At 31.2% G+C, this 72,089-nt stretch overlaps 2 protein-coding genes across 2 annotated transcripts; both read right to left on the bottom strand.

Moving 5' to 3' along the window:
- Window positions 1–19,540: 19,540 nt before the first annotated feature.
- On the bottom strand, window positions 19,541–37,414 carry LOC139485832 (slit homolog 3 protein-like). Its single transcript, XM_071270478.1, has 11 exons — window positions 37,342–37,414; window positions 33,385–33,456; window positions 32,926–32,997; window positions 32,231–32,302; window positions 28,892–28,963; window positions 28,222–28,293; window positions 27,529–27,600; window positions 25,064–25,215; window positions 24,295–24,405; window positions 20,734–20,844; window positions 19,541–20,341 (listed from the first exon to the last, which is right to left on the bottom strand). Exons 2-11 carry the CDS (start codon window positions 33,432–33,434, stop codon window positions 20,229–20,231), a joined length of 897 nt encoding a protein of 298 aa, XP_071126579.1. The 5' UTR covers window positions 33,435–33,456; window positions 37,342–37,414; the 3' UTR covers window positions 19,541–20,228.
- Window positions 37,415–56,776: 19,362 nt separating this feature from the next.
- LOC139485838 (adhesive plaque matrix protein 2-like) lies at window positions 56,777–61,323 on the bottom strand. Its single transcript, XM_071270483.1, has 5 exons — window positions 61,258–61,323; window positions 60,644–60,795; window positions 60,020–60,124; window positions 57,560–57,670; window positions 56,777–57,030 (listed from the first exon to the last, which is right to left on the bottom strand). Exons 1-5 carry the CDS (start codon window positions 61,275–61,277, stop codon window positions 56,918–56,920), a joined length of 501 nt encoding a protein of 166 aa, XP_071126584.1. The 5' UTR covers window positions 61,278–61,323; the 3' UTR covers window positions 56,777–56,917.
- Window positions 61,324–72,089: the final 10,766 nt, after the last annotated feature.

The raw sequence follows: 72,089 nt of genomic DNA, 5'->3' as shown, positions 1-72,089 counted from the left end.
ATTTAACCTTAAACTTGTTTCAGTATGTTGATGTCATGGATCAAGGGAATATTTTACAAAAACCCGGTTAAGTTATGACTTTTCGTTCAAAAGTATTGTTACTTTCTTTAAAAGTCATAATTTTTTAAATTTCAGGGATTTTCTTTCAAATATGCAAATTTCGAACCAAATTATCTCTAAAAGTAGGTCATGAAGGTACTTTTTTCTTTGCATATTTAAAAAGTACACATTGAAATTGACCTTCTATCAAAATTTTAAGAAAAAATCAACGAGGGATCTCTACTGTATCGTATGCCCTTAAAGCATAAAGACAAGAGGAGTACCATGCGCTTACAGCGGAGCTCTTTATTTATTTATTTGAAAAGTCTTTTCAAAAGAGGGACGAAAGATACCAAAGGGACAGTAAAACTCATAAATCTAAAATAAACTGACAACGCCATGGCTAAAAATGAAGAAAGCAAACAAACAAACAATAGTACACATGGCACAACATAGAAAACTAAAGAATAAACAACACGAACCCCACCAAAAACTAGGGGTGATCTCAGGTGCTTCGAAAGGGTAAGCAGATCCTACTTCACATGTTGCTACCGTTGTGTTGCCAATGTGATAACAAATCCGGTAAATAGTCTAATTCGGTAGGTCACATTCATGAAAGGGAAGGGGATTGTAGTTACGACGAAAGGAACATATTCGATATCATTTGTGAAACGATTCAACTGTTTTTATAATATGCTTTTTATCACTGTTCAATGTTAAGGAGATGGTTGTGCACATAAAACGAGTTTAATCACTAAGAGTCCTATATATGCGCCGTAAAACTAATTTTTCTCGAATGAATTGAATTGTTTTTAAATTTTTCTTTTTGGATTCTCTTATAGATTGTTGTGCGGTAATGGTTTTCATCAATGTTGAAGACTGCACTATGAATTATACTTTTTCACTTCACCATCATTCAATGTCTGGAGGAAAAAAAAATGTTCCTCTCGCAATTATACCACATCTTTTTTTTTGTGAAATTATGAATAAAACAAAGTTTATCACTAGTATTCGCCAGTTTAGTTACAGAGCATTCCATTCAAGAATTGAGTAAATGAATACATGGAGAGCGCAGCGTTATTTATTTTCATGTGCCATACATGCTATACATATATATATGAATTTTTATAAATGTACATGTATCAATTGGTGATGTTTTTTGTACTTGCTACCTGGGAAACTAAGAAAAAATAAGATAGCACAGTTTTTTCGGTATTGATTATGTTTATTGACTACGTTACGACCAATAACAATAATAACAACAGTTGAAATTACTGAACAATAAGTGATATATATTTCACGATTATTAAAAAATGTATTCTGACACGATGAAAGCAGGAAACGAACGGTATCAACAATTCAAGACAAGAACCAGTTGCTCATTTTGATCAGTAGGAAAGGTAGAAAAACAAGGAGCATGTTTTATGTCCAAGTCACACTAGACCACTATTGCACCACGCTCACCGTGATCTAAAAGGTGAGGTCCCGGTACGAGCAGAATGAAAGTTTGGATTTTCATTGTTTTCACGATGCTACTCAGGGGCGGATGCAGGAATTTTCGAAAGGGGGGGTGCTAACCCAGGGCAAAGGGGGGTGAAGGGGGGGTGCAAAACATATGTCCCGATACAAATGCATTGATCGGCAAAAATAAAGGGGGGGTGCGCACCCCCGGAACCCCCCCCCCCCCCCCCCCCCCTGGATTCACCACTGCTACTACGATCCCGCTACGGGTCACGTTCTCATCACGCCTATTCTGAGACTTCAATACGATAATCACGATTTATTACGCTAATCACGTTTTCATAATGACAATACATGCACGATTTATTCGATTGCAACACGATCTTAACACACCTTTTCTGCGATTATATACCGCTCTTAAATCGACCGGTCTAAGTCCTTTCCACTTTCAAAACGTAATCTGACTACGCTCTCGTCATTAGCATCAACATCATATTGCATATACATACTGTTTATGAATACTGTTCCCTTTAATTCTTCTAATTGTCATTTAAAATACGTAGAATTCTCGCAAACAACACATACCACCAAAATATACCAGAACTAGTGGGCGTGATGGTAGAGATAGAGGTATAATCAGAGGAGCCTCTGATACGAATTCTGATCCAGTAGACATATATGCATGTCAGATCAACCAATCCAACCTGAGTCACAACGCGATGCTGATCCATCGAGATCAAATGACGATATTTTATTGAACAATAGAGGAAATGATATAGATGTGTCAAGCATGGTTGTGCTTATCAAACCTTGACCAACGTCAAGTTTTTGATATTTGGTCTTTTTTTCTAACACTATATGCAATATGTAATCTTTGTTTGGTGTATGGAGATTTTAATGATGTGCATGTCAGTCTGGCAGGTTTTATTTGGCCTTGACCTCATTTTCACTGTTCATTGCACAGTATTCAGTTTTTTAGTTTTGTTCTGATTTTCTTAAACTATAAGAAAAAGGTTAACTTTACTTGCTGTATGGAATTGTAAGTTGTACACTTCTGCCTGCCATGGTTCAGATCCTTGACCTTAGTTTCGTGGTTCATGCGTTTAGTTTTCTCGGTTAAGTCTGTTTCTTAGAAACTATTAGCATAGGTCATTTATACTGAGTGATTTATTGTAAGGTGTACATGTATTTCTTGTTTTGTTTATATGACCTTGTCCTAATTTTCTTTGACCATGTTAAGTTTATGTGATAGTTGTAGTAAGCTTTATATTTAGGACTATCAACATAGAGGGTGGGCAGGACCTTTTTCAGGACGTCAGGATCGGGTGTTTTTAAGCTTGTGATTTCGGGATTAACTCTTTCGGGACCCGGGATTTTTTTTTCATTCAGGACCTCGGGATTTCATGTTTTTAAGTCCAGGATTTTGGATCAACATAATATCAATGATTAGTAAAGAAGGCGAGACATTTCAGCGTGTGCACTCTTTTCATAATTTGAGAAATTTTAAATCATTTGAACATTTATCGAAATTGCCTCTTTGTTGATACTATTATATTTTTTGTAGCTCGTCCGCTCCCCTTTTATATTCGTTATGTAAACAGAAAGTCACATCTGTTTTGTTTTTTTACAGGGATCACGAAACTTTTATCCTGATCCATATCAGGCTGATAATTCTGAGCATACAATCCATCTTGATCAAAATGAATTTTGCAAGTAGCCCCAGAAGTGGGATATAGAGAGGGTGTGCTATCGAGGTTACAAAAAGGGATGGTCGGATATAGGATTATTAAAATGTGGGTAATGAAATCAAGGGGACACCAAAGGTGGGATCTGGAGAACAAACAAAAAAGATGAATTTAGGAAAAGGCGCACACCGAGTCACTCCAACCTCATTCACGTGAATGAAATGAAATCCCATCTGTAATGTCAGATTAAGATTTTAGTGTTGTTTACTTTTTTTTAGGGGGAGGACGGGCGGGCATCATAGGAAGATCTCCCATCTCTGACTCAAAATATGGATAATTTTATGTCAAGGGTTTTATGATTCTCCCTGACAGCTTCAGACATAATAATTTTGTATCTTCTATTTTTTTAAATAGACAATACAATTGAGAATGGAAATGGGGAATGTGTCAAAGAGATAATAACCCGACCATATATATAGAACAGACAACAGCAGAAGGTCACCAATAGGTCTTTAATGCAGCGAGAAACTGCCGCACCCAGAGGCGTCCTTCAGCTTGCCCCTAAACAAATATATATATACATGTACTAGTTCAGTGATAATGGACGCCATACTAAACAAATTAAAAACTAAAAATTAATTTAAAAATAATACAAGACTAACAGAGGCCAGAGGCTCCGGACTTGGAACAGGCGCAAAATAAGTGGGGTTAAACATGTTTATGACATGTCAACCCTCCCCTGATACCTCTGACCAATGTAGAAAAGTAAACGCACAACCATACACCCAGTAAAATTCTGTTCAAAAGAGGTCCGAGTCCGATGTCAGAAAAGGTAACAAAAGAAAATAAACAAAATGATAATAACACATAAATAACAACAGACTACTAGAAGTTACTGACATGTCAGCTCCAGACCTTAATTAAACTGATTTTAAGATTACGTCTTCATCATAGAAATATCAGGCAACTCCCGTTAGGGGTTCAGTATTATACAAATTATAAAATAAAATGTTTAAGAGACGAACATAACCCGTGTCATGCCAACAACTAGTTTTTAAAAAATATGTATAATCCCGATGTAAAGACCCTATAAGTGAAACAATATTAAAACCAAAATATGCAAACTTTAATAACCTGACAACCACAACAGAATCGTACTATGTCCCTTCTTCCTAAGTCTGTTTAACAGGTTTGTTTTTATCTTCTATAATGTTCCTTGTTGTCGTTAGTTGATGTGATTCATAAGTGTTTCTCGTTCTGTATATAGATTATACCGTTGTTTTTCCCGCTTTCAAGAATCGTTTTACACTAGTCATTTTGGGAACAAATTATAGCTTATTATTTTATGTGAACCATGACTCTGTGTTGAAGACCGTACTTTGACCTATAATGGTTTTTATTTTAAAAATTGTGACTTAGAAGGCAAACTGTCTCATTGGCACTCATACCACATCTTCTTATATCTAGAGAAATGTAAACTAGCTTCACATTTGAAGTTAATTTGTAGCTAAAATGCCACCGCACATTCATTCCAAATAAAAGAAAATCTGTCTCAAAATGAACAAACTTTAAGTAATCAGCAATATCAGTCTTGACAACATTAAACATATTTTGACTATACATTGTACATTGACACAAAATGTACCAAATAAACCATACTATAAAAATAAAAGACCACAATTATACACCTACATTTTCAAAAAAAAACAGTGAACAAATTATTTAATTCATTTTATCTAGTTAAGAAAGGGAGCATTCAACGACTTCCAAAATGAGCTGTATTTAGAAGGAAAATGGCAGATTAATCAACCTTATACAGAGAGACTGGGAACAGAACAGCTTTCCTAGGTGTTGTTTTTATCTTTACATATTTTCTAGGTTGTCAACGAGGGTATCACCAAATCCATAGCAATTGCATGAAAGTACGAAATCTTATGTTACAATATTTTTCATTTACTATTTATTGATGAATAGCTCTTAGCTTTGGTGAAGCTATTCTGTCGTTGAGGGTTTTATAGAGCATATTGTAATTGCTTTCTGCTATGCTAAATCCTTTAATGGCATTAACCAAACCGTGTTGTTACGAGCAGGGTTATATATGCCTTGATATGTGCGTGTCCGTATTGCTCAGATGTTATCTTAAATGTATATTAACTTTTTAAAGAAGTTCACAAATGTTTTGCAACGGTGCAAATACTAAACTTTGGAGTAAATATAAATATCTCTATCAATGAATTAAACAAACCAATATCCATTTGATTTAACAGATATAAAGAGAATATGTAGTTAACCTGAATGTGAATAACAAAATAGGGAAATATAAAGTTAAGGGTATTAAGCAAGGGAAATAACAATAACTTTTTGCATAATAATCCTGCGCCACATCACAAAATTTTGCTGGTGCGTTGTTGTTCTCCTATCTTTTCGGGGTAAGGTAATAAATGTGTATAGACGGGTTCACACATACACATATGTGTATTATATTTAAAGCATAAAAACAAAACTTTGATTAAACAAATCGAAAAATCCTCAACACAAAAAAAAATACATTTTCATTTTTGAGAAAAAAAGATTAAAGATGAAAATTCAACATTTTTCATTTTTCAATATTTCAAAGCAAATTGAAAAATGCTCCACAGTGGAGCATTTTTCATTTTTCAATTTTTAAAGGCAAATTGAAAAATGCTCCACGTTGGAGCATTTTTCATTTTTTGATTTTTGAAGGCAAATTGAAAAATGCTCCACGTTGGAGCGTTTTTCATTTTTCAATTTTTAAAGGCAAATTGAAAAATGCTCCACGTTTTAGCATTTTTCATTTTTCAATATTTTATGGTAAATTGTAAAAATGCTTAAGGTTAGCAATTTCAATATTTTGTCCTTAAGAAGGAGATTGAAATTTGTTTCTTTTGTAAAACAATCAAATTCAAATGTTTTAATTTATTCAAACTGTTGATAAGATGAAATCTTTTTAAGACAAACTTATCATTACTTTTAATATTATCCTCGTGAAATCAAATAATGTAATGTCATGAAAATTACAAATTTCAATTCTCATAACGAAAATGATTTTTCAGAAGTGACTTCAATAGATGTTTGTTACATTTATCAAACCAATTAATTTTAAAATTTGTAGGGTATTTTCAAAATCTATTTGTTCAGCTTAAAATAAAAAATGTTTGGCGTAAATATACACGGTCTGTATTGTGTGACTAAAATCATAAATAGGTTGTAAACACTTTTGTAAGGTACTTTGAACAATACACCAAGCGCAATATATTTGCATTTATATCATTAAAACAACTACTCTCTACATACTAATTTCTATAAAAAAAAATTATCTGCTTTCAATTAGAATGGTTCGCTTGCCAATGGTTTTTATATCAAGCTGTTTATTTATAACTACCGTAGAGTTCACGAAAAACTTTTCGGGGAGTTATTGAACTCAATTTTTTTCCTGTTTGAAGATATTGATTTGTACCTGAAGAAGACAGCAACAATTATACACTTACTAATGTGTTAATACCATTTTGACATGTTTGATGAAAACAACATCGGTTGTTTATAGTTATATGCCGAAGACAAAAATCACAGAAATGATTTTTCATAAACCATTTTTTATTCCTCTAATTTGTTTTGCTTAGATGGTGAAATTTAACAAGCAAATTCCACAGATTATTTCGATTTTTTAATGTTTACAGACAGGATATTTGATTAAAAACAGAATCCAAGGTTTTGATGATCGTCTTTAGTCGTGCGACAAGGTAAATGTACCAAAGAAGCTCTAGTATCATTTGGAAACGTACATTGCGCTTCGGAGTGTTAAACTTGAGCAAAAAGTACTAAGCACCATTTTCCGTTTGACAGAAGTTGGGTTTTTTGAAGAAAAAAAGTGACAAGTAATGCCCAATATAAAGCAAAATAATACAATGATTAACAAGTCAAGTATATATCAGGTTAATAGTCTACTTTTGAATTCTAGCAAATATGTCAGTGTTGTCTTAAGGATATAGCGGGAACATCATTCATAGAAAAAACCGGCAGCATAAGTTGCTTTTGTCTTTCAATTAATAGATGATTTGGTGGTGGTAAAAATGACAACGTTGTTATCACATTACATTATTATATGTACATAAACTTACTAGTTAGACAAACTTCAAATTCAGGTACTAAAAAATTGTTAGTTCATGCAATGCATATTTGAAAAAAAACAGCAACTCACATGATATACGTGTTATTTGGAATGTCCAACGGAACTTGCGTAAGCCCTCTACCTTTACAGAACACTGTTAACTCGCTATTCCCATTATAGGAACAGGTACATTTATCAGGGCACGATTCAACTATGGTTGCATAGAATAAAAACATGGCAAGTACACAAAACGTCATCATCTTCGTTAGAACTATAATAAAACAAGAATTGAGACTGATATAATACGTTTCTATTTCGATGTTGTCGTTACAAAGCCTAAGGCTACAGCTTTTGTTGTTTGTTGGGTTCAAATCGTACCTTCTCAGTTTCATAAATTGGTCATGCTAATACATACACTGTTGATGTGAGATAACAATAACGAAAACATTTTTAAATATGTCACTATAATGAATTCATGGACGGTACATAAATGAAATCTATGATGAGCACCAGTTTATTATAATAAAGGTAATTTGTTCATCTGACAATTTTATATTAAATCATCATTTTGAAAAACAAATACTAAATCCAAAGACTAAAAACTACTAGTAGTTTGTGTTTCCTTTTTGCATGTTTCCGCAGATTTAAATTGTGGCGAACAATTCACAGCATTTCCGATAAGGTATTAAGACAATTGTCTTGTAATCTTGTGTTTCTTATAATTTCTTATATCATTCCAAACTTGACTTTTATCTTAAAAATCATATACTATCAGTTGATTAACAAAGATACACACATATGACACTTGAAGCTCACCCATACCTCCTGTTTATCATATGGTTTTTATAAAATTATTTGGTCGAATGGCTTCACATGGTTTTGTTTAAATAACTTGCTTTTACATCTTTAACAAAAGCGATTATTAAACATGTTAAACGAAAAATACCACATAATTCAAGGTCACAATGACAGCAAACAAAACCATAAAAAAAATCAAAACGACCTGATGTCAACATCAAACCTTTAGAACATTCGTATCTACAACGTGTCTATTTATCAAATCAATAAAGCATGGAGCATAGTAAACATTTCAAATGTTTAACAGAATTAATCATCGATAAATATTCATCATAAAATTTCAATGGAGCACAACATCAAAATTATAATAATGACAAATGTTTATCTCTGGTGTCAGCTAAATAAAATTACATGTAAGTGTGTTTGTTATGACTGTCCCTTTGATTGACTGTTCCTTTGGCATCTTTTGCCCCTCCTCAATTTGTGAATATTTTTTTTCCAACTAGATCAGATGACAATTACATAAGAGAGGAACGAAAGATACCAAAGGGACAGTCAAACTCATAAATCTAAAACAAACTGTCTACGCCATGGCTAAAAATGAAAAAAGACAAACAAACAACAGCACACACGACACAACATAGAAAACTAAAGAATAAACAACACGAACACCACCAAAAAATTAGGGGTGATCTCAGGTGCTCCGGAAGGGTAAGCAGATCCTGCTCCACATGTTACACCCGTCGTGTTGCTTATATCATAACAAATCCGGTAAATAGTATAATTCGGTAAGTCACATTCATGAAAGGGAAGGGGATTGTAGGTACGACGTAAGGAACCTATCCGATATCATTTGTGAAACGGTTATTCCATAACGGTCAACAAACTCGTGATGGCGTCCGTAAAATTTACGAAGGGATGATTTCAACTTCACCATTTGGAACTCTTGGTTTACTATAATTATGTAAAAACACGTGCAAAACATGAAACAATCATATCCTATGTTAAGCTATAACACAGCACCAAAAGGACGATGTTTCAAATAATTAAAGCTCACAAAAAAAAGATATATGATACAACTTTGAAAGAAAACTTAAAAATTAAATATGGCACTTTAGCAAACAAGACAAAATACAGAAATAATGAGTTGAAGAGTATTGCAATCATGATATATATATATATATATATGATAATTTAATTGGTATCGAAATTCATAAGATTTGCCAAACATTCAAAGATGGATTAAATCAATTCCAAATCATCAAAAAGATGTGCATAGCAAGTATGCATGGAAAAAAACTTTTAGAAGGAGGCAAAACAAAAATCGCTTTTTTTCGGCAATTCGTGTTTCAGAACAATTAGATTTTATATTTCAAAAGACTTTGAATAGTTGTTAAATCTAGGTCATGTAGTTCAATCTGTATAATTGGACACTTTAAAAACAATTTAAATATTTAGAAAAGTCAACCCACCTTGTATAAGTAATACATGTAATATTTAAAGTAACTTACTTTCTGATGATATTTTGATTTAAGGTTTGAAAACAAAGGAAGATAATTTAAAGTTTTGTGTTTTCTTTACACATTCGATGAAGGTTATTATTGTTTGTTTCTTATAAGGCCAATGGAACAAAGACTTGCCTGTTCTTTGCTGGGTTTTTTAAACAATACAATAAAATAAAACAGTATAGCGTGAAAAGATATTTTCTCTAGCGGATTATCGTAAATTTTATTTACTTCATTGCTTGCAACATGTTTAGATTGTTGGGTTGTTGCGAAGGGAATGTTTTGTGAGATGTAGAAACTAATTTATCATAATGAGATTGCATCGGAAATTTCATATCCTTAAGTATATGTGTGCCTGATCATATTTCAAAATTGTGAAAAATCATTTCAATGTGTAGTAATAGTTAAACTTGGCTGTCACTATTTCAAAATTGCAACATAAACTCAAGTCCTGTATACAGTATTAATTAATCTGTCTCTTCTATTTTGTGCTAGCTTAATTATAATCTTAGTTTACAGTGATACATACAATTACTGTTTCCGTTTATCGAAGCCTCACACAGATTTGCAGATAACACACTGAAATACTGAATAGTTAGTATATACATCAAAATGACATTATAAATATTATATTTGCAAAGATAAAGTCTCACCTAGTTGTGTGTATCGTAGGATTGTATCATGAATAAATGCAGCCTTGATGATTAACTCCGTATCATTGTAAAGAATAAAATGATAATATTGAATAAGAAGGTATTATATAATATATTAAACAAAACTATTATCGTTGCACTTTTCCTTGTCATTGTTGGAGATTAAGATAAATAAAAGTCGGAGTAAAACATAAGACAAGTTATACTCACAAATCATTTCTTAAACCTAAAACTTTGAAAGTAAAAGCATATACCTATTCACTAATAAATCATAGTTTAGAGAAAAAATATAATATTGTTAACTTTGTTTTAATTGTTATTTATATTGTGTTGCGTAACGGAAAGCAATAAAAAATATGTCCGCAACTGCCAGTATTTACAAGATCAATCAGATGTCAGATATAAGTGCATTACCATATAACTTTTATCAAATATTTGATCAGCTTAATACTTAATAGTCTCGTATGATTTAATGTATGTCTCAAGTACATAAATATGGAAGTATGTGCTTTGTAGTCATCTAATTGCATGGCATATTTATTAGTACATTTTCAGCATACACGATATTTGATTGCTACAAAATGTGTCCGTAAATGTGTGAAGGCAAAAACCTAAAATCGTTAGAGATTTCAACAACAACTGTTTTTATCTGATTCTGCTTTAAACATGTTAAACTGCAACAATGCATTGTTATTGAGAAGACAAAACCAAGAAAATTAACGTATGAAATTACAGCTACTGCTCATCGTACAGCCTTTTATATATACAAGCACCTCATATGGAACTGTCACATGTAAAACATGAAGTATAACATGTGCTGCTTGAAATCAATCGATAACGAATTAATATTGGATACGTCAGATCGATAAAATGCACACAAAAAACAAAATCCCCAAACACACATAGAAGAGAACAAGGATACTCACAGTAACTCAAAATTAGTTTAAAGCCATATCAAACAACTGGTACAAAATGTAACACATGTACGGATCTTGTATTGAATGCAATCAGTACAATAACATCCAAAGGATTAGGTTTTCAGAGTTTATTTACATTCAAACATTTAAAAAACCAGCACTCTGTTTGTTTAAAATGTAAAATTACATCCGTTCAAACGTAAGTGATACATATGACACCTCATAAAGGCTGTACACTTTATTAAATGAACATCAAAAGACAAAGAAATAACAAAAACTGATTATACGATATGTTTGCGCAAAAATATGATTAAACCGTGCACGGAAGACTAAGTATATGACATATACATGCATTGGTTCAAGAATTGGATATACATTATTTTTCACCAGTTACTCGTTTCATATGACTTTAAACGTAAGAATAAGGTTAGGAGCCTTCAAATTATGGCCTCGATCATCACCAAAGAGACAATAAGTGTCGACATGTGCATCCAGTGTAGTAAAATTGGAATCGTAATTGATCAATGTTGATATTGTAACAGTTCTCATGTCAATTCATAGCATTTGCATTACTGATTCAAATTCACATATTACATGATTGCGTTACATTCCTATACAACGTTAACAAAAATCGCACCACTATATATACATTCCTTGGATGGTGTAAACTTCCCACTAACACCATACACCATTACACCATACACCATACACCATACACCATTACACCATACACCTTGTATCATTACTTCATACACGTTACACCTTTGAACCATACACCTTACACATTACACCATGCACCATTCCCCATTCTATCATCACGATCCAAAATTACCCATAATGCAATTAAATTTAAAATATTAAGATTATTATTATTGTTTAAGTTTACAATTAGAAAAAATAAAATAAAAAGAACTTCGTTTTCAACCAATGAAATGTCATACGCCATCATTCACACCATTCCCGATCGCACGTTACATAATCACACCATTCCGCAAACACCATTACACCATTTCCCCTTACACCATACACCATAGCACCATACACAGTATACCATTACACCATATGTCATACACCATTACACCATACACGGTTTTGTTTTGGGAAGTTTACACCATCCAAGGGATGTACTTGTATAGTTATCTATTACGTTTGTAGAATATTAATAACCAAAAAAATATATAGTCATGTATTTTTTCCTAAGTTTACAGCATACACATGGAGGCAAAGATTCAAAATATTAAGACTTGCAACAACAATCTGATCAAAAACAGGGGGTGATACATGTATTACGTGCTCCAAGCCAAGAGAGCCTCGGATAAATCGTGCACAGAAGACTAAGTTTATGTATATGCGTTTGTTCAAAAATTGGATAAACCATTGTTTTTCATCAGTTACTCATTTCATATGACTTTAAACGTTAGCATAATGATAGGAGCTTTCAAGTTATGGCCTCGATAGCATCGTTAAAGAGACAATAAGTGTCGACATGTGCATCCAGTGTAGTAAAATTGGTATCTTAATTGATATTGTAAACAGTTTTCCTGACAGTACATAGCAGTTGCCTTATTGAATAAAAATGTACATATTACATGATTACGTTATATTCCTAAACATTGAAAGTCAAGAGTTTTCTAATACGCGAACGTTTGTAGAATATTAATAACGAAAAATATATAGTCAGGTATTTTCAGTTAAGTTTATAGTATACACATGAAGGCAAAGACTTAAAATGTTAAGACTTTGCAATAACAACCTGATCAAAAGCAGGAGGTGATACATGTATCAGGTGCTCCAAGAGAGTAATCAGATCATGGATCACAAGAGGCACCCATCATGGTGTTCATGTAAGTTCAACCCTCTGATTAATCTTATTTGATAGGTCACATTTGAGTAAAAAAATGAGAGGAGTGTGGCTATAACACCTGGAAGATATTTGTCGTCATCTTTGAAACAGTAATGTCATAACGGTCAACCAATTGATGAAGGCATCTTTCACATGTTTAACAAAAACCAATCAGTGATAGCGTCTCCCTTCTGGGGCACCTGAGATTACCCCTCGGTTTTAAGTGGTGTTCATATTGCTTAGATTAAGTTTTCTGTTCTAGTTTGTGTACTACTGTTTGTCTGTTAGTTTATTTTTCTTTTACCATGGCGTTATTAGTTTTATTTTCAACTGATAAGTTCGAATGTCTCACTAGTATCGTTCGCCCCTCTTTTCAAAAATACCATGGTCCTGTATGTAAAGCTTAACATTGCGGTATGTTTAAGTTTTGTTTATTGTTGAGTCTGAACTTGTCTCATTTTTAATGAACCATATCTTCTTCGTTTATTGTTCAAATACGCATTGCATGTTTTAAATGAGAAGCAACATTTTTGTTTATATTTCATGGGTTCGAAACGCTTTCTGGACACATCGTTATCAGAAAGTATTGAAATAGCAAATTGGAACACCTATGGTTATAAGTGTCGAAAGTGCTAAAGAGTTTTTTTTACAAAAAGAATCTAAATAAAGCCAAATTCATCAAAGGTCAACTTTGCCTGAGGGATTTAATAACGTGTTCACTGTTCATGTAAATGAGACCGATCAATTCATAGTAACAGCATGTAGCGCAAAAATATGTTTATTGTTTACTAATGAACTTAGGAGGTTATGAATGCGTGGACTTAAGTAGCTGTTAATAAGTCTGGCTATTAAATGATTTAATTGATAATAATAGGCATTTCATGAATTTTAAAAACAATATGATATTGATACCAACTTTCTTATATTTCAAGGATTCATCTCAGCAGTTAATTCCAATATGAAAAATCTTGATATTAAATTTAATCAGATTTAAAAGTTTAACGGGCAAATTATACCAGATACTATTGCTATATTTCTAAAATGTACAAAAGGATCAACAGGGATGTACAAAAAAAGGGGGACGAAAGATACCAAAGGGACAGTCAAACTCATAAATCTAAAACAAACTGACAACGCCATGGCCAAAAATAAAAAGACAAACAGAAAAACAATAGTACACACGACACAACATAGAAAACTAAAGAATAAACATACAATGTTTTAAATGAAAAAAATCAAATATCACATAACAGAAAAGTTGGCCTTCATCTTAAGAAGATATATTAGTATTTGAAATTAAGAATGTAGACTACCATTTTGTATTACAAAAATTCAAAATAACAGTGGCTCAAATACAGAATAATTCACCGAAGTGTTGGGACAATTGATTCATTTCACACAAAAAAAAGTTTCACAAAACAAAAAAGTATTTTTTGTACAGACTCGAAATAAACTGTTGAACATATATTCTAAACAGGCCCCAAAGTATTTGATGTGTTGAAAAGTCCAAATTTGACTACCACTTAATCTTGATATAGTCTTATATTATTTGCGATATTGGAAAAAAAAACGAAGAAAAATATATATAAGAACCTCCTAATATTATTAACTTAAAATTATACATGTTATATAAACAGAACAATAATGCAATGTCGACAACTAAATATTGTAGCTTTAAAAATTATCATAAAGAAAATCTGTTTATCTAAAAATTTATATTTCATAAGAATAAATAATTGCAAAATGCGTACTCCTGCTGGAAACCCTGTCTCAAATAATAAAATGATTATATATATAAATACAAATAAACGTTCACGTTATAAAAATCTCTTCCGCTTCTATGTTGCATAGGTTAATTTTATTCACTCTTAAGTGTGTCAAAAAATCAGCAATATGTACTTGTCTCGATTTTGCTAATGCACTTTAGACTTACCATGTTTTTTTATAAGTTTTTTTTTAAACAAACACATTAAAATAACATATTAAAGTAATTCATTACAAATATGCTGATGACTGCGTCTTGGCTCGTAACTTATAGTTTCCAGAGTTTTCTGTCGTCCATTAAGATCCGTGAATTCGGCTGCGAAGGAGTAGTGTGATGCATGTAACGCTGCTTATTAAGTGGTCAAGGAACATTCACAAAAGTAAATGAGTACCAGAATATACATGCACATTTAAAACGAAAATCATCCTGGATAATTAATATACCTGCTCATATAATATTATTGTTCATAAAAAGTTTATTTTAGTAGGAATATATATCTTTGATTGCTGACAGGAGTTTAACAGTACCAACGGGATATTTACAACTTATCTATGGCAATGTCATCACCAACAAAAAACTACGAATCAAACAAACACTCGTGTGAAGATAATATCTTGCCAATATGAACACAAACACAAAAGCTAGGTAAACATTGTAAGGGCTTGAAATTACCGATGGATTATTTTTATCATTCGTAAGTGCATTCAAATTGCAGTTTGCCTCATAGTGATATGGTCATATAATTGTAACATTTGAAATGAGTTGTACAGATTACAGGAAAACAACATATATTTTTTGGTAGAATAGAAATACAAAGTGGTAAGAAGTTTATTAGAGAAATGGTAATACAGTTAATGACAATTTGTTACATGGTTTTGTTGTAGATTTCCCATAATTGTATATTTTCAGTTTAAAAGTGGAGACGTAAAACTTAATCTCAAGTTTTGAGTAAGTTTAAGCATCAAACTAACAGTATATGCATAAAAAATGTACAAATTCAAATACGTATATCTTATTATTATCTGTTTTATTAGAAATTATGTTACCATGTTTATACTATAATATTACACATGAAAAAAGTCATAATATGTTCTTAAACACTAAATACCCAACATGTCGTAAACAAAAAACTTAATGGTAAATCATTATCTTTTTGTATTTAATAAAATTGAGAATTGAAATGGGGAATGTGCCAAAGAGACAACAACCAGACATTTTATTTATAAAAAGAAATACATTAAATCTCAATTTGCTAAATGGTTTTGTTGTAGAATTCTAATAACTATGTATACATATGTTCAGTTAAAAGGGTATACGTCATACTAAATCACAAGTTTAAAATAAGTTACAGCATCAAACCAACAGTATATGTATACAAGTTCAAGTGTTTAGAACTTATAGTTATCTGTTTTATACGCAATTCTGACATCGTGTTTTATACTATAACAGTATGCATGAAATCAGTCACGTTATTTCGTCAGCAAATATTTTTCCTTAATAAAAGCATTATCTAGTTTTTTTTTACATTTTATTTTTAAAAAACTACATTATAATATTTTCAAACATTTCTTTCATATTTTGGATAAAATCTCTTTCAATGAGTTTGCTAATATTAGTTCAGGTCAGAAACAAGCCTGTTGTTTATTGTCAAAAACAATATTTCCTAAAGTTGTCGCTACACACCAGATAAAAGTAAGGACAACTTTCAAATTGATAGTCTACAGTCGTTTCACACTGAATAAAAAAATCAAATACTTTCATTGAAGTTTTCTGGCTCACAGTGTTTAAGTTCAGTGTCAATTTTTAGGTTTCATTGTACTGTATTAAAAGTCTCCGAAGATAGAAAGATTGATGCAAAAGTACAATTTTAACTCGTTAAAAACTCAGTATTGTTTCATTCGTCAAAGATGTTGTTTTAGTCTTATTGATTAATAGAAATGACAAATACAAATATAGTATTTGAAAAATAGAACACAAACATTCCTATTGTTAACTCTATATATTTGTTTTTCTTATTAAGGCACATGCCATCATTTTATATAGTTTGTATCAAACTAAGTCATTCTAAATGTGATTTACTTTGTTTGCAAAAACGTGAGCAATTATCTTTAATTTCACATTTTCTGCAAACAATTTTGTCTCTCCGTTTTCTTTCAAAGATATGGTTGTAAACAAATATTATTATACGATATAACTGTGATATTTCAATAGTGGCGACAAATCAACATTATCTGAATAATCGTTTTAATCTAAATACAATATTAGAGTGGAACAGTGTTCGAAGTCATATATAGTGCTGAATCATTTATTCTGGAGATTTTCGTTTTCGTCGTGTTGGTCTTCTGTACTAAAAAGAAAGAGACGTCATCTTCAAATTACAGGAAAATAGTGTAAATTGAATTTGATATCTGTAGTTTGTATAATAGCATCCAACAAATGTCTTCCTTTATAAAGATGTAAATATTTAATGAAATATGAGAAAATGATAACAAACACGAGGTTCCCGTATTTCCATTATTTAATTGTCTTAATTCCATGCATAACTAAAAATAATAAATTGGACATTCTGTGTCTGTTTCTTTGACTAATTTTCTAATATTAATTCCGAAGGTCGACTTTAAATAATATGTATAACACGTGTTCAAATACTATGTGAGTTAAAGTATACCAAAGAAATAGAAATATTGTCATAAAAACATAAATTCATTTTCAATTATTTTTGAACAAGATTTATATAATTGTTGTGCTATTTTCACATTTCTTTACATGTATGTGTTGAAACATTTTGTTATTCACCAGTGATATTTTTTAATCAGAGCAAACTATTGTTCAAGAATCGTTAGGCATTTAGTATTCTTTGTGTCTTCATTTTCGTCGAAGTTTTCTATTGTGATGTCACACCGCTCAAGAAACATGAAAATAGCCCACAAACTAGAGAAGCAGTTTTTATTAACTTAACTAGTGAATTACAAAAACAACATATCAACTCAGTTTTACCTATTTCAACGATTGACAAACATTGCTTTTAAAATATTAAAATGTAAGTGGCCTGCCGTGATGGGGAAAACATAGTAACGAACTTGTTATAGAGAGGGAGCTGTTAGCCCAAACAAATTAAATGCAAATGTTAATATAGATCAACTGTTAAGGTAGAATATGTTTTAGAGGTTCTAGTCACATGATAAACGTTGGCGAAAACTCAAACTAGTTGATAATTGTTTGTTAAACACCCGATGTCAAATATTGATTGAACAAGACCAGATCAAATAAATTATTGAAAATACGGATTGCTCCTAGAAAAAAACGGGTTATTTGATACATATAGACATATCGCCTAGCAAGAGCAAAGTATGGCATTTTTGCAAGGAATCTTACCCAGTGTGGCACTTTCTCTGATATATGGAAACGCATTTCGCATGCCTGAACTTGGCTGCGTACTGTCCGCACAGCCCAATCGACAACCTATTTTGGCAAGTGTTTGCCTGCTGGTTGGACGAATATCAAAGCTGCTACATTGTGCAATCATCCCTTAGGTTAAAGTATTTCGTATATGTTTGACAGATTACATATGTTGATGATTGTCCTATGGGCTTTACTTTTAAACGTCTATATTTGTAAAAGAACAACAATTTCTGAAATATGAACGAATTAGATAACGAACAAATATCAATATCAGGTCGGAGTAGGATATTTCATTTTCTACTTCTTAACACGTTAAAAAATATGTTAAAATAAATAGATATAAATCAGTGAATTAGGGGAAAAGCGCTAATTAGATTTTTGACATTTGAATACATATTCTGTTGACATCTGTCTCTTAGATAAAAGCAAATCAAACATCAGTCATTTTTCTTGACCAGTACATAGTATTAATAATATCGACGTATACACACATACAAACTATTTTTACAAAACAAGGATTAACTTAGATTTAAACACAACGTTATCAGTTATAGGGAAACTAGAAGCATCTCCAGTATAACAGTCAAACTAGGACATCGATTCATCTTAAAGAATAATGAACCATAGTATTACACACAAAAAGCATTCGCTACATAATTTCTGCTTTTTTATAAAAAAAAATTTCTCTTCTTCTGGATAACATTTTTGGCAAAACCTAATCAGTTATGTGTTTATTCTCGTCTTGATATAGATTCGTTTATATTGTTGCTTACGAAAGTTTTCAATGCCCGTCTTTTTGTCTATTTTTTTTATACAAAATGTATATAGTTCAATGTGTTTTCTTCTTTATTCATTTTTGAATCATAGCTTAAAAGCGAAATACAATATCATTATAGGTAACATCAATACGTTATTTCGAATTCGCATACATCTCTGGTATTAGATGCCATTTGAAAAAAAGGCACAGATATTGAATAAGATAGAACATTCGAAGTTAAATCAGCTAAATATTTACTTAGTACTAAACATGATAAGAGCTGTGTTCTCTGAAAAAAAAAAGATAATGAAATAAGTTATCAAAATAGATAATTCTACAAAATGGAACATTTATCATGTTTTTAAAAAGTACCTTATCTGCCATGAAATGCATGTCAATTCATGAACATGGTCATGAAATAAAAAGTATATGTGTTGAGGTGTCAATGGTCAGAGATACATATATTTATGTACGTAGAAAACAAAAATAAGAAAAATATGTACTTTGTAAATTGTCCATTATTTGAATATTCAATATAACATATAACTTATTCTGAAATAATATCATAAATATGTTCAATCTTTTAAGATTTAGAATAGTCAGATTAGCAGAATGTTAACTGTTATAACTTATGAAATGATTATTTTGAATTACATAATACATCTAACTGTCTGACATTAAATAGTAAGTTGATTAATCATCATAGTTATGTTAGCTAAATAGTTCCGAAATACATAAACATTTACACGTTATTGAAAATAAACACAACAAATTAAAACAATTACAATTTGTATATGTAAATATAAGTGCGGTGTGTATGCTTTGCTTAACATGTAGCAAATGCATATAATGCAGCTTATCAGCAAATGAAGCAAAATCTGCAAGCAAATTATGCGAGTGTTGATTACCAAAAAGCTTTTACAACCTGGCTACTACACAAAGATATTAGTTTATCAAAATTAGATACAGTAATGATAATTTAAATCAAATGCAATAGTGTTAACGAGCAATACGAATATTTCATTTACATGTATTATTTTACTTTCATGTTTGTTCAACAAATGTTGCTGAGAATGTTCAATGTCATAATTTAAACAAAAACCAATCGATCATGTCGATAGTAGTTTAACATTGTAAAATTACAAATTGAGTTCTAAATGCTCATTGTTTTCTGTTTGAATTATCATGTTTAAAATGTGTTTCTCAAATAGAATAATAGTCATACTGCAAATGAAATTACATAAAATAATGGTACTTTATACATGTATATAACATTACAAATAGTTACCTGTACATTGAAAGTCTAGTGTACTCAGGCATACTGACGTTCCTGTATCATTATAGTAACACATACTTTGATTACACATTCTCGATTGACATGGACTCTCTGAAAATCATTGCAATGTTGTTTTTCATAATTTTTATATTTCAACATATCCGGAAATATCTTTCTATATTTCTAATGTAATATTAATATGATTGCATTACACGTATACAGACATTTCCGGAAATAAAGTGTTGATCAGTTATGAATATTACACATATAGTTGGCAAAGAAAAAATTTACACGGAAAAACTTTAAAACAGTATGACACATTACTTCATTTAGTTTACTGGATAAAATATATTGTAGAATAAACGTCCATTGTATATACGTCTATTTTTCAATTTTTCCCATTAACCAAATTTTTCGACCGGTTGATATCATCTGCTAATCCGAACTGCATTAATGACATAAATTTGACTTGTGATTCTTGTTGGTTTAAGATATAAACTTACTTTCGCAGAAAAGTCCCGTCCAATTTCCAATGCAATTGCATTCGACCTTTTGATCAACATTCACTGCACAAACACCATTGATGCCACATGGATTATTGTGACAAGGATTAACTGAAGATGAAGATTTTTGACATAAATACCTCTTACTGATGTTCTGTACTATATTGCAAATTGTTTAAATGTGTCCATGTTATATTTATGAAACATATGTTTTGACTGTTATTTCAGGTTATAATATACGCCAATGTGGTTATTATACTTATTATTCTATACATTACTTCTTTGTCTGTTTTGTTGTTATCTATCTTTTATCTTGAAATATGTAAGGACTTTGAGCAGAGAATAATAGTCTCAACACACAAAAACGATAAAGCATTGTATGTGCCGTAAACAAAAGCATATCATGCAACCAAGATACAGTACGGATAGAGACTTATTTTTATGGTTGTCCTAATCCGTCTAGTCGGATATGAATAATCAAACATTTTTATGGTAGGTAGTATGGTTATTAATCAACAGATCCAGGTGTGAATGGTAATATATTTGTCCTTTCATCTTAATCCGTGCAACTAAAATTATGGTTCACTGATTTCAAAATCAGGTTACCTGTACTTTTTACCTCTGTCACTTTATTGATTTTATAAGTTCTACATCGTATTTGACATAAAATAATTTTACAGACGAAGTACTGGAGATAATTTTGTTTTAATAAAAATAGCATATTTTTTTTTAATTATGGTTTTTATATTTCAACTGCTATTTATTTTCTTTGTTCCTCAAAATTATTTTAATTTTATGTTTGTTGGGTTTTTTGTAGCTTTTTCTTATTTGCTTGCATAAAATTTTTAAACATATTTTCATTCTATATCCGGAAAGTTATTTTTGTTTTACTGATTTATTTTCCTCGTTAATCCATTGATTAGCAGAATGTTGTCTCAGGTGCTGCTGCATACGTTTAAGTTTGACGCGGTCACATGCAAAATATTTCTATATTAATCTAAATCCCAGGTTTAAAAACACAGAAGTCAAAAGGTCCCGAATTCAAATGAATATAAATCCCTACATCCCGAAATTCAAAAAAAGAATTCCCAGATCCCGAAAGGGTCAATCCGGAAATCCCGAACTTAATTGCATAATATTAATGTATGCACAATCCATGTAAACTTGGAAACTTGTATGTTACATTTTTGACAGCAATCTAAAAAAAATATATGCCGTGAAAAGACAATTCCATGATTCACATATTAGTGATCAACAGCGTGTGCACGTGGTTGAACTTTAATTTGACTTCACTCACAATATTGAATGCTAATAAAAGATAATAAAGATCGATTTTGTCCACTGCACGAGATTTTTATATGGCGGGAAATATCGTAACAGTAAACACAGGTGACATAACTGAACAACCGTGGGAAAATCCATTCATGATTAAATTTGATGTGGACTGATTGACAGTATTGTGCTTTAGTTTTGAGGCTCTTGATTTACAATTAATTTACCAGAATAGAAATATAATCGATTTACATACATGTTTAATCAAAACAAGATTTAGTCTACTTTAAATAATTTATGTATTATATTTATCAATCATTTCCCGGATTCCCATTTAAATAATGTTTTGGAAATAATACAACATCGATTTTAAAAAATCTTACTGACTGCACGAGCTTCAGAATGACTAGAAGTACGACGAAACAGTAAAGACAGCTGATCATACCCAGTATAAAAATTTTATTTTCGTGTATCGATTGACACAATTCGTAAAATATATTTATAATGAAAACTCCGGCGATTTTCATAAAAATTTCAAACATGAAAATACAAAGGCAACATCTTTGTTATAATACAACGAGTGTCAACAATTTATTTTTAAAATAAAAAATAGGAATCGGAATATGATCACGGCGTTATAAATATTGCGTTAAAAAAACCAATTGTTTCAATTAGATTAACGGGAAATGTGTCTAAATAGAAAGCACGACGAGTTATCTGTCTGACCAAAATGTTTTACTTGCGAGAAATGATTGACAGGTGTGAATAGACGTAGAGGCTCCGACGGGGAAAGTTGTATCAAAAGAAAGAAAAACAGTTTATTCACAATGCCTATACATATTTTATAAATACGATATGTTGACCTTATACTTAAAACTGTGTTTCTAATAATAAAGTATAAAGGAACAGGACGTTAAAAGGGGGAAATACTATAACCATCAACGAAAACTCGTATAATTTACGGGATTGATGTCTCAACAATTTGATTTAAAACTTCGAGTGAAAACAGTCCTGGTTGTTATAATTTTGAATTAGATGAAATATTTACAGTTTACAAATACAAATACAAAATAGTTTATTGGCACAAAACTATTACAATAATTGTCAACACAATATATTGTTAAAAACCGTCATTATTTCATTTTCAAGTTATAAAAATAAAATCCAATAATTTCATGATATTTAATTTTAATTTTAATTCTTTCTCTTTGAATACAAAACAATATTTTACTTTTATCTATCCTCCATAAATACTAATATATCTGTACCAGTAAAATTTAATTCTAATCAAGCTGGTTCAGATTGATTTACGACCTTTCACTTTGATTTTCCGCAGGTTAATATCACAGCAGGTGTTTATTACACTGGGTCAACTGCCTGACCAGTCTGACATCTAGACGGTTTAAGACATCCATAAAAATAAGTCTCAACCCGTACTGTAAGTAAAGTACTAATTAAATGTTTACTTATTCAAGATTATCAGACGTGTTTTATTTAACTCTTAACATTATCGTCCGAAACTAGGGAATTACATATAAAATCGTTTGGAATAACCGAAGATAAACAGCACAACAACTTCTTAAAAATTCTATGTGCTATACGAACTTCTCTTCTTATTCATTTGATGTTCATTATTTATGAATTAAAGTCTCACTAGCATTGATCTTACTGTAACTCGAATAACACGCTGTCATAGTGAAGCTCTATACGAAACAGTAACGATACACATGATTAAATGCTGTATACGTTATTACTTGGCAATATTCAATAAATAAATAACAGTTCACGCATTTAACCTCAAAGCGTGATATCAAGAAAGTTTTAAGTGATATTTTATCTATTTGCGTTTTATAAAAAAAAACAGATTTTTCACAACTAATTCGAAACCATCAATTAGGTATTTTTTTTTGGAACCTGTCCTAAGTCGAGAATCTGATGTTCAGTGATTGTCTTCTGTTTATGTGGTTCATAAGTTTTTCTCGTTTTTTATTGTTATAAAGATAAGTTCGCTGGTTTTCCCGTTTGAATGGTTTTGCACAAGTTATTTCTGGGGCCCTTTATAGCTTACTGTGAGCCAAAACTCCGTGTAGAAGGCCATTCCTTGAACTATAATGGTTTACTTTTAGAAATCGTTACATGGAAGAAGAATTGCTCTATTAGCCCTCATACCATATCTCCCTATATCTTTAGTCTTTTTTTTGTAATAGATTGATCGAATAATTTGTAAGGGTCAATTTTCTACATGTTTTTTTTTTTTTTTTTTTTTTTTTTTTTTTTTTTTTTAATTACCGTTGCATTTTGTCCCGATCCAATCTCCAGAACAAATACAGGACGGATCACCAGCACTGTTTACATAACATGTTCCACCATTAGAGCAGAAATTAATTGGACACATTGTTTCTTTTGGAATAAAAAGGGAAATTTAGAATGATACATATAATAGTGTAAATATCGAGATGCACTATTTCTTCCTAACAAAATATAGATTGTAGTGCCAGTGCTGCTGTGAAATTAAAATTTTATGAAGAATGTAATGCAACTATGTAGGTATGTATACATCTTTTAAGTGTTCACAAGAAGGAGAAGAATAGTAATGATGTATAATTTTCCGGTTACCCTTATATCTAAATTTCATTTCTTTGTATCTATTTGACTGCTTGTCATGAAACACATTAGGGGCCGTCAGTTCTTATTCCATTTGTGTCGATCCAGTTGTTCAGAAAATCTTTTTCAAATTATAGAAGGCAAACAATTCATGCAATCATACGCGATGTTTGTATTACGGAATACCCCACTAATATGTCGTTGGTTTTCTTTAGATAACAGTTAACCGACAATAAGAATGAATATTCAGTGTTAAACAAGATAACTTTATCAACATACCTAATCTTTAAAATAATAAACAAAGTTGAAGATAATTAATTGCAACGATAATTATATTTTGTTCATATTTACCGTTTCTTTCCATTTTTCAACTTTCAACCTTCGAATTTGGTTAAGATTTTAAAACGTTGATATTTTCGAATTATCTGTTTAAAGCAATAAAAACATATTTTACCATTACTGCATTGGTCGAACACACAGGTGGGCAAACTTGCCAGAAAGGCACCATTTCGATCAGAGCATTTTATCGTTGACTCATACTTCCCAACAAATGTCAACCAGTTCCAAAACGGAATTATGCTGCAGTCACACATTACTTCCAAGGCACTGTTGATTTGAGTAAGATATATTAGTACAAAATGTAATCACAAATCATCTGTGATTGAGACAAATGAGATATATATTGTAGATCAAAATCTCATAGCAATAAAGTATTGACGAAAGTAACCAATACCAATGTATTAAGCAGTGTATAAAGTCACTTTGTTGTTGGAATAATCTTTTTCCTTTTGTAAGCAAAAAAAACGTGAAGATGTATGTCACGTATCATATCAAGGTATATTTATATCGAAAACATGTGAATGTTTTAATTTCTAATTAACTCTTGATAAGCAGCTTAATAAATGATAGGTGAATCTAATGCAATTGGTATGTAACAATTATTTTCATTGACTAAAGGTTACCGTTCAATCCACAGTTGACCAGGCGAAACTAAGGAGTGACACGCCATTTTCAATTGATTGGATCAGCAAATGTTCGATTACTACAATATTATCGAACATGAAACAACATCAGCCTCGAATTCGCCATTTTAATCGTAGAGGTAACGTTATAACCTCCAGTTTGTACGTTTTCATTTGTATGACGTCACGTTTAGCCATGACGGGTTTGCGCCAAAAATCATTCATGAAGTTTTGCGGATTTTTTTTTTATGTCAAATGTATACATTTGTTCAAGCTTTAACGAATTATTTGCATTTGCGACCGTCAAATCGACAATTGACGATGGCAACTCTTCAACTAAAGTATTTGTTTTCCTTAAATGAACACAAATACTCGAATGAACATAGTTTAGTTATTTACAGTAGATTCAAGAATATATGTGTGTTTTACGTCAAGCTTCAAATTATTTCATGCTTAGTTAATTTGTCGACAACACTCTTCTAAATATAAAGGACTTTATCATCACTGTCAAACAAGTGAGAGGTTTATCTAGATTTTCTTGTTTACCCATTTTTTATACAGATTAGACCGTTGGTTTTTCTTGTTTAAACGGTTTTACACTAGTAATAGTGTGAGGTCATCTATAGCTTGCTGTTCGGTGTCCGCCAAGGCTCCGAGTTGAAGGCCGAATTTAGACCTTTACTGGTTTACTTTTATAAATTGTGATTAGAATGGAGAGTTGTCTCATTGGCACTCAAATTTCATCGTCTTATATTTATTGACACCAGGCTTCATCCACCATTGTCTACATAAGGAAATACCCGTATAAAGTAAAAAATATGATAGGTGATATCAATTCGTGAGACATGCTTGAGTTTTTAACTCTGTCATCTGTTTAAGGACTTTCCATTTTAAATTTTCTTTGGATTTTAGTTTGGTGTTACTTTACTTGTTTCTATATTGATCAAAATGTTTGTAAAGGGTTTTGTTCAAGAAACTAATCTCCTCGATATATGGAGTAGCCTTACTTTAAACGAAATAATCATTAATATTAAATGCAGATTATATAGTGACAAGACGGGTTTTAAAAATTCGGATAAATCTAAGTGGGAAACCAAGAACCAAAGAAAATAATTGTTTATATACAGTTTGAAGAAAAATAATTTGAAGAATGTTGAAACATACAAATATTCGGAGGTTCTATTTGGTCATTATTGAACTTTTACAATAAATGCGGTGGAAGAGCACTAGGGAAGATCATATCAAAAGTTCAGAACAACAAAGACTTCGGATTTAAAGCCTATAAAAAATTGTTTAACTCGTGTGTAGTTCTTAAATACTAAGGCTTTTCTACCCCAGGAACAGAATACCTTAGCTGTATTTGGCAAAACTGTTAGGAATTTTTGGTCCACAATGCTCTTCAACTTTGTATTTTATTTGGCCTTTTTAACAGTTTTGTATTCGAGCGTCACTGATAAGTCTTTTGTTGACGAAACGCGCGTCTTGCGAAAATATAAAATTTCAATATAATACCAATCCTGGTATCTATAATGAGTTTATTCCTTTCTTGAATATGTGTTAAGTGTCTGTGAAATATACAACTTCATACAATAGACAATATTCAAGATCGTACAATCTGTTATTTTCTTGGTGTTTACTGTTTTGCAACTACTCAAGACCTACATTAAGATTTGAATGAATCCAAAGCCAGTTTCAAATATTGACAAACCTGTAGAGGTAATGGATTAAATGACTCAAGTTTGAAGATAGTTGCATAACAAAGCTCGCTTTTGATTAAGACTATAACCGTTGTACCGACATTTAGAGAATTGAGGGACAATTTATGTAAACTTAACTTAGAAAATCTTTTTGAATCAATAAGTGTTATTAATTTCATAACTGTTGAAATGAACAATTTTCATTGTTTTTTCACTGTTTTTTTCCAACAAATATCATCTATTATTATATAAAAACTTACAGCACATATAGAGTAGGCATATTTTGAAAAGTCCCTTGCTCTATGTAGGAAATATCATTGTTGTCCATCCATCTATAAGTAATCATTTGTAATAATGCGAATTGTAAAACTAATAGTTCATGCTAGATATTTTTCTTTTCTCTTGTTATGCTATTGGAAAATCATTTCATATCAATACCGGACTGACAATCATACAATTATATCATGTATATGTTGAACAATCAATAATGATGAACAACTGCATATTGTCACTTCTACATGTTGTAGATGACACAAATTTACAACAGCAACTGCTATGATATGAACGTAGTTTCTGGGAATTGTAGTTTTAAAATGATGCCACATGCTGGTACTTCATATATTTGTTTTTGTATTGTGCATCAAACTGTTACAATGTGTAACGTAAAAAACAAACAATACACTCGTAAACTGAAAATGACAGTTGCTGGGGTGGGTTCATTTGATTTTTAAGATGATCATTAGATTTTAAATGTTATATTCATTTGAATTGAAATGATTTGAATTGTAAATGGCAAATTTCTTGGATATTTAATTTATATATAAACAGATATATATTGATAAATCATTGATCCTACTTGACCACTTGTCAATTGTTTACTACAAAAGTCGTAATGTATCATCACTATCGAAGAAATAGTCATGTTTTCCTTTAAAACAATAGGTATTACTTACAGTTCTCTAATATTGGATAAACCACTGAAGTAATCTTGTTTTACATCGACGAGATTATTGTTCGTTAGTTTTCTGGAAAATAATTATTGATAAAATGATTCCGAATGATAAGTCAGATTAAGAATAACAAGTGGAAAATAAACCAATTCATTGGTTTTAAATGAATAGACATCTGTGTAAGTGTGTTCCATCGGTGAAATTGAATGCAAGAACTGTCATATGTTTTGTTGATTGTAACCGATGGTTAAAATGTTAGTTTTTGAAGTTCTTTCATATATCTGATTGATTGTCTTCATTTGTTTCAACTGTTATATTGTTTGTAGCAAAATATATTTCATTTGCAACAATCCAGGTACAGTTCACTGCGTTTAAGGGTCCATGTTGGGGTATCTTGTTTAACAGTAAAGGGATAGTATCATAAACAAAATACAAACAACAATAAATAAACTTAAAATAGACTAAACAAATGAAGAATTAATTAACCAAGATTGATAAAAAAAAACAGAAAAAAGAAGAAAGGTATGTTTAAATATAAAGAATAAAAATGAACTAGACAATATGAACAAAAAAGCAATTAGATAACAGAAAAATATTGAAGAAAACAAAAATGAAGGGTTTCAAATATAGACCCAAGTAAATTTAACAAGTACATAACATCTATTACACTTACAAAACGTTTAAAGAGTTCATATGTGCAAAAGAATTCGGCTGTATCTCTGAAATTTTGTTGTTCTCTAAGTATCTAAAAGTATATATTTGTTAATTTGATAATATACCAGACTTATCTCTTATTATAATCTCTAATGAAACACTAACGATTAACAAAAAAGGTGTATACGAACATTCAATTTAAATAGTCATACAATATGCGTTTTACTTTTCAGATTGACTTTCATTTTTATCATTTGAAGTATTTTAATATCTTCTATTTTTCAACATTGATATTCCCAAACTAAATGTGTGCCTTATGTCGTCCTCCTGTTTATCTTTATGTAGAATACTGTTTTGTTTGCATATCGTGAAATTAGAATAACCCTAGTTAGTAATTACCAGTTTCAGTTTAAACATGATGTCCGGTAAAAGGTATATGACTTTCTAAACTGATGAGTTTGCGACTTGTTTTTACAAGCATGGCAAATATTACTCTCCTTTCAGAAGTCCGTTTGTTTGTTATGTCTTCGTTTATGTCATACCATACGTTAAAAAAGGTCAACATCTGACAAGTATTTGATTAATATATATAAGAAGCAGTCAGCACGCACTAACTTTACCTATACGTACAATCCATATAGCCTTGATAAATACTGAAATGTTACATTTTCAATCCTCGTTATTTCATTTCTTTGCAAGTACATAAAAAAATAAAGGCATATAAACTTTTTTTTGACATAATGTTTTTTTTTTTATATATATTAAGGAAACACATATCGTCTTCTTAAACTGTTATTGAGAAAAGCATTATTTTGTACATATTCACATATACATTCGTATAGTTAATCTATGTATATCTCTGCGGCAAAACACAAAAACATATATTTATTTTAACATAGACATACACATGTATCACATAACATATTCGCAGCTCGTAGTATAATTTAAATAACGACCAATGAAAGTATCTGGCTACCAGATATGAGAGCTATGTTTTTGACTTCATAGATAATTATGAAGATTCAGCCTTTTCGATTTCAAAGGGTAATATGTCTAACATTTCGTATTACCTTTGAACGTATTAGAATATTCAAAGATACACAAAACTTATCATCAATGAATTTGACGTGTTGAATAACAAGATAAATCAAACACAGACAAAATACATTGTAAATCACGCTTCATCTTCTATTGCCATAGCAATAAAAGAGTGTACAGAGGACATCCTTATAAAAGTAGAAAATCTAGAAATAAAAGCAAGTTATCTTAATAACTTATTTTATGCAAACGACGAAAAACCATTAATTCATTTCTTTTTGATTATTTTCATAATCCTTTGGGGAACCCCTGCATTACGCTCTTTTGACTGGATGCCCATTGGTTAGTTTCTTCACTATGTATCTTATTACACTTTCTTGCTTATCTACAGATGGATAGTTTTGTAAACAAGATTTTTATTTTGAGATTTTATAAACTTTCCCACCCTCCTTCCCCTTTTCAACACCTTTAGCTTTTTATTTAAGATATTGGTTAGATGTTCATATATATGTTTGGTTGATTACAAATGTATTTTGGTAATAACGCCAGTTTATTAAGTTTGTTGGCTACCATCTTCATTTTTGTATGCTTATGTAGCATGTGTTACATTTATCATTTAATATCTTTATATGGCTTGGCTTAGTTGACCCCTTCCTAGGCCAAGCTATTGTATTCTGTATTATTTTATTATCGTTTTATGTTTTGCATTCATTATTATCAGAGACATATGATACATTATATGTCTCTGTTATCATTTTGTTGGAAAATGTATATGTATATATTATATATTGTTTATTTTTGTATGAGAAACATTTTTACTCTGAATAAGTAAAAATATTGCTTTTAATTCGATATTGATTTGTAAGATAATCTGAAAAGGTGATAAATATTGCAATTATTGGATTGATAACATATAAACAACAATGCATGTGCTGCAGATGTTTTTCAAAACAAACATAAATGTAACATTAATGTAGTCTTAATAATAATATTATCCGTTTAAGGGACATTGGTAGAATACGAGATATTTTTATGATATTTATATCATTTATTGTCTATAGATAAATTGTTGACACATGGATATGTAATGCTTGTTGATAAAAACATTAGAAAAAAGCAACATAATGGTCATAAATATGTGACAGTAGTATTGGATTATACTTTAAAACACCCGAGTGTAGGAATAGGAATTGTGCATGTGTAAAAAATATACAGTATTGTTAAACATACGAATTACAATTTTAGGGATTGTACTATATCATGTATATCTCTCTGATAAATATCATAAAAGACTATGATTGTTAAAGTTTTCTTTTGCCTATGTATGTTCATGAAGTATAATCTAACGTGATTTCAAGTGATTTTCAATCTTACATTGCCTAAAACATTATATTATACGCCCGTGGTATGATTTCTCATTAAAAGCACATTAAATATTCATAATAGGATTATTTATAACAATCTTCTTTTTTTTCAATTTCCAATTGAAGGAAATTCTTATTTTGATACGAGACGCTGTCCCGCTTCATATGCAATTTCTATTTTCAGACTGATGTTACATGTGTTAATCATGTTTGTGAGAATTTTACTTTCAAATAAGGCTTGTAATATGAAAGATTATATCAGTATGTAAGTACTTTAGATAAATGGTACATTATTTATAAAGCACATACAAACCACTGTACATTTTGAGTTGTAGGCAACATCTTGCTCAAAGCTCAAATAAAAAAATAGCCATTCGTCTTAAATATATATTCTTTGGTTATCAATCAACTGTCTTTTATTTTGTAATCTAAGGTCAGGACAACTGTTTCTATTATATTCGTTTCAGATATGTAGTTCATCCCTAATGTGGACATTGTATCATGTTGTAATACAGTAATATGTATGACAATGTTTGTTAGAACTTGTCAAACCTTCTGTACTAAAGTTTTTTGTTATTTGTCATTATGACGTTCTTAACAACTGTAAGTACTTTTACATGTGATAGAACGTTAAATGACAGAATGATGCTTTTTGTGACCAAGATGATGTACGCTATTTCGGCAAATGTCTTGCATTGAATAACACTGCTTGCTTGCAAGAAATTTTACGATAAATGTGTATAAAAATTTATTATTTCTCAAATTTAAACGATTATTGTTAATGTTCAGCTTAAAGTTTTGCTAATTTTCAGAAAGACAGCTTGTCAACATTTACAAGCTTGGATTTCGTAATGATTTCGTCAATTTCTAACTAAAACTGTATGATTTTTTGAAAGTCGCGTTACCTTAGCATTAAATATTGAGAACATATAAATTGTAAATTGATTAAATCTTACAGATAAGTCAGTTGAGGAAAGTGAACGAATGCTGAACTGTCAATCTCTTTCAGTTTATTATGTCGAAGGGATCTAATATATAAAAAAAATCATATTATGAAATGTAGTTTGTTTCAATGATGGTTTTATCTTTAGTTAGTAACAAACAATAACTGCTAAGGGACAACCATGTGTATCTCATTGGTGGTATCTTTAACATTGCTATATAGTCAGGAAGTTTGGCTAGCAAAAGCGCAAAGATTTAATCCGTCATTTTTTTTCTTCATATGTTGTCGACCAAGTCAGGAGTATGGCAGTTTTCATCCAATAGTGCGTTTTTATGGATGTTGTCGTGTTTCCTTCGGTTTTTTTTTTTTTTTTTTTTTTTTTTTTTTTTTGTGACCCGGATTTGTTTCAGTTTAATGGATTTATTTAAAAGCGGTATACTACTGTTGTCTTTACTTATATGTTGATGACAGAAAGCAAAAAAAACAACGTTTGATTGAAAAAACTTAAACGTACTTTAAGTATATTAATTTCGGAGCGGACTTCATTTTTGGTTTACTTGTGGCCAATTCATTTTACTTTGAGCAAATCAAATATCTATAAAAAAAACACTAAATGAGAAAAACAATTCATATTTCTGTTTTATTTAAGAATTTTTAACACAACGCATTTCATAAAAGAATACAAACAGTTATAAGCATAATACTTACATTGAATAAAGGCCTCTCAATCCAGTAATTGAGTGTGTTGATAATGTACTGATGTTGTTATTATCCAAGTTTCTATGTAGACAATTGAGAATTATCGAAAGAGGAAATAAACAATAGACTTGCAAAACATCGCATGTAATATTTCTGGAAACTATCACTACTTCAAGATATTACTTTGCTTAAATAAATGTTAGATATTTTGAATATTTACAATTTCAATATATATGGTTTTTAGTTTCACATCAGGTGATTATTTTCCCTTTATTAAACTAAAGAATTCGTTTAGATATAAGAATACGTAATTGAAATAATCATGCGACAACACACACCGATACGTTTTTGTGAAAAAATACGGACAAAATACCGAGACATGTGCATATTATTATCATACAATATAAAAACATTATCAGCATTTGAAATTTCTAGGAAATTAAAGAAACTTTAAAATACATAACATACACTTCATAAAGGTTATCCACTTTGACGAAAACTGATTCTGGTATCGTCATAATGTTGTTGTGATTAAGTTGCCTACAATTTCAATATTATATAATTTAAAAAAATTAAAACATTCGAATTCTATAATATGTACATGTAAAACAAATTTCAAAAGCCAGAAAAAGACCGTACTTACCTTTGTTTCAAATACTTGTAAAACAATTAGAACAAATAGCAATACTATTATAATCGATTATTGCTAACTTAGCATCCAGTTTCAAATATCCAAGGTTATATTTATTTGTTGCTTAAATAGGAAATTGTATCTATACAATTTTATATATGACCAGTAGAAATCAGAAAAAAATTTCACGACGATAAGTTTGGATATATAGTTGAGTATCATAATTGTTTCATTATATCGAACTGAGCAATTTGGCTCATTTAGTAAATATATCAAACTTACATTGTAACAGATTGTTACAGCGTGTACATTACCATTATCTTTATTTTTTAATTTACTGTTTATCCAAAAAGGATAATCTGTCTGTTAATATATCAATAACCATGAATGAGATCATGATGAGACATTACATTGGTCATGATGCTGTTTCCTCAACAATCAGTGAAATTCTTAAAGGGTCGAAAGATACCCGAGGGACAATCTTTTTAAGGGCGCTCGCGGGTCTACATGAAAATCTTTTTTTTTCCTAATATAGGACTTTGCTATATTTTTTTTATAAATGAACTTTATCTTATACTTTATAGAAAAAAAAATGGGGTAACCGTTCATTTACGCTCACAATCTGCCTTTGAATGAAGTATACATTTTTGTAAAAGTACTTTTTTTCTGTTGAACTAATAGTAGAAATACAGGTAATATCGAAATAAAAAAATCAACTATGTTACAGAAATCGCTCAAATTTAACACTAGTTTAGTTTATGTACAGCTTATTTGAAAATTAAAATAAAAAATATAGGTCACCGATGAGTTAAAAAAATATATTTCAATTTTAATGCAAAAAAAAAGGCATTTTTGCACCAAATGGATATATATTTTGGAGCCTTTTTAATAATATATACATTTTAAAAGTTATCTGGAGCCAAAATAAATTGATATTTTTTTGTAATTTTTGTACCATATGATAAAGTAATAGTTATCAAAGGTACCAGGATTATAATTTAGTACGCCAGACGCGCGTTTCGTCTACATAAGACTCATCAGTGACGCTCAAATCAAAATATTTATAAGCCAAACAATTACAAAGTTGAAGAGCATTGAGGAGCCAAAATTCCAAAAAGTTGTGCCAAATACGGCTAAGGTAATATATACCTGGGATAAGAAAATCCATAGTTTTTCGAAAATTCAAAGTTTTGTAAACAGGAAATTTATCAAAATGACCACATTGTTGATATTCATGTCAACACCGATGTGTCTACATAAGACTCATCAGTGACGCTCAAATCAAAATATTTATAAGCCAAACAAGTACAAAGTTGAAGAGCATTGAGGAGCCAAAATTCCAAAAGGTTGTGCCAAATACGGCTAAAGTAATCAATACCTGGGATAAGAAAATCCTTAGTTTTTCGAAAATTCAAAGTTTTGTAAACAGGAAATTTATCAAAATGACCACATTTTTGATATTCATGTCAACACCGAAGTGTTGACTACTTGGATGGTGATACCCTCGATGACGAAACATCCACCAGCAGTGGCATCTACCCAGTGGTGTAAATAGTTATCAAATGTACCAGGATTATAATTTAGTAAGCCAGACGCGCGTTTCGTCTACATAAGACTCATCAATGACGCTCATATCAAAATATTTATAAAGCCAAACAAGTACAAAGTTGAAGAGCATTGAGTATCTAAAATTCCAAAATGTTGTGCCAAATACGGCTAAGGTAATCTATACCTGGGATAAGAAAATCCTTAGTTTTTCGAGAATTCAAAGTTTTGTAAACAGGAAATTTATCAAAACGACCACATTGTTGATATTCATGTCAACACCGAAGTTTTGACTACTGGGATGGTGATACCCTCGGTGACGAAACGTCCACCAGCAGTGGCATCTACCCAGTGGTGTAATTAGTTATCAAATGTACCAGGATTATAATTTAGTAAGCCAGACGCGCGTTTCGTCTACATAAGACTCATCAGTGACGCTCATATCAAAATATTTATAAAGCCAAACAAGTACAAAGTTGAAGAGCATTGAGTATCTAAAATTCCAAAATGTGGTGCCAAATACGGCTAAAGTAATCTATACCTGGGATAAGAAAATCCTTAGTTTGTCGAAAATTTCACACTTATCAGTCCATATTTGTTTAAAGCATTTTATGTATAAATGTTGATTTTAACTTTTCACATTTAAATCTAAAAAAACATGAATGTCATTTTATTATGTTATGCTTAGTTGAATCAAACTACAAACTAAAAGCTACAGAAGCATTCGTATAACTAAATCATTTGATAATGTTAACAACATGAATGTTTGATCACTGTACAGTTTCGATAGAATTCAAATTTTGTGTACGAATTTTTAATCTGGTCTTGCTCTTTATCCTTCTAATAAGTTTGTTAACATAAACACGGCCCAAAATGACAATGCGTTTGTTATATGTAATATGAAGTTTCATTTAATTCATATTTTGATTATCTTTTTTACAAAAAATCTGCCCGGAAATAACAAGTATGCTGTATTTATCCGTACTGTGTGACTATTACGTTTGTTATTATGAAAACAGGTAATAACATAAATACTACAATACCATAAGCACTGAAAGTAAATAGATTTTGATTGTATTTACTAGATTTCATTCATTGTCTCATTCTTTCACACTTTCTTTCAGTGTCTACACACTAATAATACTTACTTAAAAAAGTTTTTTTCCCTCTGCCTATATTTGTAGCATTAAACAAACCTTATACCTTCAATGGAATTATATCAATATAACAATAAGGAGCCTGCCTTTTTTTTTGCAAGGCTTTAATTTATGGAATCAGTCATAGTCATCCCATCATGATGTGGTGTGTCATGGTAAGATTACCCAATGTCCGGAAGCCAGAGATTCAAATGTGATAACTATTTTACAACCCAGCTGTTCTAGATTAGATGAAAAATCATTTACAATTCATAAAATCAAATTCAGATCGCCACACAACCAGTGTAATATAATTAATAAATAACTAAATAATATTTATCCTTTTTGACCCCCGACCACGATGTTAAAATTTGAAGCTATATCAAATCGCCCCACTGGACCATCGGCCCAATTATAAATTACCACTTTCTAAAATATTGCCGTCTCTTGTTTCTCGCGCTCCTTAAGAAAAAGGGTAAAATCTTATTGAACAACCAGTCTTACATCTCTCCTTTATTAAGAAAGAATTTAAATTCCACGACATTAAGTTCTGCGATCTCTCCCTACTTATGAAAAGTAGAATAACCACATTGAATTTAGTCGTGACAACTTATCCCATTTATAAGAGACATTCTGTACTTAGATAGTACTTGAGTGGAGTGGTTTTTTTTATAAATTAGGACGAGTTTTTGAAAAAGTGGGACGATTTTCCAGTGGGTTCAGTTATCTTTTTCATTTAAATATGTTAAATTATTAAGAGTTTGCATCGAGTCGTCTAGGTGTAGCTGTTTGCTTTGTGAGTTAATATGTTAAAGGTTCTTAGTCCGAATACCAGCATGGACACTGGATTTTACTATAATATTTCTCCGTATACACTATTAAGTTTTATTGGAGGATTTAAATTCCAGCCAAAAACTTATAGAACAAAGGAAAGCATGCAGAACAAGGAAATTCCAGCTGGGGTGATCTGGTAGAGATGAGACGGCTCAGATTACCCCTGGTAGAACAAAGAAGCCGTGGTGTAATTAGGTAAATGCAAAGGTTTTGTTACTAGTTTTTGTGTACTTTTGTTCCTTGTTTTGTAAAATGCACAAATAAATGCCCATTACTTACAAGTATCTAAGGTTTGGTAAAAAAGCAAATGCTCCTGGCTGGATTACATTTATCTTACAATATGAGAGGTCACTAAAATTAAATTTTTTACATATTGTATTACAAATTACAAATGGCATACTAATGGTTCAATATCATTACGTTTCAAATAACTTTTTGATACAACATTTTAATTGCATGATAGATGTACCTTAATATGTGCCGTTAGGTTAAACAATTGCCTATGAGATTTTCCTCATTTTGAACTGCTAAGAAATATTCATGGGGTTTGAGGTGTTTATTTGTTAGTTTCTTATGCTGTGTCATGTGTACTAATGTTTGTCTGATTGTCTCTTTCATTTTTAGCATTGGCGTTGTCAGTTTAATTTCGATTTATGAGTCCCTCTTTTAATGAAACTTACTCCCAAAATTTACATTATATAGGCAATTTCGTTTTATATAAACTAAGTATCTGATATTTGCCTGTGACGCCTATTTGTATAGGAATGGCGGATTAAATTTCCTTTTAATCCTTAAACATATTGAATATATCACATGTTGTTTTATGTAATGCATTTAAAAGGTGATATCAAAAAGTCTTTCTTTCAAACGTTCATTAGTTCAGCGATATTGAAAAGCTCAACTATTGCATATGTAATAAGAATATGGTTCTAGTGTTACGCTTTTAGGTTCATTATATTGACGATGTTTAATTTAAACTGGACTAAAGTAGAACGTGATGTAATACAAGTACAGCTTACCGATTCGTTATCATCCATGAAAACGTTGCATGACATGCATTGTGTAACAAAATCAACCTGTTTATTTGAAACCAATCTATGATATGTTTTATTGTAAAACACGTTGTGGTAAGGTATATGAGTATAAACATATTAAAAAAAGATTAATATCTCTTATAAACTATCGTATTACATTTTACATCCATTAGAACTGAGTCTTTATTTCATGATATTTTTTTTTGTTCATGAGCATTATACTTGTTAGTGTTATATTTTTCAATATTATTTCTTTTAAGTTTATTATGCTTAAAAATTACGACTTTCATCAAATTCGAAATCAAACAAGAAATTAAAGTCGCAATTGTAATTAATAAATTAAATATACTTGCAGATAATCCAGTTGAGAATAATTTTGAAAAGAACCCGTTTCGACTATTGTAAAATCGTTGCTTCCTAGGCTTCTGAAGAAAATAAAGATTTAACATTGTAATCAAATATTTTCGAAGCTCACTTACTTCTTTATATAAGTTTCCAAGAATATCATAGCTTAGATGTGTTCTTTCCATGTTGTTTTGTTTCTGAACAAAAACGGTGTTTGGCACCACAATATTACTTTGTCTTTACATCAGCTTAGTGTGAAGAATCTTCATTTGATTTGTTGAATATTACATTCGTTTTATTTCGTTTATTAACATTTCAAAACGTCAAGATGTTTAACCCACATACTATAATAAAAAATAAACACAAGCAAACGATTATAACGTAATGCCATTATACATAAATTGACTGTTAAGGAAAATACTGCTTTACATCTTGAAAAGTAGTTTAGCTTAAAGGCTTTTTGTACGTTTTGTTAAGCATTGTATTATTTCATTGTTTATTAAAAAAAACCTTTGTAAACTATTTGTATTAACGATGCAACGTCGCTTCCGTATTAAACAGAACTACTTTGAAAACAAAGAAAAATGATTTGTCATAAAAATCAAACCAATGTAAAGATAAGCATATCACCAAACTAGTATAAAATTGAGAATGGAATTGGCAATGTGTCAAAGAGACAACAACCCGACTATAGAACAGATAACAGAAGAAGTTCACTAATAGGTCTTCATTGCAGCAACAAATTCCCGCACCCGGCGGCGTCCTTCAGCTGGACCCTATATATTTGTTTAGAGGCCATCTGAAGGACGCCTCCGGGTGCAGGAATTTATCGCTGCATTCAGGACCTAATGATGACCTTCTGTTGTTGTCTGTTCTGTGGTCGGCTTGTTTTCCTTTTGACACATTCCCCATTTCCAATCTCAATTTTATACTTGGTATGATTTCAAATATTGTGGAGACAGCTATGTAGTAGCGCCGAAATAGGGACGAAATATTTTAGAGGGAGTGTCACAAACTCATAGATTGAAAATAAACTGACAACGCAATGGCTAAAAAAAACTAGAGGCTCTCCAGAGCTTGTGTCGCTCACCTTGGTCTATGTGCATATTAAACAATGGACACAGATAAATTCATGACAAAATTTAGTTTTGGTGATCATGATGTGTTTGTAAATCTTATCTTACTGGACATTGTTCTTGCTACAATTATCTCTATCTATAATGAATTTAGCCCAGTAATTACAGTGAAAAATATATTCTTAAAATTTACAAAAATTTATGAAAATTGTAAAAAAATGATCATAAAGGGCAATAACTCCTTAAGGGGTAAACTGACAATTTTGGTCATGTTCACTTATTTGTAGATCTTACTTTGCTGAACATCATTGCTGTTTACAGTTTATCTCTATATATTATAATATTCAAGATAATAACCAAAAAATGCAAAATTTCCTTAAAATTACTAATTCTGGGGCAGCAACCCAACAACAGGTCGTCTGTTTTGTCTGAAAATTTCAGCGCAGATAGATATTGACATGATAAACTATTTATCCCCTGTCAGATTTGCTCTAAATGCTTAGGTTTCAGAGATATAAGCCAAAATCTACATTTCGCCCCTATGTACTATTTTTAGCTATGGCGGCCATCTTGGTTAGTTGGCAGGGTCACCCAACATTTTTAAAACTATGGATCAACTGACAATTTTAGTTATGTTGACTTATTTGTAAATCTTACTTTTCTGAACATTATTGATGTTTACAGTTTATCTTTATTTATAATAATATTCAAGATAATAACCAAAAACAGTAGAAGTTCCTTAAAATTACCAATTTAGAGGCAGCAACCCAACAACGGGTTGTCTGATTCATCTGAATATTTCAAGGCAGATAGATCTTGACCTGATTAACAATTTTATCCCGTGTCAGTTTGCTCTAAATGCTCTGGTTTTTGAGTTATAAGCCAAACACTGCATTTTACCCCTATGTTCTAATTTTAGCCATGGCGGCCATCTTGGTTGGTTGGCCGGGTAACCGGACACATTTTTTAAATTAGATACCCCAATGATGATTGTGGTCAAGTTTGGTTTAATTTGGCCCATTAGTTTCAGAGGAGAAGATTTTTGTAAAAGTTAACGACGCCGGACGACGACGGACGACGACGGACGACGACGGACGCCGGACGCAAAGTGATGGGAAAATCTCACTTGACCCTTCGAGCTAAAAACTGACAAGTAGTAGTCCAGAATACACAACATAGAAAACAAAAGACTAAGCAACACGAACCAACTTCAAAAATTGAGGTGATCCCAGGTGCTCCAGAAGGGTAAGCATATCCTGCTCAATATGTGACACTCGTCATGTTGCTTATCTTATTACAAATTCGGTCAAAATTCATATTAGGTAGGTCACATCCAAAGGGAAGGGTATTGTAGTTACGACATAAGGAATATATCCGAAAATAAAAATAGTGTAATGACTCCTTACAACGATGTATTTGTTCTGTCTGTTTGTCATGCTAATCACATGGAAACTCAACACATACCCTCACGACACTTACCAAAGAAGAAACCCTGGATAATGATAGATCTGTTCTATGTTTCTTTGGAATTTTAACCAAAGATGAAAAACTGGATCTTCCATCACTGTATTGGATACCTAAACTACACCATGTCCTTACAAACAACGGTATATTGTCTTCCAAGTGCTCCACGAAACCTTTATCTATATAATTAACATCTATTTTATCAGCATTCAAAGACGGACTTCAAAGTTATTGTGAAACTGCCTATTCTAGAGGTGGCGTGAATCAGATGTGGATACTTAAAAATTCAAATTATCTTTTAGAATACATACAATCTAACTCTCTTTCATCTATCTTGTAATAGTATTAAAGCATTTCTATTTTCTACACTTTACACAAGTATTCAACATTTTAAAGTAAACGACAAATTGGAAGAGTTTGCACTGCTTTGTTTCATAAAAAGAATGGCCACCGTAGATACAAGTATCTTGTCTTAGGAAGGGATTAATCTTACTTTGAATAGAATCATTCTGATCCAAAAAAAATAATTCTGAAACTGACATTATCAACAAACTGTCGGTATTCCAATGGGAAACAAGTGTGCTCTTCTTCTTGCCGACTTGATTCTTTATCATTATAATATGACTTCATACAGGAACTTCTTAGGAAGAAAGATATAAACAAAGAGGCTCTCAAGAGCCTGAATCGCTCACCTTCAATTTTTTTGTTTAAATCATTCATCAATGATTATTTTTGCTTTTCAGTGTGTGCTAAAACATGCCATTCAAACATTCTTTGTATTGTTATGAGTTACAATTTATGACAAATATAAGCAAAGACCCATCGAAACATCATCTGATAAACAAATTTAATAATACTTTTAGATATTTGGATGCTATTTTGGCTCTCAATAATGACGACTTCAGTATGTATATTAATGAAATTTATCCTGTTGAACTTACTTTAAATAAAGCTAATACTAACAATGACCACTGCCCTTTTCTCGATCTTGATATCTATATCACTAATGGAAAGCTGAATACTAAAAGTTATGATAAAAGGGATGATTTTTCATTTCCTATCGTTAATTATCCGTTTTTAGATGGTGACGTTCCCTTGTCACCATCTTACGGTGTTTATATATCTCAACTTGTACGATTCGCTCGTGTTTGTAAGAATGTTTTAGATTTTAACGAGAGAAATTTATGTATTACTGAAAAATTATTACACCAGGGTTTTCGATATCACAAACTAGTCAAAACATTTACTAAATTTTATTATCGGTATAAACACATCATTCGTAAATATAGCTGAACATGCAGACTTCTAATACGTTCAGGTATTTCACATCCAATTTTTTATGGAAATATTCTTTATAAAGCACAAAGGTGTCAGTATTCACCTCAGAAACTTACAAAACCTTTGAATAGACTTATTAAGAACGGATATAATTACGATACTGTTGTCAAGTCATTAAAGATTGCATATTTTGGCGTTAATATTAAGTCACTGATAAGGTCTTTGCATCGGAACTAAACATATTTATTCTCGAAACAGTTGTTGGCATGACACGGGTTATGTTCTTCTCATATATGTTATGATGGTATGATACTAAACCCCTAACGGGAAGGATTGTGCCTGATGTTCATATGATGAAATCATAATCTTTCAGTCAGTTTAATTGAAGTCTGGAGCTGGCATGTCAGTTAACTGCTAGTAGTCTGTTTTTATTTATGTATTATTGTCATTTTGTTTATTTTCTTTGGTTACATCTTCTGACATCAGACTCGGACTTCTCTTGAACTGAATTTTAATGTGCGTATTGTTATGCGTTTACTTTTCTACATTGGTTAGATGTATAGGGGGAGGGTTGAGATCTCACAAACATGTTTAACCCCGCCGCATTTTTGCGCCTGTCCCAAGTCAGGAGCCTCTGGCCTTTGTTAGTCTTGTATTATTTTAATTTTAGTTTCTTGTGTACAATTTGGAAATTACTATGGCGTTCATTATCACTGGACTAGTTTATATTTGTTTAGGGGCCAGCTGAAGGACGCCTCCGGGTACGGGAATTTCTCGCTACATTGAAGACCTGTTGGTGACCCTCTGCTATTGTTTTTATTTGGTCGGGTTGTTGTCTCCTTGACACATTCCCCATTTCCATTCTCAATTTTATTTGTATCTGTCATATTTTCTTCACAGGCAAAAATAATGCATTTTACCCCTAGCAACATTGGCTATTTTTCTTGAAGTAAAAGGGAATGAATGAACATTTAAAATTAATAATAATTAGAGTTATCTCTCTTTGCATATTTTAAGTCTGTGTGTAGAAACCAAAAAAATAACTAAATCTATATAAATTAAGTTAATTATCTCCCTTCAAATATTTCAGACCAAGAATATCTTCCTTTATGCACATTCTCTGGTCATGTACTGGATCTGTGTAAAGTTTAATTAATATTGGTACAGTCATTTAGGAGGAGTTGTGCGTATCTCCCTTTAAAAAAATCGTACCAGAAATATCTTCCTTCATGCACATCTACAGGTTATGTACAAAAACTGTGTAAAGTTTCATCAATATTGATTAATCTGTTTAGGAGTAGTTGCGCTTACAGACTTGTTGCCTTTTATAGCTATATTTAACTAAATAAAATCAATTATCTCCCTTAAAATAATTCCGACCAGATATATTTTCCTTCATGCACATCCTCAGGTTGTGTACTACACCTGTGTGAAGTTTCATTAATATTGGTCCATCCATTAAGGAGGAGTTGCGTTTACGAGACATATGGACAGACGGACGGACGGACAGGGTGATTCCTATATACTTCCCCAAAACTTTGTTTTTTGGGGGGTATAAAAAACACAAATTAATACAAGCTACCCTAAGGATTGTTAAGTTTTAAGTTAAAGTGAAATTGGTTCAGTAGTTTAAGAGAAAAAGATTTTTTTAAGTTAGCAAACGATGAAAAATTGTGTAAAATTATCATTAAAGGACAATAACTCCTTTAGGCGTCAACTGGCATTTTTAGTCATTAAATTTATTTGTAGATCTTACTTTGATAAACATTTTTGTTGTTTACAGTATATCTCTATCTATAATAATATTCAAGATAATAACCAAAAACTGCAAAATTTGCTTAAAATTACCAATTAAGTGGCAACAACCCCACAATGAGTATCGATTTGTCTGAAATTTTCAGGGCTGATAGATCTTGACCTAATAAGTTTAACACTTAAACTCCTCAACATATTTGCTCTAAATGCTTTAGTTTTTGAAATACAAGCCAAAAACTGCATTTTAACCTATGTTCTATTTTTAGCCATGGCGGCCATTTTTTTTTCAAAACACAAACTTTATACAAGATACCCTTAGAATCATTTAGCATAAGTTTACCTGCAATTGGTTCAGTACTTTCAGAGAAGAAGATTTTTGAAAGTTAACAAATATGATGAACACATTGCGTAAAATTGTCTTTATAGGCTAATAACTCCTTAAGGGGTCAATTTACAATTTTGGTCATATATCTTATTTGCAGATATTACTTTGCTGAACATTTTTGCTGATTACAGTTTATCTTTATCTATAATAATATTCAAGAAAATAACCAAAAACTAAAAAATTTCCTTAAAATTACCAATTAAGTGGCAGCAACCCAACAATGGGTTGTTTGATTCATCTGAAAATTTCAGGGCTGATAGATCTTGACTTAATGAACATGTTTACCCCATGTCAGATTTGCTCTAAATGCTTTCGTTTTTGAGATATAAGCCAAAAACTGCATTTGACCCCTATGTTCTATTTTTAGCAATGGCGACCATGTTTGTTGATATATCAAAACTTCGGATACAATTTATAAACTAGATACCCTAAGGAACATTCAGTTAAATTTTGGAAGTATTTGGCCTAGTAGTTTCAGAGTAGAAGATTCTTGAAATAGTTTACGACGACAGACGACGACAGACGACGGACGACGACGGACGCCAAGTGATGGCATAAGCTCACTTGGCCCTTCGGGCCAGGTGAGCTAAACAGTTAGCAATATCCTTTGACTGTACCTTCCCCTATAAAGATGATGATCTTTCACTAAATAATTCAAAATTTGTGACTATGTTGAACGCATCTATCCCATCGAACTAGAGACAAAGGATACAAAAGATACAGTTAAGTCGGCCTCCTATCTTGACTTACATCTATAAATTGGCAATGAATGTCGATTGAAAACTAAACCTTACGAGAAAAGAGATGATTTCAGTTTTTTTCAAATTGTGAACTTTCTATTTCTAAGTAGCAACAATCCAGCAGCACATGCATACGGGGTATATATCTCCTAATTGAAACGATATTCCCGTGCTTGCATTTCCTATCATGATTTTCTTGATAAAGAGTAGCTGTTCACAAGGAAGCTATTACACCAAGAGTTCCAAATGGTGAAGTTGAAATCATCCCTTCGACAATTTTACGGACCCAATCACGAGTTGACAGTTATGAAATCACCGTTTCTCAAATGATATCGGATATGTATGTCGTAACTACAGTTCCCTTCCCTTTCATAAATGTAACCTACCCAATTAGACTATTTATCAGTATTGTTTTCACATAAGCAACACGACGGGTGCCACATGTGGAGCAGAATCTGTTTACCCTTTCGAAGCAACTGATATTACCTAGTTTTTGGTGCGGTTCGTGTTGTTTATTCTTTAGTTGTCTTATGTTGTGTCATGTGTACTATTGTTTGTGTGCTTGTCTTTTTCATTTTTAGCCATGGCGTTGTCAGTTTTTTTCTTTTCGATTTATGAGTTTAACTGTCCCTTAGGTATATTTCGTCCCTCTTTTAAAAAACGTAACTTTCCTAGTTACACGAGCAATTACTTACATAGAAGTTGAATCAATCGGAAAATCCGACGGAATGCTTGTCAGTCCACTAGAATAACAGTCTATATAATTGTAATTCCATGACCTACATGTGTCATTTGTACATGTGCAACTTTCTGGACACGATGAAACTACATTGATTTGAAAAATCGTCACTACATAATGGACGATAATCAAAACCTGAAAACTGAAAGAAAGAAAATCTGGCAAATCGAGGATCAATAATGATAATAATAGGTATTACATGTTTAAAATCTCCCTGATACATACAGTACTGGTCATAAACTTTAAAGTTAAAATGCCAGCATGCTTCATTGCTGTTTGTGTAAAGTCAACTAACATATTATTGAACGGTACAGAATAAGTAATTTCTTAACACAACTCATATTTTTTTTTTATCTGTCAGAAACGCGATGTGATGGTATAAAAAAGATAGCAAATGGAAATACAAGAGCAAAACAGAATAAAATGTAATGTTTATTCGTACCTTATTTGGTTCTTCATTGTAAATTGACAAATCTATTAACTAATGCAACCATTCATTTTCATCCAAATGTGTGCAAATAAATATTTGTTCTTATCTGCATATATATATATTAGTGCATAAAAAAGCAGTAAACTATATCATAAAATATATATAATGTAAATCACAAGTTAAAGTGGAAGTTTTTATGATTATTTACACAACTTATAAATTGTTATATGGTATATATGAAATCAAATGTTTGCTGATCACAGTATTATTTTCGTGACAATATAAGATTTTACAACACGATAAATTCTACAAGTATTCCGTTCAAGTACAACGTAAGCTATTAAATGTATTAATAATGAAGTTTTGTCGACATAAATTAGTCAAAAAGTACAATATTTATGAGTTTCGAAAAAAAAATCTTATGGATGTGGCCTGTTATCTATTTCGAAGAACTTTTAAATTACACATTGAGAGTTTTGATCATAAGAAAGATAGGTTTACCAACTTGTGAAAATTTGATATCGCTTGACCCCAAGTTGATATAAAGTGATATCTCATTCTTATTCGTTATAAAATCTATAAGAATCAACAATATAACTTTGTTATACTACAATGCGTAAAAATGTTAACAAAAATTAAACGCATAATAAAAGTGAGTTTATAAAGATGCATAGATACAGATTGCAATTAACCATGTAATGTAAGGTTGTCATTTTGCTAGCAAGATTTACATATAAACTAGTACTCTTATACAATTAATATCAGACTAAGCTGAATCCATGCCATGGGTTGTCCCCAAAATCGATATGATTATTATCATAAGTTTATGGAATAATTTTCAACATATTTGTTACTAGAAGTGGGACATATAAAGACGTATCGTATCCGTATCTGATACGTTGACGTATCTAAACGTATATGTGGGTAATCATTCTAGTGATTATTTTCGTGCTAAAATAGTAATCGAGAAAAGGATTCGAAAAAATAGAAAAAAAAGAACTTTGTTTTCAACCAATGAAATGTCGTACACCATCATTCACACCATTCCCGATCGCACGTTACACAATCACATCATTCCTCAAACATCATTACACCATTCCCCTTGCGCCATACACCATACAATGCCTTTTTATGATAATTGATACTGTCAGACATATAGAATAAAGAGATATGGTATGAATGCAAATAAAAAAGTCCTACTGACAAATCAATAAGTAGTTATATGTCATCCCCATTTGTTTCTCTGCAATACAATTCAAATCATTTATTCAGCAACTAATTAGTAGGCATCACACTTTTTTTGATAAAATTATATATCAAATTATTACCACTGCTGCATTCCATAGTTTAATTACACGTTCTGTTGTTTACAAGGCCGAGTGATTACATAATCACTAGTTTTCAAAGCTACCAGCCTGTCGTCATAACTGACTATGATTGCTAGTTTTCCTGAAGAAAGGGGTTCTATAACGCTAACAATAAATCACTCATTGTGATGTTAAGGTAAGAAAATTGACAATAGCAATACAACTACTATAATTTATGTTACGTGTTTACTTAACATAAAAAAAGGTGAAATGACACCAAGTGATATTTTTAAAATTAAAAAAACGACGAAATATAAAAAAAAAGAAGATGTGGTATGATTGCCAATGAGACAACTATCAACAAAAGACCAAAATGACAGACATAAACAACTATAGGTAACCGTACGGCCTTCAACAATGAGCAAAGCCCATACCGCATTTTCAGCTATAATAGGCCCCGATAAGACAATGTAAAACAATTCCAACGAGAAAACTAACGGCCTTATTTATGTAAAAAAAAAGAACGAAAAACAAATATGTGACACATAAACAAACGACAACCACTGAATTACAGGCTCCTGACTTGGGACAGGCACATACATAAATATTTAGCGGTGTTAAACATGTTAGCGGGATTCCAACCCTCCCCTAACCTGGGACAGTGGTATAACAGTACAACATAAGAACGAACTATAAAAATCAGATGGACAAAAATAAATGTTCACACAGTTTACAAAGCAGCAACCTTGACACGCCAAACCTTTCGGCGATCGCAGGTCCTGCGGAATGATAAGTAGATACAGTTCATGATACATTGTTAGTACAAATGCTGTGAAAAATCAGACTTGTGGTGTCACATTTGGAGAACTAGGACGGACTATGGAATACAACAATTGAAGCAAATTCATGGATATCTATGACACAATTTTTCGATAACGGTCTACCCAATCGTCATTACGTTTGTTCAACTTTCGTGATATAATTTATTTTGTTTTCCTGATCAAGACAAGTATTGATTAGCAGGTTTTCTGCCTTAAAATATCATAAAAACAAAAATGTGTCCATAGTACGAAGATGCCCCACTCGCACCATAATTTTCTAAATTCAGTGGACTGTGAAATTGGTGTCAAATTTGTATTGGCATCAAATAAGAAAAAGCATATCATAGGGAACATTTGTACTAAATTTCAAGTTGATTGAATTTCATCAAAAACCACCTAGACCAAAAACTTTAACCTGAAGGCGGATAGACGGACAGACGGACGAACAAACGGACGAACAAACTGACGAACAAATCGGAAAAAAATATAATGACTCTTAGTTTAATTAACTTGAAAAACAATTAACCGGAATGTCTTATGTTGGTTTTTGGTGATTAAAACTGCATGTTAAGCATATGTTTGTGTTTTTATAAGCTTATTGAATTAAACAGATATTCTACAGTAAGTTCGGATCAGATATAACAACATCGGACAAAACATCATGTGCAGTTCATATTAGTAAGGTAATGCTTTGTTACCAAAAGATAATTTCTGGAGTAAATCTTCAATGGAATAACAAGCAAATTAGTGGGAGATATATTAGCGAGCAAAATCGAGAAAATTGTGCAAATCATGATACAAGCATGAACATTAGCACGACGCATTTGTTTGCATCATGTATGACAGAACAACAGCAACATTTAAACTTAAGTTTAAATTGCTTGCCAGGAAGCAGCGGCCTTATGATGCTTGTGTGCCGACCAGAGGTGCTCTCCTGGAACACTAAAAAAAGCAGCATACCAAGACGGACATTTTTGTGCTCAAACGTGCGTATGCATTCAATAGGTACCAAGTCCAGACCACTGGAGTTGGACAAAAGAAAACGACATCGACAGTTGGACTCCAAAATTTACTTCTTTACCTGCTGTTGCATCGTCGTGTCAGGAACTTTTGAAATGCTGATGCAAGAAATTAAGCAGTGTTGGTAACTGTAAATGCAACTATTCTGACCTTCTTTATACATGTAAGTGTACATGCTAGTTTCAGTTTGATATTTTTTTTAAAAGAAAACAAAAAAAATGCCTCTTAGTGTAGCATAGTCAAATAACTTGAAAAACAGTTTACCCGGAATATCTCATGTTTGTTTTAGTGAAATTACCATTGTTATATTATAGTTCGTTTATGTGTGTGTTTCATTTTAATGTTATGAATCTGTTCTGTCGTAGTTTTCTTATATTTGATGCGCTTCCCTCGGTTTTGGTTTGTAACCCGAATTTGTTTTTTTATCACTCGAGTTATGAATTTCAAATGGCGGTATACTTCTAATGCCTTTATTTAGATATTTAGATAAAGCACACTGTCGTGTTAACCATACTAGGCATTAGAACTGAAAACAATAAGAAATATCTCTTTTTTGAAAATATAAAAAATGGACATTTTTTTACGTTTTTGCCTACATTTTGAAGTCACCTTTTTCTTTATAAATGTATTGTCTTATCGAACGTCAGGAACTGTAATTTACTCTTATCATATCTAACATTAGATTTTACGTACAACACACCTCTAAAAGGATTACCGAAACATAGCCATTTCCGAATGAGTGATGGCCATCCTTAAAAAAAATTATGGCCAGCAGCTGTTTTTTTTATGTCAACATTTAGTCAACCTCCATATCAAATTTCATCCTTGTATCACGATTTGCACAATCATTTGCATTATATCTCACACTGACAGAATGATCAATACTCTTTTTTACTGTCAGCAAAACAAGTTGCAAATAAGGGAATACGCATTAAACTAGAAAAGTTCATCAACTGTAGTAAACACATTAAATGCATGTAAATTTTAATTCTGTGCAAAGACGAAAATTTCTTCAAATTCTCAATACCACACAATGAGATCACCCCCGGTTTTTGGTGGGGTTCATGTTGCTTAGTCTTTTAGTTTTCTATGATGCGTCTTGTGTACGTTTATTTGTCTGTTTGTCTCTTTCTTTTCTAGCAATGGCGTTGTCAGTTTATTTCGATCTATGGATTGAATGTATCTCTGGTATCGTTCGCCCCTCTCTGTACCAATACAAATACAGTCAATATATGACAGAAGAGATTTTGGATGCAAGTGTATTACAAAATATCTGTTAAGTGCCAATATCTGACAAAACAGGTCTTGAGTGCCAGTATGCAACAGTAAAGATTTTCGATGCTTATATGCAACAGAAGAGATTTTAGATGCCAGTGTGTAACAGAAAAGATTTTAGAAGCCAGTATGAAACAGAAAAGATTTTGGATGCAAATGTGTAACAAAATAGATTTTGAACGCAAATATGTAACAAAATAGATTTTGGATGCAAATATGTAACAAAATAGATTGTGGATGCCAGTATGTAACCGAAGAGATTTTTATTGCCAATATGCGACAGAAGAAAATTTGGATGCAAATTTGTAGCAGAATAGATTATGGATGCCAATATCATGGATATGGAACAGAAAAGATTTTGGATGCCAATATGTAACAGAAGAGAAAATGAATGCCTCTGTGTAACAGAGGAGATGATAGGTGCAAATATATGACATAAAGGATTTGGGATGTCAAAATGTAAAAGAAGAGAATGTGGATGTCAATATGTAATAGAAGAGATTTTGGAAGTCAGACTATTAGATCTTGCTACATAAAACAACAATGTAAATCTAGTTTTATTGTGTTTCTGTAACAAATTCTATTTTTACATTCATATTTACAAAACTACAAACTATGGATATATTTGTACATACATTCATTTACATTTGGACTGGTATTGATAAGAGAACACTAGTTATCTACCTTTGTACATATAAGGATGATGTAGCATTTTGATATATAAAAAAAACACGAAATTTGATTATTTGAATATACAAATGCAGAAAGAAGTATTCTTAGTATAATGACATAATGAAACAAATGAAACTTGAATACACATGAATAAGGTTTTAATATAACGAATAACTATCGAATACATATGTACAATTGTTGAATGCACAATACACTATTTTTAATTTCTATCGTTCATATAAATGCTTGATTACATATATATGATTAAATATCAAAGTCATATGTAAATTGTGGAAATATATCGACTTCTTGCTGAATATCTCGGACGGGTTTATGAAAGCTTTGAATATCTTAAAACCAATATCTTCGTATAGGTTTCTACTACTTTTTAAAAACTAGAGGCTCTAAAGAGCCTGTGTCGCTCACCTTGGTCTATGTGAATATTAAACAAGAAGATGGATTCATGACAAAAGTATGTTTTGGTGATGGTGATGTGTTTGTATATCTTACTTTACTGAAAATTCTTGCTGCTTACAATTATTTCTATCTATAATTAACTTGGCCCAGTAGTTTCAGTGGAAAATGTTAGTAAAAAATGTATGCAAATTGTTAAAAATTGACTATAAAGGACAATAACTCCTTAGGGGGTCAATTGACCATTTTGATCTTTTAATTTTAGGTCTTACTTTGCTGTATCTTATTGCTGTTTACAGTTTATCTCTATCTATAATAATATTCAAGATAATAAAAAAACAGCAAAATGTCCTTAAAATTACCAATTCAGGGGCAGCAACCTAACAACGTGTTGTCCGATTCATCTGAAAATTTCAGGGCAGCTAGATCCTGACCTGATAAACAATTTTAACCCCATGTCAGATTTGCTCTAAATGCTTTGGTTTTTGAGGTATAAGCCAAAAACTGCATTCTACCCCTATGTTCTATTTTAATCCATGGCGGCCATCTTGATTGGTTGGCCGGGTCACCGGACACATTTTTTAAACAAGATACCCCAATAATTATTGTAGCCAAGTTTGGTTTAATTTGGCCCAGTAGACTCAGATGAGAAGATTTTGTAAAAGTTAACAGACGACGCCGGACGACGACGACAGACGACGGACGCAAAGTGATGAGAAAAGCTCACTTGGCCCTTCGGGCAAGGTCAGCTAAAAAGTGACAGAGAAGAACTTTTCTAGACTGAAATTATATCGAAATATATTGGCTTTTTTAAATGACTTTAGTTTTAAATATGTTTTGGTTTACACTTGCATAAATAACTTGAATCTAAATTTTTATATCAGTATTGTTGTCGGCATGAACATTAGTTTCCAACGAAAACCTACCAACGTACTTATTGGACTCTGTCCTGACTTACATATCAAAATATCAGAAGGTTTACTTAACTTAAATATGACAGAGTGCAATCGTATATAACAGAAATCAACGATACCGTTCGAACATGTTTAATTAATGATATTCCACAAAAAGTACATATTAATATACGTTTGTTATGATTTGCGAATACGATTACAAACAAAAGAGGATAAATGTTCCTACAACATATTCATTGTTTTATACAATGTAAATATTCTCATATTTAAAATAAATAGAGGTAGATTGCTAAATGATAAATTTGATTGAAACAATCATGAAAAGCATACACAAACACCAGTACCTTATTTGCATATTACTGGTGTTGAATTTGATATTGCACATCTCTAACACAAGTTATTTTCCCTCTACGAATTAAAATGTAAACTGGTTCGAAAAAAAAACCTAGTGAGATGTTGCCTAATGCATGCTTAGCATCAAAAGGACACATGTATGTGACAGAGTTAAATGCTTTGCATAAATGCAAAAAAACTGTCGATGTTACCATTGTTAGACTTAACAAAAGATTTAATTTAATTTAAAGATATGAAAAATACACACTAACGCATTTGCTCTTTTCACGACAACTAATATTTTGAGCTGGTAAAACATTAATTCAGTGAACGAATCATTGTGACTGTATTTGTTTTCTTTTTCCAATTTTTATTTTATTTATGATAAATTTCTACCAAATGATTATTTACAAAATAATCCTCCCCTTTTGGATGTAAAACTAATAAGCCCCTTATGCGTAGATGTCTTTCTGTTCATTGCAAAAATGATAAGTAACTTTCAGAGGCAAAATTCAAGAAAAAATACTAAGTCCAGCTTCATAAAAAATTTGGGCAGCACTTCCCCTCAAAATAATGCTTTTTACCCTCAAACCCCGTACCATAATAGAGGGGAATTGAAGAAAGCAAAAGAGAGGTGTGAGGCAGGTTCATTTATACAAGACATGAAACCATACAACTTCTCCACCCAGTAAAATGTGTAAAAAGATTCTTCAAGAGGAAATTTAAGTTTTTGAGTTGATAACAAATTCACCAGTTCCATTTCTTTTCCTGGTGTCTACGTTGTTACATGTGCATGACCTGATGATATGCAGGTTACATGTACTGCAGCTACTACGATATGGTATGGACAAAATGCTCCACAGCTCCTGGTCCAAGGTCGTATTTCCGTTCGCAGACAGTGTTCGCAGGGGATAGTCATGCATCTTAACGAACAGATTTTGCGCTAGGTGGTGAGCAAGAGCAAGCCGTCGACATTTTTTCCAGGTTAATTTCGTCAAACGAAAGGTCACTATCATGATCGGAAGCAGAAATTATTTCTCCAACTCACAAAAACTTATATCATGTGATCTTATAAATTGAGAACTATTTAAGACTGCGTGAACTTTCAGGCTGAAGCTTTTCATATTTTTCATTATAAAAGAACTCATGAATCTATCCTTTTTGATAAACTTTTATCTCTTCCTTTCGATCAGCTGTAAGTTGTTTACACACGTTATCACCAGACGACAAATGAACTGTTACCGTTACTCAAATATATAGGCGATATATCCTAAGATTAAAATAGGGAACCAGTTTTACATCAGTGAAACGTTGTTATCCCCTTAGTGTTGAAAGCCACCTTAAACAAACGTATACAATTCCAGTTGCATCAAAGTAGATTTTTATATTCTCAAAAATATTACCTTTGTGTCAGTTGGTATTAAAGCGCGAAGCCGTTGGTGTTTGTTAACATACACACAATCTTATAATGATCAATAAAAAAACAGTATTTTTGATTGGCAACTAATTAATGCGGCTAATATGGTATTGGCTTGAATGGGTTCTACTGATATAATATTGGTCTTGCAGTGTGGGTATTCGGGACTCGGGGATGTTTTGCTTTAAAATCATACATTGTTGATAAATGTGTTCGCTGATGCGTTACATCGATTTTACTAATCTTTCTCATATGAAAACTTGTCATATAAGACTCTTAGACTGTGTGAGTCATATCTTGCGTTAAAAAGCATTTATTTGTGGATTACTCTCGGTGAGTTCCTGTCCTGATCAAGCAGTCGGACGTTTTAGTTTATTGGTACCTGAAAATAAATTCATAATACATGTTAAACATAATTATGACTAATGGTAAAGAATGTCATTAAATGTAGTATAATAAAGATAAATAAAACAGAATATAACCTTATTCGTCTAATTAATAATTATTTCAATTTTTTCATTATACTTGTTCCATCTGAACGCAGTATGTTCCAATCCCCAGAAATGTGAATCTAGTTATTTAAATCATGAAACGAAAAAAAGAAAGTATCCGGAGTTTATAAAAATAAAAAGCAAACGTATGAATAATCTAAAATAACACAAATAGAGAAACCGACGTAAGTCCTATACAGCAATTATTCTGTAACTTGTATCATTACTTACATATGTAACTTTTATAATTATTTACAAAATTAGTGTAACTTTTATCATTTCTTACAAATGTAACTTTTATCATTTCTTACAAATGTAACTTTTATCATTTCTTACAAATGTAACTTTTATCATTTCTTACAAATGTAACTTTTATCTTAGCTAACAGTATATTTCAAAACAGGTTTTGATGTCTATCCATCAAAGAGAGAAACATGTGTCGTAAACGAATATCTAACATCCACCTTGATCGCGAATACTAATCCTTGTAGCATACTAAAATAGTATAATTTTGTAATAAGGGCGCTTTTGGTAGATTTAAATATGACCATGCCATCGTATTTATCAAAAGGATGGATCGTCAACATGTAAGAGGAATAACAAATCGACCCAAAAGGCAGCTTATGCATACATAATTTGTGACAGCGTGCTATTAAGCAGTTTAAAAAACGATTAAAATGTTTGCATAACAATGTTATCATCTTGACAAATGGGTTTTATCAAAAAGATATACCCTAGAGTATGTGTCATGTTTAGAAATGTGTCCGTGTAGCAGTTTTGTAAAATAATTGAACATTATACCAGAAAATAAAGCATAACAAACCAAAAAAACGATTGAGAGTTTTAAGCCAAATTTTCTTGCGTTTGAAGCAAATTGTCAAAAAGAGTTGAGGTCAAATATTTCAATTGTAAAGGGAACAAGTTCAACGGGTGTCCAGTTATTTAGTCCTTGTGGTGTTCTGAAAAAAAGAAAGATCATGAAATTAAAATTGAACCATTATGGATTTCATTCAAAGAATATAACATTGAACTTCAAATATTTAACTAATCAAATTTAACGTGGTAATCAAGGAAAGGTACGTACACGTTTAGTAAATAATCTCCAATGAGAAATCCGTATGAATATGAACAAAAAATTTACTTTATTTTATAAACAAATGATTTAAACAGTGTATGAACGATCAATGAATAAATAGAATTGAGAATGGAAGAATTTATTAGAAAATACATCTTACTATCAGTATTAAACGTTTAATATCAATAAAATGTATATCTTTAATTTAATAAGATTAAAACATAATACTACTTATGAAAAATATAGTTTCGGTACGTTTTCCTAGATAAAGATGTATATCAAACATTATGAATTCATACGAATTGTCTAACCCATGTAACTAAATTGTCTAACCCATAACTAAAAACCGAATTATTTTACCATTGTGACAGTTCTATCTAAAACCATTTAAATACATGGCAACACATAAATGCAGCTTCAGCAGCAATTCAAGCATATATTAAAATGTAACAATATAAAACAACTATGCTTATGTTTTCTATATAAATAGCTGAGATACCCTAGCAAGCGACTAGTCTTTTAAAAAACAACAATAAGATGCACACATTTAAATTCATTATAAATTTTTATTTGTAAAAAATTAATGACCTAATCAAAATAAATCTTGTGTTGTATTTGTTCACACTTGATATATGTGTGCCGTTATGCTTACATGTACATGTATAGTATTTACATAGAAACTAACCAAAAAAAAATGTAATTTCAAAAGTAGATATTTTCTTTTTCCATAGCATATCATAAATGAAGCTATTTTTCAAGTGTAGTTTACAATTTATATATATTTGTATTTGCAAATATTTCAATACCATACTCATGATACTGTTATAATAAACATAAAATAGGAACTTAAATATCGGGATTGTAGAACTATCAAATATACTTACCAATACACTGTGTGTCTTGTTCGTTTATGCATATGGTCACTCCAGTGTCGTTATAATAGCACATGTTTTGGCTGCATACTCTTGTTTCACATGGACTTTCTAGACATGAATATATATATTGCTATATTACAATATAGCAAAACAGTATTTTAATATATAGGTCGTACAATTAATTTGTCTTTAATATGTCCTTGTTTATTTTAATTCAAAAGCATTTGTCCATGCTGATCAAGATATATATATATATAAAACAACCATAATTATTTTGGTTTAAAATATATAATTGAAAAACGAAATTGGGAAATGTCAAAGAGACAAAACCCTACCAAAAAACGAGCTCACTCTTATCGGTTGCAGGTGTACAGTTGTCTTATTAGCACTAACATCACATGTATCTTGTATCAAACTACTATGATACACCGAACAAAAAGGAAAAAGTATATTTATTCAATATCGTAATTTGATTTTGAAATGATGAGTAGTTAAACATTCCTCTTCACTTATTAGTACCGGCATCATTTTTTACTAAGCAGCAACTTATAAATTCATTGACATCCATTTCTTCTTCCTTGAAAACAACAGGTAATATAGAATGTATCACACATAGACGATTGCTACCTAAACTTACTTTCGCAGAATTTCCCGGTCCAGTTTCCATTACACTGGCAAACAGCTTGTTCATCAATGTCCACTTCACATACACCATTATTGCCACACGGCTTATTATGACAGGGGTTTACTGGAGAAGAGAAGGTATTTTTCATTTTAGCTTATTCACAAGTCAATAGGTACAATTGACAAAAATTAATCCATGTTGTGTAATAATATATTGAATGTTTCGACAGAGTATGATTTGTCATATTAAGATTTAAGCATATGTGTATGGTGTTTCTCTTATTTTCATAACATTTGATAGAGAAAATAACCTAAACGGTACCTGTTTTTCCACGCCAGATGCGCATTCCGACAGGCAATGTTTTGTCAGCGATTCCCAAGGCCAAAATATTTTAAAATCAACAACTTATTTAAAAAAAAGATAAACTAATAAAAGACAAAAACGTGTGAACAAAGCCGGGCTAAAACACTGTATTTTATGATTGAATAAAATGATAAAGAGTCCTAGTATATAAGATTTCATAAACCAATTGTGTTGTTTCGAGTTTTTCACTCACCTAGACCCCTAGTTTTTTATGTTTTCTATTCATACATCTTATAACGGATCAAATTAAATGCAAATAATATTGTTATTGTTATACAATTACCTGCTGAAGGATTCTTAGCTACACATTTCAATATACGTTAAAAAAAATAATTGTCGGTTTCGATAGTGACGAACAAACAAAAAATCAAATCAAAAATTTTAATAATCAGAATTGGTAATAACCTAAAAGTATCAGTGTCCAAAAACCTTATGTTAGTCAACGTATTAGTAATTTGAAATCGTTTTTTTTTTTTTTTTTTTTAATATTAAACATATTTTATTGCCAATCACCTGTTACATCAACCCTCAGATGCCCAGGGAAGCAACTAAGGGGGCCCCAATTTTTACAGTCTCATTTGTCGGGGAAAAAGCAAATGAGAAAAAAACTCCCACTATAAGTTATTAACATCAACCTTTATAAATATTATCTATCCTTGTACAAATGTACATGTACCTGCAATCATCATTGATCTATATATCTATACATCTCACCATATATAATTATTTGAATAAAGTATGTTTTTTATCTTTATTTATTCCTCACAAAGGCTACCTGTCTTTATTAAGCAGTTTTAATGTTATCGTAAATCAAGTCTTTTGTTATGTTAATTTCAATTACATTGAATTTCTGGTCGAGTGATCATTCACCACGTGCGATTTGTTAAAGGGATGTGTAGTTCATTCATAAAAAAAAATGGATTAATGATTTTGATTCCCAATAAGGATTAATTTCAAAGATATGGTGAGTAAATATTTGTTTATAATATGAACCTGTTGATACAACATGTCTTGTTACAATTAGATGATATACATGAATACATACACAACAGAAATTACATGAAGGGAGATGAGAGTAGTATACATATTATTATTCAATCAGTATCAAAGAGGTCCTTGCACTGACATGACCACGCAAAATGTATATTTATATACAAAATATGTCACACATAGTAGAAAAGGCTTCGATTTTCGTATTCGGTTTAAGACATTTGAGCAAAAATTGCATTTCATGTTTTATCATATTTAAAATCACCGATTTACTTATCCCTTTCTTTTGATATTTTGCGATAGTTCTAGCTTTCCAGATAACCCATTTCGTGATTAAAAGCACCGTATCTAAAATTTGGGTATAAGATGCATCTGCATTAATGACCCCAAAAATTATACTTGTTTCCGACTTTTGTAATTTTTGGATATTTAATTTTGAACAAAATTCCCTTATTTTCTCAAAAATATCCTGCCAAACGTCTTCCACCAGTTTACAATAAATAAAAAGATGAAATAGTGATTCTTTTTCATTGCAAAGGTGACACTTCCCGTTTGAGCGATTCATTTTTTGTAACTTTTCTTCAGTGTAAATTATATTATGTAGTAACTTCCATTGACATTGTTTAATTTTCCTGTTAGCTAAATTCTTATTCAAAGTTTCCCAATCATTTTTGACATTTAATTGCCTTACATTGTGCTATTATTTCGATTTTAAAAGTTTTTCACAATTTTCAGCCCAAAATGGTGTTTTCCGATAGTACGATTTTTTTTATCTTTTTTATATGATCGTATCATGCTTTGGTATTATAAAACTGTGAAACCATTTTTGTTGCCATTTGTTTATAGTTATGCAATATTTCCCGTAGACAGACAGAACTACAACTACAATGTAACGATTTGAATATTTTTAGTATATTTACAATACATGTACCTATATACTGTTTTGAACTGATTAAATATAACCCCTATAAAACAGTGGTTACAAAGCAAATTACATTAATGAAAATAGTAAACATCCAAATGAAACTGTTTAATCTGTTACCAATAGCCAATCCGTTAAGTTATGTATTTTAATTGTATGTATAATTCAAAGAAGTTGTTTTTGTTATTTATAGTTACCATTGCATTTTGCCCCCGTCCAATCTCCAGGACATAAGCAAGATAGGTCACCAAAACTGTTAACAAAGCATGTTCCTCCATTTGTGCAGAAATTATTTGAACAAACTACATTATAAGATATCAATTTAAAATCATAAGATGAATAAAGCAGATTCTTTAGCAGAAATTTAGTATAACAATTATTCATGTAATTTATCATTCGATATAAACAACTTGTTTTGTTGACATGCATTTTAGTCGCACTAAAACATTTCGCAGAAGTTAATTTGGTAGTTCGTTTTTATCAGCAGCTAATACATTTGCATGCAACTAAATTATAATCCAAGACTAAATTAGCATTAAGTGAAGGTCTGATGTTTATATTCTGGAACATATATTGTAATTGATACGTATTGTTATAGTTTTCGTAACCGACTGTATCATCTTTATAAAATGTTTAATATTAAGTCAATGAAACTATACTTCAAATGGGTGCTTTTTAATTTCTTATTTCTAAACGAAAATAAGGTGTCATGTACTTTTACTTTCAATAAGTCATGACATCATTCATTGTAATCTATTCTTCATTCAGAATTTGCAGATTATTTTTTTTTAATTTCTATTCTTAAATTAACAATGGATTACCTGGACATTTGTCGAAGGCACATGTAGGCAATTTCTGAATACTAGATAAACCGGGATAATTAATGCATGTTATAGTTGTCTCATACTTCTCTACCAAATTTAGCCAATTCCAAAACGGAAGTATGTTGCAATCACAATGCAGGTCAAGGGTGCTGTAAGTATAACAATTAAGAACATAAATATACTGAACACCGAGGCAAATAAAAATTGGTAAATCCCTAACCAATTAACCAAATGGTAAAATCAAAGTATAGTTCCTTAAAATTAGTTTATCTTTTCCCACTTTTTCATTGTAGTGTAAAATTTCATGTTCATCTGATTTGAATGATGAATCGGAAAACAGGTACGTACTATGTGAATTATAACAGCAATTTATGATTGTTTTATCTCAATTTATATTGTCTTATTTTAAGTTACAGCTTATATCAACTTGTACAAATAATATCTATCCAACCGAATTCGATCTTAATTCATCTTTTGTTTTTTTTATGCTTTGTCGAAATATTTTTGTTAATTAATTTTTACTTTTAAATAACCTTTGTATACAGTAAATTGAAGTTTGTTGTTTAATCAGGATAATATCTGTTATAATAATGATTGACATAGAAACTTACAGAACAGTTAAATTTGTCATATGTTGAAACGTAGACTCTTCAATGTATGTAACATTATTTCCAGCCATCAATCTGAAAATATAAATCATATGTTATACTAACAAACTTATCAATTCATGCAATATATCATGATCAGCATTTTTTTTTCAAATGTGTCAAAAAATTCTTGAAAAGCTGTACTCTCGCTCTCTTTATCCATTGATCGATATACAGTACATATCTTTTACGCGTTTTTGTCTTAAACGAACATGCAAAAAAAATGTCTGTTACTTTTCTGCTTCCGCAAATGTATGTTGCCTTTATGTAGATAGTTTTAATCAGTCAGGATTCATGACATTTGGTTTAAATTATCAATTATTTGTATTGCTTATTCATACACAAACAAACTTTAATGTATACATACTCATGTTAATGAAAACTCGCAATTATAATTACATTTAATTAATGAATATTTGTACAATATCTTACATCTCTCTCATAGAGTCCAAACCGTTAAAAAAATCTTGTTTCACCTCGGTGATGCTATTGGTTTCGAGTTTTCTAAAAATATATAATAATATATAAGAATAAGTCATTGGGAAAAATGTATTACTGGTATCGAAAGAAATATATGATATTAGTATCTGAGGCATTTCACATTAATTTAATGTCCCGAGAAAATATGATATCATATTTAAATTTTCAATCTCGAGTATATTTGTTGCATTTTTAGTTTTTACTTTAAACAATTGCCATGCAATACATATATAAACCTGTAGTTTATTGTATGTTATCGGATGTGATTCTTAGTTTTATATCTACTAAAATGTTTGTGATACCTATACATTGCGTATCATGTAGAAGCTTTTGTTTTCATGTATCTCTCAAAGCTGGTATACGTGTGTACCAGCAAGCGCGGAGTAATACACGTTGTCCACAGTCTGTTCGTGGATATGGCATATTAAACATTGTAAAACGTTCTTCTTTTAAAATTTCGTTTTCAGTTGTGCATGGTACTTGCTTTTTGCTAGTGTTATTTTTTTTTTTTTTTTTTTATCCAAGACAAAATTATCCACACTCTCTAACTACAACCGACACATGTAGAATTGTATTATAAATCAAAAACTTACAGCTCCCTTAAATTTACCAAATTGGTAAATGAATTTGGCTGAATCACTGATATATCGTTGTTTTGTAACGACCTGTAAACGTTGGAAATCAATATGATATTTGGACTGTTTATTGCAATATTGTGAACACAAAATTTTCTTTCACAAACATTAATGCGAATAGACTATAGGTTCTAGTATAAAATGATTTAAATACGATGTTTCATACATTTTTTTTTTAAATGCACATTTCAAAGTTGTATTCTATATTGTGTTAACCTTAGTCGTACTTGTCCCTGATTTACCTGTATTTGAAAGATAAGTGACACCAAATCTCAGTCTAATTCAGTGTGAATTTCACTATTTTTGTAAATGAAATTGTCAATAATGACCCATAAGTGTTCCTTTTTTTCCTGATTTGGGCAGATATATTCCGTGATGCTTTCTGAGTGTTTCATTTGTAATTTAAAAAGGTTTTTCGAAGAAAACGAAAGAAAAGTATTCGTTAGTTAATCGCATTCCTTTAAATCTGAACTTATTATATTTTTAATGTTTGTGATTATGTTTTCAAATCCTGACTATTATGTTTAAAAATTCAACACATAATCCTAGAGCACATGACCAATAATGAAGCTATGCTATGGTATATTGATTCGATTTCTGTTGTCTATGCTGTCTATGCATTTCAATTAGTTAAACAATCCCATGTTCGTTTTTATCTTTTCTCCTGCATTTCCAACAATATGTGACATGACTAAGGTCGCTGAATATGGAAAATATAAGTTCGGGATGCCAACAATTCAATAGCATATAATATGTTTTAAACTAACTTTGTTAAGACTAAAGTTGGATAGTCGATAGATGCATGTATATAACCAAATTCAGGAATGTTTGATTCAAATCGGAAAAAATAGACTCGCCTAATACGATGTCTCCATAGGATACGAACGTTAATGCATGTGTACTCACAATTTATTTAGACCAGGTAAATCAGGAAATGTTGTATTTTCAATTATCGAAATAGCATTATTCTCCAAGCCCCTACATAAAATTTGAGATATATAGATATATATTTATATAAAACCTTCAGGTATTTAACATATACTTTTTAATGGTTACATTCTTGACAAAGCACGAACATTTCGGGAGTCACCTCAAAAGCTAACAAAACCTGTAAAAAACTAATAAAAAGAGCATAGTTACGATACAGTTGTCAGGTCAATAGATATTGCATATTTTGGCTTTAATCTTGATTCACTTATGGGGTCTTTGGATAAAAAGGACTTATTTGGCATGATACAGGTTATGTTCGTATTATATATGTTATGATGATATGATACTAAATCCTAGCGGGAGGGATTGTGTTTGATATTCATATGAAAAGGACATATTATTTCAATCACTTTACATTAGGTCACGAGCTGGCATTTAAGTAACTACTAGTACTACAGGTCCTTTGTAAATTTATGTATCATTGTCATTGTCATTTTGTTTAGTTTCTTTTTTACATTTTCTGACATCGGACTTCTTTTAAACTGACTTAAATTGTGCCTATTGTTATGTGTTTGATTTTTCTACTTAGCTAGATGTATTAAGTGAGAGTGTAGATCCCCAAAACATGTTTGACCCGCCGTAGTCTTGTGTCTATACCAAACCAGGAGCCTCTTGACTTTATTAGTCTTGTATGATGTTTTTTTAAGTTTCTTAAATATATTTCGGAGTTTCGTATGAAGTCTATTGTTACTGTTTAGGGGCCAGACGAAGTATGCCTCCGGGTGGGAGATGTTTTTGCTGTATTACGAACACATTAATGACCTTCGGCGGTTTCTGATCTTTAGTCGAGTTTCTTTTCATCTCTTTTACACATTCCTAATATCCAGTCCCAATTTTATATTTGTATGTATAGAATTCCTTAAGTTTATGTCTGTTTCGATGTTTTTTATATCAATGTAAATGAGGGACGAAAGATACCAAAGGGACAGTCAAACTCATAAATCTAAAATAAACTGACAACGCCATGGCTAAAAATGACAAAGACTAACAGACAAACAATAGTACACATGACGCAACATAGAAAACTAAAGAATAAACAACACGAACCCCACCAAAAACTAGAGGTGATCTCAGGTGCTCCGGAAGGGTAAGCAGATCCCGCTCCACATGTGGCACCCATCATGTTGCTTATGTAATAACAAATCCGGTAATTCCGTAGGTCACATTCATGAAAGGGAAGGGGATTGTAGCTACGACGTAAGGAACATATCCGATATCATTTCTGAAACGGTTATTCCATAACGGTCAACCAACTCGTGATGGCGTCCGTAAAACTTACGAAGGGCTGATTTCAACTTCACCATTTGGAACACTTGGTTAAATAGCTTCCTTGTGAGCAGCAACACTCTATCAAGAAAATCATGATAGGAAATGCAAGCACGGGAATATCGTATCAATTTGGAGATATATACCCCGTATGCAGGTGCTGCTGGAATGTTGCTACTTAGAAATAAAAAGTTCACAATTGGAAAGCTGAAATCATCCCTTTTGTCGTAAAGTTTTGTTTTCAACCGACCCCCATTGTCAATTTATAGATACGTTTTTAATTTATAAGTCAAGATATGAGTCAGACTTAACTGTATCTGTAGTATCCTTTATCTCTAGTTCGAAGGGATAGATGCATTCCACATAGTTACCAAATTTTCAATTATTTAGTGAAAGAACATCATCTATATAGCGGAAAGTAGAGCTGAAGGATATTGCTAACTTCTTATCTTTCTTCCTAAGAAGTTCCTGCATGAAGTCAGCCTCATATTTAATAAAGAAACAAGTCGGCAAGTAAAGGGGCACAGTTTGTTCCCATTGTAATGCCGACAGTCTGTTGAAAAACACGTCCTCCGAACGTAACAAATATGTTATCAATCACGAAATCAAGCATCTTGATAATATCAGTTTCATAGAATTTTTTCTTTGAATCAGAGTGATCCTTTACAAAGTAGGATTTATCCCTCCCTAAGACAAAATACTTGCATCTACGTTGGCCATTCTTTTTTATGAAGCAAAGCAATACCAACTCTTTCAATTTGTCTTTAGTTTGGAATGTGGAATACTTGTGTAAAGAGTAGAAAAGTCAAATGTTTTAATACTGTTACAAGATGAAAGAGAGTTAGATTGTATGTACTCTAAAAGATCTTTGGAATTTTTATGTATCCACATCTGATTCACGCCACCTCTAGAATAGGCAGTTTCACAATAACTTTGAAGCCCGTCGTTGATTGCTGATAAAATAGATGTTAATAATTTCGAAAGAAGTTTGGTGGAGCACTTGGAAGACCCAGCAATATACCGTTGTTTGTAAGAAAACACTTATGTAGTTTAGGTATCCAATACAGTGATGGAAGATCCAGTTTTTCATCTTTGGTTGAAATTCCAAAGGAACATAGACCAGACCTTTAATTATCCAGGATTTCCTCTTGGGTTAGTGTCATGAGGTTATATGTTGAGTTTCCAAGTGAATTGTCAATACCTAATTCGTTTATCAAGCAGTTAATGTAATGAGTTTTACACACAAAAACGATGTTTTTTGGGCTTTATCTGCGGGGACAACAACATAGTTGTCATGGAGGTAGGATAGGTGTTTTGCAACATTTGGGTCTTTAAAGATTGACGTAGCATGGGCATTGATAGACCCATTCAGTTTCTAAATTCTGATTTGTATCAACGACTTCACTGCCTTTATTGGTGAATGTAAGTGGTGAATTTAATTTAAAATTTTAGAGATGAAAAATTATGTAAAACATACTTTCAATACATGGAAGTCTATGTTTATGTTGTCGAATTTAAAAATGATTCTGTACAGTAGGTTTTCGAAGTGTTTATTAAACTTGAAAACACTGAGTTTGTGGCATACACATGTCAAAGTTGTATCAACGATCATATTTCATTAAATACTGCATGTGAGTCCTCATCGTGTTTTGGTTTTTGTACATGGCATCGTCGCTGCCTGTTCATCGTATCTTACTTTCAATTTCAATACGGATAGAATTAAGTAATTGCAAGATAATGCGTGTTAACTTACTCAGATAAACAAAGTCTTACGTATTGAAAATAGATTACAAGTGATATTTCAAAAGAAAAAAAATGCTTGTCTAAATGCTTAAACGGATGACCGTTAATTGAGAAGTATACCATCCAATAGACGAAAGCCAAGTTAATATACAAAATTGGTAAAACTTATATGAGCAAAAGCAATATTCAATACTAGCCAAAATCGTCTGCACTCAGTTTCGCGTTTGAGAATATATTTACTAATGATAGTAGTATACTAAAAAAGAAAATCCGAAGTATGATGGTTACACAAGGTTCATTTCACCTTCTGTTTCTTCATGTTTATGATACATGATCATACATGAACTTATAAAATTATAATACTGCAGTATCATTTATTTTCATGAACAACAATGTCAGTTGGTTGATGATAAATGCAATTTTGTTGATATTTAATTTCATAATAATGAAACAGCTTCATACAAACATAATGACCCTTTGCATTCATCTAAACATTTTGTTTAAACTATCGATGTACATGTAAATAGTGTGCGACATCCATGATTATTGATAAAAAGACAGTATATACATGTTTATCGGTATATATCAAGTATCAGAATATTTTTTGTTCCGTTCCCATTACTATTAAATTTGAAATTCTGATTTCAAGCATGGATGAATTGTTAGCTATTCTATTAGTTTATTTAAGAGAGGAAAGTGTAGCATTTCATTCGTATGAATTGATGTCTCTTTCTGTGTCCTCTCTAGATAAAATTAAAATATCTCCTTCAAATTCACAAATAGCGTCTCATAATGTTACAGTATATAATTATCAACATTCCAGGATTATACATTCACACAAGCAAGAAATGTGACGACACTATTCTTAAGCGACATTGCTTGAGTATTACAAACTAATTGTTTTTAAAAAATGGTGTTATTTTCAATTAAATATGATATCTCTCCATTCCATACCGGAAAGTTGTATGTGTATACCGTATATCGACGAATTTGAAAAGAGATAAAACACAACTTAATTAATTTTTTTTAATGATTATTTGTTGTTTGTAAATATATTATATCTTACAGAGTAAACAGTTTAGGCAAGTCTTTGAAAGCTCCACTTTCGATTTTGTATATTCTATTGTTTCCTATGTATCTATGTTTCAAAAGAAGAATTTTGCATACAGTTCAAGATAAAGAAACAATCAACTACTTCATTTATATGGATTTAAGTTTAAAGCATGAACTTTTTGCAGATGATGGTTTTGTGTGTGCACAGTTTTGTTCTAAAAGAAACACCGAATTGGTATGAAATTTTAACGCAAGAATGAATACAAACTCAGTGTCATTTATCAATTCGAGTATTTTTTTATAAATAAAACAAATTAATTAGTGTTTTAGAATTTTTTTGGGACGTTTATCCATTCATATGACGTGTAGTGTAAATATCGTGTGTGGTGTCATGCTGCTCAGTCTTAGATATGTTGTAGGTATCCGGTGTTATTCTACGGCTTTCAAATTGTAATGTACTAATATGTTACTCATTTATGTATTTTTCTGTAGCGAGTGTAATTGTGTTTTATACTATATTCATCAAGTTCATGTCACGAAGTGTTGTAATTGAAATGGTATTAATAACATTGCTGTATAAGAAGGAGACTAGGCTAGCCATTAAACCAGGTACAACCAACCATTATTGTCCTGATTAAGATGGCAGTTGTTTCTATGTTAGTTGGCGTTTGTGTTTGGTGTACTTCAGTTTTTATATGATTTATGGTTTGTTTGCAAATCGTATAATCGAATAATGACTGTCGAACACACTTCAAAATGCTCAGAGCCTGTAAATACCATATATTGTGTTCGAACAGTATGATAGATCGAGCACATAATTTACGTGTTTAACTTGAAAAGACTTGTAATAACTTATTTAACCCTTCTGTAATATACTCTACTGTGGTCTCAAATTATCAAAATACGTCGAATTCTGTAATTGATAATCTTGGTATAGTCCAAAATAGCATCGGTAAATTATTGATCATTCTAATCTCATTCTCGAACAGTCTCGACCTTTGTTGTTCTGTCTCGAACTGTTTCGACCCAGTCTTTACCTATAAATTTAGTCTCGAGTAGTCTGAATCAGCCAATAAAACTCTACTATATATTCAATTCAACAATAATCAAAACGGTATAGCTGTATACGTTGTCTTTTGGATCTTGAATGTGTACATTTGACATAATAACCTTATGTGAATAGTATTTGACAATAACATTAATTTTATGAAAATATCATAAAAAATATAAGAAGTATGAGTGTCAATGAAACAACTCTTCATCCAAGTCACAATTTACATAAAAACATTATAGGTCAAAGTACAGTCTTCAACAAGAAGCTTTAAGCGTATCACTCACATCTCCCTTAGATTTGTAAGTCCATCAAATGTACCTGCTGTTATTGTACTGATGTTGTTTTGGCTTAGACCTCTGCAATAAAGATATAAATTTAATAAGAGCAATTAAATGGCACAGGAAATTGTAAAAATAATATCGATTTTAGTAATAAAGGAACAGCTTTGTATAGTTTGAAGTCAAATTAATACATTTTTTTTCTATAAATACAATTCTCAAAACAAAGCAAACTAATCGTGTATGTGGTAACCTTTCCTTGCTGATTACATAGTTATATGTTTGTTATTACATTAATGAAAATATATAACAGTCTGAGAATATATGGATTATTTGTCAATAGAAAACAACTCTGGATAGGAACGCTTTTCTGGAGACCCTGCATTTGTCATTAGTTTTTGGTGGGGTACCTATAAGTTAAATTACCCTTATTTGTAAACACAAAAACAGGATAAATGTGAATCCCATGGTATAACGATAATCTTAGATAAATTTAGGAGGTTAACTGAACCATGGAGACGATTTTGTTTTTATTATATTGTATAATTACTTATAATTTGAATCTATTATTTAAGAAATAATTCATGGGGGCTCGAATATATCGTGATTTTACCACGGGTTGGACCTTAATGCAAAGTATTTTACCCTGAGCCATAGCGAGGGGTAAAATATTGGCCTAAAGGGACAACCCGTGATAAAATCTAGATATATTCAAGCCCCCATGAATTATAGCGCTTCTAAAAGAACAAATACAGCAATTCTTTTGGATCGAAGCTCTTTATGTGTAGGCAAATATTTGCCGTTCCCATAAATAAACGCCCTATTAAATTGGCGTAAATGAACGGAGCAAACAGAATAAGTGACATGCTAAAACTATTTACAATAACGTATTTAGATATTTTGGAAGAATTTAAATGATAATTTACTTATATGTCTAATATGTATAAAAAAAAAGGCTTATACCACATTTTAGCATCGTTTGTTAACGTTTTCTTGTTGTGGTGATTTTCGATTTCAAAAGCGTGTATTTTAATTTTATAAAAACTGAAATTATTACGTCATCGTTCTATGACGTCGGGTAACTAATTCATCAACAAATTATATGACGTGAGATGTGCACAGCCCAGGCAGTATATTCATATTTTACCACGGGTGTGTACTCAAAGCGTTTGAAGGACGTCATGTTAGAATTATTAATACTTGTTTTTGTTATATAACTAATCATGTATTTGTTTAACTGATTAATATGTATTTAAACTGAAATGTATAAAAGATTGAGAGAATCTTGCGTTCGATTTACCAACGTTTCTCTTAAAGCTATTTTTCCATCTTTCGAAATAATCATTTTTATATTTGATATCGGCTCAAACATGTCAAGTGAATAATATTTCCAGCCTAAACTGCTAAACTTAACACTCATGAAAATAATCTTTTATAAAGACATAATTTATGAGTGATGCATGTATCATGGTTTTTGCAGCGACACAATGAAACAGTTATAGCGAAAAAAATAGGTAAGAAATGGTTAATTTCAGCAAAATGGAAACGTCTGCCAAAACAAAAACAAAAATAATTTAGAACGTAAATTCTTTTCGTCAGCTTTTGATTTTTCGAGTTACATTTGTGAAACTGTAATATCTACATCTAAATCTTGACATCAAGTGTTGGTCATAATAGTTTATTAAGTGTAAACGTTTATTTTCCCGTATGTGCAAATTTAACAATGAAAATGTTTATCTAGTATGTATAATAGTGTTAATACGATACCAGACAACAATTGTAGAAATCGTAACTAAAAGGCAACAACTCCAAAATTGACTAGTTGAACGATTTCGATGATGGTGACTGTTTTCTATATATATTGTCTGGCTATTCATAAATGCCCTTTTGGTGTTTTTTTTTATCAATTACATGTAGTTTGCATAATAAAAGCCAGTTAAACTAAAACTTTAGTAAAAATCATCCTCAAAGAGCAATATTTTTTTGAAACATTCAGATAACGAATTCTAACGTTAGAATGACTGCAGATCTTTTCTTGCTGGTGGTTTAAAAACTCTTTAACAAGGAGTTATCGGTACATTTCTGCTTTTCACTTCGTAGTTTATTTTATCATGATGATAATTTGTTGTCGTTTGAATGTTTGCTCTAGCTATTACAGTTAACTATATAAGATGCTTTCTTAATGAGACAAAAAAGGCAAACACATTCAGAAGAAGTGGTTTGACAGTCTTGATTGACACTATTAACAAGAAGATTTCAACATTTTGAAAATTTTTGCGCTGATCAGACTTTCCGTATCGCATTTTTCATATTATACAGATCAAACTTGCATTTCCTAATATATATTCTGTTTTTTGGTTATCAAAATTTTGTCGGTTGACTGATTGTATCATCGAAACATTTTGCTTACCTAAATACCCGATGCTGATTGTGGCCAAGTTTTGTTAACTTTGATCTATCAGAGAAGAATTTTGTTAAACGGACGGACAATGACGGACGAAGACTATCACAGATGACAGACAACAAATGATACCAAAGGTCACTTTGAGCCTGAAGTTTGTTTGGTTGAATGGGTTTGACTTAGATGATAACATGTTATCAAATACATCTAGTGATTTGTGGTGACATGGCAGATATACATCAGTGATCACATAGCCAAAAGCAAGCAAAAGTTTTTATAATAGGATACCCTGGATCGAAAAACAAATAACACGGATGATAACTCATCATTCATAAATACAATTTCCCGCAGAATATTTTACGGTACTCACATTGTACTTAAACGCTGCAGCCCTGCAAATGTATCTGCTGATATTGAAGTGAAGTCATTAGCTATCAGATACCTACAATTAAACTGGCCATCTGATGAGAGTACTACAAGATACACTGATATTTCAAAATTTTAAATCTGTAGAATACTGCAATACCAAACGTGTATTTCCGTATATGAATATCATGAATAAAGCCTATTCCTAACCGTCTTATAGTATAAGGTTTTCAAAACCAATTAGCTTGTTATATTTGCACTTGATATCATACTTCCCCAAAAAATCAGTCTGTATGATGTGATACAATTACTTTTTGACATGTTTATATTTCATTTGTTGTTTGTATGTATTGTATTATTTATTGAGGTCTACTTAACTCTGAAGATAAAACTATCACCAACAGATATATCTAATGTGCATGTATCAATACTTAATTGGTACATGTACCTTTCTTATATACAATATATATGGTTATTTTCATATATTATACATACAAATTAGCGAGATTGTTCAGCTCAACAAATGTGCC

The sequence above is a fragment of the Mytilus edulis genome, chromosome 8 (genome assembly GCF_963676685.1).
Source record: "Mytilus edulis chromosome 8, xbMytEdul2.2, whole genome shotgun sequence".
Lineage (NCBI taxonomy): Eukaryota > Metazoa > Mollusca > Bivalvia > Mytilida > Mytilidae > Mytilus > Mytilus edulis.
Note: the sequence above shows the minus strand (reverse complement) of the source record. Positions and strands in the feature narration are given on the sequence as shown.

Excerpts from the sequence above, each read along its gene's own strand:
- LOC139485838 (XM_071270483.1), bottom strand. The coding sequence starts at position 61,277 with ATGACAAATTTAACTGTTCT. Across the intron at positions 60,796-61,257 it reads ATGACAAATTTAACTGTTCT|CACCCTTGACCTGCATTGTG; the intron begins GTAAGTTTCTAT and ends TTATACTTACAG. Across the intron at positions 57,671-60,019 it reads GACGGGGGCAAAATGCAATG|TAAACCCCTGTCATAATAAG; the intron begins GTAACTATAAAT and ends TCTCTTCTCCAG.
- LOC139485832 (XM_071270478.1), bottom strand. The coding sequence starts at position 33,434 with ATGACGATACCAGAATCAGTTTTCGTCAAAGTGGATAACCTTTATGAA. Across the intron at positions 27,601-28,221 it reads TTATCCAATATTAGAGAACT|ATGGATGGACAACAATGATA; the intron begins GTAAGTAATACC and ends GATTACTTATAG. Across the intron at positions 20,845-24,294 it reads GATCGGGACAAAATGCAACG|TTAATCCTTGTCACAATAAT; the intron begins GTAATTAAAAAA and ends CTTCATCTTCAG.